Source organism: Macrotis lagotis, chromosome X (assembly GCF_037893015.1).
Source record: "Macrotis lagotis isolate mMagLag1 chromosome X, bilby.v1.9.chrom.fasta, whole genome shotgun sequence".
Classification (NCBI taxonomy): domain Eukaryota; kingdom Metazoa; phylum Chordata; class Mammalia; order Peramelemorphia; family Peramelidae; genus Macrotis; species Macrotis lagotis.
In genome coordinates this window covers 67,800,708-67,872,796 of record NC_133666.1, presented here as the reverse complement: position 1 = coordinate 67,872,796, position 72,089 = coordinate 67,800,708, and the positions used below count along the sequence as shown (strand labels likewise).

The 72,089-nt window shown below is 42.4% G+C and overlaps 2 protein-coding genes across 2 annotated transcripts in view; both read left to right on the top strand.

Annotated features, from left to right (window-relative positions):
- The first annotated feature begins 13,180 nt into the window (after window positions 1-13,180).
- On the top strand, window positions 13,181-36,297 carry LOC141498207 (glycine receptor subunit alpha-4). The gene is made up of 9 exons (XM_074201212.1): window positions 13,181-13,251; window positions 16,978-17,111; window positions 17,526-17,593; window positions 18,111-18,334; window positions 18,880-18,962; window positions 19,943-20,083; window positions 23,158-23,372; window positions 30,123-30,272; window positions 36,007-36,297. Exons 1-9 carry the CDS (start codon window positions 13,181-13,183, stop codon window positions 36,295-36,297), a joined length of 1,377 nt encoding a protein of 458 aa, XP_074057313.1.
- A 34,317-nt stretch (window positions 36,298-70,614) lies between these two features.
- Window positions 70,615-72,089, top strand: part of GLA (galactosidase alpha) — an 8,881-nt gene continuing 7,406 nt past the window's right edge. Inside the window, exon 1 of the mRNA XM_074200297.1 lies at window positions 70,615-70,869. Within this exon, the coding sequence (XP_074056398.1) occupies window positions 70,658-70,869 (212 nt within the window). The 5' untranslated portion in view covers window positions 70,615-70,657. The remainder of the gene's footprint in view (window positions 70,870-72,089) is intronic.

Here is a 72,089-nt window from a genome sequence, read left to right as displayed (position 1 = left end):
CAATACTAAATTATTTGGGAAAATAGGCAAGGAAGGAGTCTCACCAAATTCCTATTAAGACACAAATGTTCCTTATATCTAAACCACGAAGAGCAAAAACTGAAAAAGAAAACTATAATTTCCCTAATGAATATTGATAAGAGAATTTTAAACAAAATATTGTCAAGGGGATTATAACAATATATCACAGAGATCATACTCTGTGACCAGATGAGATTTATATCAGGAATGCAAGATTGGTACAATATTAGGGAAACTATCAGTAAAATTGACCAAATCAATAACAAACCCCACAAAAATCAAATAATTATGTCAACAGATGCAGAAAACAGTCAAAACACAACACTCATTCCTATTAAAGACACTGAAAAGCACAAGAATAAATGGAGCTTTCCTTAAACTAATTAGTACTATCTAAAATCATTAGCAAGTAATATCTGTGATACAGGTAAGCTAGAAGACTTCCCAATAAGATCAGGAATAAAGCAAGAATGTCCATTATCACCACTATTATTCAGTGTTGTACTAGAAATAATAGCTGAGAGCAATAAAAGAAAAAAAAAGAAATTGAAGGAATTGGAAGAGACAACGAAGGAATAAAACTCACTATCTGTAGATAATATGATGGTATACCTAGAAAAATCCTAGAGAATTTACCAAAAATACTAGTTGAAATAATTAGCAACTTTAGCTAAGTTGCAAGATATAAAATAAATCTATATAAAGCATTTCTATATATTACTAACAAAGTCCAGTGACAACATATAGAAAGAGAAATTCCATTCAAGATAACTGTAGACAGGGGTGTGGCGCAGTGGATAGAGCATTGGCTCTGGAGTCAGGAGTACCTGGGTTCAAATCCAGCCTCAGGCACATAATAATTACCTAGCTGTGTGGCCTTGGGCAAGCCGCTTAACCCCATTTGCCTTGCAAAAACCTAAAAAAACCCACAAAAACACATAAGATAACTGTAGACAAAATAAAATACTTGGGAGCATACATGCTAAAACAAATTCAGGAACTATATGGTCACAGTTACAAAACAGTTTTCCCACAAATAAAGTCAGTTTTGAACAATGGAAAAACACTAATTGCTCATGGGTAGGTCAAGACAAAATAATAAAAATACCAATTCTACCTAAACTAATTTACTTATTCAATGTCAGACAGATCAAACTACCAAAAATATTTCACAAAGCTAGAAAAAATAATAACAAAATTCATCTGGAAGAATAAAAGGTCAAGGATATCCAGGGAATCAATGGAAAAAAATGTGAAGGAAAGTACTCTAGCTATGCCAGATCTCAAACTATAGGCAGCTAAGTGACACAGTGCATAGAGCACTGGCCTTGAAGTTAAGAGGAAGGGAGTTTGAATCCAGCCTCAGACACTTGACACTTACTAGCTGTATGACCTTGGGGGCAAGTCACTTAATTCTGATTTTCTCCTATTCAGGGCTATCTCCAGTCATCCCGAATCATAACTGGTCACTGGACCCCAAATCCAGCCTCAGACACTTGACACTTAATAACTTAGTGATCTTGGGGCCATCTCTAGTCATCCTGATTCATATCTGGTTACTGGATGCAGATGACTGGAGGAGAAAGTGAGGCAGGTGACAGCACAGCATTCCCTCAGTCAAATTCAATTCATATGCTTGGCATGACATCACTTCTCCTGATGTCGTGATCTTCCTCAAGAACGATCATCATGATCATCATCATGATCATCATCATGATCATCTCAAATTGTATTTACAAAACAGTAATCATCAAATCATTCTGGTACTGTCTAAGAAAGAGAGTGGTGAATCAGTGGGATAGATTAGATCCCACAATACTATAATAATCTAGTGCTTTATAAAGGCAAAGAAGCAAACATTTGGGACAGGAACTCATTATTTGATAGCAGTTTGACAGAAACTAGGTATATGCCAACATTTTCCACTATTAAATAAGATAAGGTCAAAATGGATATATATATATATATATATATATATACATATATAAATGGGTGATATCATATGCAAATTATGGGAAAATGTACCTGTCAAATCTATGGATAAAGAAAGAATTTATGACCAAACAAGAGATAAGAGTATATTATGAGGTATAAAATGGATAATTTTGATTACATAAAATTAAAAAGTTTTATACAAACAAGATGAATGCAGTCAAGGAAGGAAAGCAGAAAATGGGGAAGGGGGTATTTACAGAGAACTGAGTCAAATTTCTTAAAAATTCAAGTCATTCCCTAATTGTTAAATGGCCAAAGGATATGAACAAGAAGTTTTCAGATGAAGAAATCAAAACTATGGATAGACATATGAAAAAAATGCTCTAAATCAATATTGATTAGAGAAATGCGAATTAATACATATTGGAGTCACCATCTCACACCTAGCAGATTGGATAATATAACAGGAAAGGAAATGAGAACTCTTGAAAGGAATGGGGGAAAGTTGGGACATTAATGCACTGCTGGTGGCATTGTGAACTGATCCAATTAGTCTGGAGAACAATTTTGAACTAAGACCAAAGGACTATAAAACTTTATATACCCTTTGACCCAGAAATGGCACTACTAGGACTGTATCGCAAAGAGATTTTTAAAAAGGAACTGAAAAGGACATATATGTACAAAAATATTTATAGCAGTTCTTTTAGTGATGGCAAAGAAATGGACATGGAGGAGATGCCCATCAATTGGGGAATGACTGAACAAGTTGTGGCATATGATTTGATAAAATACTACTGGTCTACAAGAAATGTTAAGTAGAATGATTTCAGAAAATACTTGGAAGACTAATTTACAAAGATGAAAAGTGAAATGAGTGGGACCAAGAAAACTTTGTATACAGTAACAGCAATATTGTATGATGACTTAGCTGTTCTCAGCAATACAATGATCTCAGACAACTCTAAAAGGCTTATGATGAAAAATGCCACCTAACTCCTGAGAAGGGACTGCTGGAGCCTGAATGTATTTTATGTATTTTTGAAGCATACTTTATAAACTTTTATTCTTGGGGGGGGGGGGGGAGTTGGTCTGTGTTTTCTGAGTACAACATGACTAATATGGAAATATGTTTGGCATGACTGTACATATATAATCTATGTCAGATTGCCTGCCTTTTCAATGAGAGGGAGGGGAGAAGGGGAGGAAAGGAAGGAGAGAATTTGGAATTCAAAATTTTAAAAATGAATATAAAAAATCTATGTGTAATTGTAAAAAATAAAATACTTAAAAGTAGGAAAAAGAAAACATTATGCATTATGCAAAATAAGTCTTGACAAACATATTTCCACATTAGCTATCAACATACTTTTTCAAAAGATAAGTACATGGGGTCAGTTAAGTGGTGCAATGGATAAAGCACTGGCCCTGGAGTCGGGAGGACCTGAGTTCAAATTTGACCTCAGACACTTAATAATTATCTTGGACAAGCCACTTAACCCCACTGCCTTGCAAAAACTAAAACATAAGAAAAATTTAAAATAAAATAAAAAACATACATGAACCTGAATCTGAAAATCCCTGCACTAGTCACCATGTTATTCTGAGGTCAAGGAAGGCAATTTCCTTTGTCAAAAGCATATCTGGGAGGCCTCCATTAGGCTTCTTATCTCTGGTGAAAGGGTATCCAGTTGAACAACAAACTAGGCATGGAACAGGCCAGAATTAAGGCTGACCAGTGAATTGAGCAAGGAACCAGATGCTTAAAAGTTTCCCAGATTTGATCTCCTGGTATTTAACTACTAGGAGAAGATAAATGGCTTGGCAAGGATTACAAACCCTGTGTCTTTTTTATCTTATTCTCTCCCATTGGTTGAGCTGATGGCGCCTAAGAACATCCCCCCCCCCCAACCGAGCCTAAGGAGCTACCCCAAAGATGTGGGGGTATAACTTCAGCAGACATGACAAAGGCTTCTCCTTTTCTTATATCTGTTTTTCCTCACCACTCTCATTCAAGCCCTCAGGGGCGAGGGGAGAACCCTGGGGTCTCGAAAGCTCTGCCAGTACAGCTCTAGCTTTGGCAGGGTCTACTGAGCTGTGAAGGTCTTAAGGACAGGTCTGCTAATAAACTGCAAGTCTGTCATCCACAGACCAATCTAGCTAGGCGTGGAGAAGAGCAGCAGAAGGTTATCTGCCAAGGGATGAGTTTTTTTTTTTTTTCCAGCCATATCAACTTCTGCAAACTATCTACTAAGGTGTGCAGGTTTGGAAATCTGACACAAATCCTCACTGATGAAAACAGGAATTTTTGAAGGAACTATGGTATGAGTTAGACCTACTAAGTGTCAGTCATTCTGGATTGCAGATGGGAGGAAAGGCTTTTCAAGCACTGCAGAAATCCCTCAGAACTACAAAGTCTGCTCATGTGCCACCATCATTTCCCCTCAAAAGTGAGCTGAAATGGCTGCCCTCCAAATATGATGGCAAGCTTCTCACCAGTGATAAGGACCTCCTGCCAGTCTCCATGGGGACAAGGAAATGCTCTGAGAGAGGAACAGTCATTTAGTTGATTAAGAAAGAAGTGTATTGTGAGAATTAGGCTAGAAAAGGTTCTTTCGGGTCATTGCAAAGCCAATGGCAAGACTCAGTTTCACACTGTGATCCAATCGATTTAATTAACCTAAGCTGATTTTCTCCTGAAACACCAGTTCTCTTTAGTTCTGATTAACACCTTCTCAAGGATATCATCATGGTTGGAGACTTGTCTGTTTTATTTTAGGCTCTTTGGGCTTCTTCAGGTTTCTGCTGTTTGGTCTTATATGAAGCCTCACAAAACTCTTTGCCAAAACTTCAGCCATCAGAAAAGAGCTACTGCGAGTTTTGAACTCTATTCCTTGAGAAAAATCAACGTGCCATTTTGAATTATCGATAGAGTGCTCTTCAGAAATGTAGGTTACCTTTGCCCCAGGAAAAAGGCTTCTTCCAACAACAGAGTAGGCAAGAGATAGCCTTTGAACCCTGACCTGATCATCCCATGTCTGAAGTCCTATGTTCAGTGCTGAGAACATCTTAGAAGGGATGTTAGCAGGCCATGATGAGTCTATTAGAGAGAAATCAGCATAGGAGACAGAACTGGAAAGCATGATAAAGGACAATCAGTCTGAAGAAGAACAGATTGGGTCAAGAGTAAAGATAAGGGGCAGCTAGGTAAGTGGATAGAGCACTGGCCCTGATGTCAGTAGGAACTGAGTTCAAATCCAGCCTCAAACATTTAATAATTACCTAGATGTGTGGCCTTGGGCAAATCACCTAACCCCATTTGCCTTGCAAAAACCTAAAAAAGAGTGAAGATAGGATAATGATCTTTGATTATTTGAAGAAATGGGGAAGAGTAATTAACTGGGTTCTGGTTGGCACCAGAGGGAACTGGATGGTGGCCTCTGTCATCCCTCAGAGGATGATTCTATTGAAACAGGACACCAAATGAGGGAGGGTAGAAATGTGATGCCAAGGAATTCAATGCTTAATGAACGAACTAGAAATGTAGCAGGAAGGGTTCTGGGGAATTCAGAGTTGCTATTAGAGCTGTCCAAAGGTGGTCCAGGGTATGTTCCAATAGCCAAATGGTGCCCCTGAATTAGCTTCCAGCAGAAGCTTCATGACTTCTCTACAGTAGGAGGAGGGAGGGAGATTCCTTCAAAGGTGTATTACAAATTATTAGAGTGGGGTGGGACCTCAGGAACCAACTAGTCTTCTTCCCCTTTTCCTGCTCATATTCACAGAAATGAACTTGCCACTTTCATGCCTAATTAAATTGGCAAAGAATTTTTTCTCATGAGATGATAAAATTCAACATTGGTGGGGCTGGAGAAATGGGGTAGACTATCACATTGCTAGTAGAACCGTGAATGGGCACAGTTATTTTGGAAAGTAATTCAGGAATACAGTATATAAAAAGAGTTTCACAATTATTCATACGCTTTAATCCAGTGATTACATTACAATCACTACACTCCAAGGTGGTTATTGAAAGGAGGGAAAGACCTATCTGCCCCAAAATATTCATAGCAACTTATTTAAAGGAGTAAAAAAAGGAAGCAACTCAATCTGACCAACAATTGTGGACTACCTTGGTTGTGGTACATGAACAGAATGGAATGTTATTGCACCTTAAGCACTGGCAAATATGAAGAATACAAAGAAATGTGGAACAGAGTGAAGAAAGGCAAATCAGCAAAGCACACACTGGGAATGCATGCAAAGTATGATTGGAGGAGGGGAGACCAGATTTGGAGACAGACCAGGTGACAAACTCATTCCCACAGAGATCAACACTCTTGCTTAGCCTATAGTTTCAAAGATGTTCCTGGGGCACTTAGATCAAGCAATGCCATCCTACTCACACGGCCAGCTTCTGTTGTGGCAAGCACAACTAGATCCCAGAAGATATTTCTAACTCTAAGGCTCACCCTCTGCCTTCCCTGGAGATAATATTGACCAATGAAAGAATGAGGTGGACATTAAAGTTCTTCCTTTAAACTAGAGATTCTTGCTATCTCTTTGTGAGAATAGGTATGCACATTTGTCAGATGAGAGACTATTTTTTATTTTAGTTTTTGCAAGGCAACGGGATTAAGTGGCTTGCCCAAGGCCACACAGCTAGGTCATTATGAAGTATCTGGGGTTGGATTTGAACCCGGGTCCTCCTGACTCCAGGGCCAGTGCTCCATCCACTGTGCCACCTAGCCACCCCAACGAGAGACTATTTTGAGTTTAGAGGTTTATGAATGGTTGAATATTTTTGTTGTTGGAATTTCACTGTTCTCTTTCTCCCCATAGTACTGATCTTTGCACATAATGTATCCTCACAGGAGGATACAATCTCCTGGAAGGCAGAAACAGTTTCATTTTTGCTCCTCTATCTCCAGTACCTACATAGTAGATAAGTACAGAATTGCTTGCTGAATTGAATAAATTACTATTTAGGAAAAAATACACACAAATTTTAAAGGAAAAAAGATCCCAGGAGTCTGATTTTTTCTACTTAAAGTTATGCAACTCAGATCTCTAGACTTTAGAGGTCTAAGTCAACCCCCTGGTTTTACAGTTGAGATGAGTCAAATTCAGTGAGTTGAGATGACTTAGCCAAGGTCATGCAGGTAATATATAGCAGTCAGGATTTCCCCCCACCATTTCATACCCCACTGCTCCACCACCAGATGCTATTTAACCTTGATTCTTTACTAGAAGCCATCCAGCTCACGTGGAAACATCTAGACCACTAGCAGTTTTCAATCAGTATGCTATTTGCTTCATCCTAAACCCTCCCTGAATTGTGACTGATTCTACTGGGCTTGCAGTTGTTAAACACCACCTGCCTTTGACTCAGCAGTGGACACGCTCCTGTGGTAGGTGGGGGTAGGAAGCACAGCAGGAAGGAAATGTGAAGGTTACAAAAAGAAACTGATGCTAGACAAGAAAAAGTCAAAGTTCTCAAAGCCACACTATTTTAGTCTCTGTAGATGACATTGCTGACAGTGCATGAGTCTATGACAGAAGAGACTGGTATGTGACCTGCCCAGAACAGAGCGAATCTGTCATCAGACAAACATTTCTAGTGATTTAGTTTTTTTTTTTTTTTCTGCAGGGCCCAACACTGATTACAAATCATTCTCTCTGGGTCATAGCCAGTATGATTTCTTAAAAGCAACTCACCCAGAGTCAGAGAAGTGGTTACATTTGGCATCTTCTCTAAGAATTAATTTACTGGAAGGGCAGGGTGGGTGACTGAGTATGGCCAAATACAGTGAGTGGAGGCAATGACTGCAAATCAAATAGCAATTTTCATGGGCACTAAGTGTGGAAAAGAGTGCTCATCTTGTAATCAGTCTCCTCAGCCCCACCCACATACCCAACAAGAAAATTATCACTGGCAGCCACATCTTCAAATGCAAAGAGCAGCTTTGGTGCATGTTTTTGGTCTGTATTCATGATTCAGTGTACAGACTCAACCAATAAACATTAATTGTGCAAGATAAAATCAGTGTTTCTTTTATCATTTTACATAAGACATAGGCAGCCATAGAAACATAAGAAGCAGTGTGCAGGATGGATGGATGGATGGATGGGCCAGGCAAGATGATTTGGATTTAAGTTCTGCCTCTAACAATCATTGGTTATATGTACAAGTAAATTACTTAACCTTTTAGGGTCTATGAAATTCTCTAAAACTATAAAGGAAACATATTTATAAGGACTGTGCTGTACAAATATAATTTCATATGATCTTCCCCAAAACCCTGTAATACAGGTGCCATTATTATTCTCATTTTACAAGATAGAGATTAAGTGACTTGCCCAAAGTCAACAACTAGGAAGTGTCTGAGGGTGAATTTGAACTCAAGCCTTTCTGGCTCAAATCTAGTGCTCCAATTACTGTGCTAGTCAGCTGCTTCTATGTTACAAAGGAATTGTTTCTCTGAATTTACACAGAATTTACACAGTGTGTAAACAGAAGTTTACACACTGAAAGTTGCCTATACAGATGAAATCACAATTCTGCCCCCCCCCCCCACAATTGACCTCATTACCTGATCACAGGATAGAATTGACTCTGGATTCTCCCAAGTTATATCATATGTAGCCAAGCAGTTTCACCAGAGAGTTGCCCAGCAGATGGTGAATTTTTCCACTACAGTAATTCATGGAATATGGAGGGGTTACAATATATACATGGAAGGAATGCCTATAGCAATAAAATCATAGCTCTTTCAAGGTGTCTCAATGAATTCTTCACAATTTGCTAACTGCATCTTGCCCTACATACATAATGCAAGACAAACTGGCTCTAGGATCCTTGTCGTTTGCCAAGGTACCCAGAAGCTTAGGATCTCCAAGTTGGAGACTATGGATCTTCTAGTTCAGTCCATACCTGAACAAGAATCTCTGTTATCACATTCTTAACAAGTGGTCATCTGGCTTCTCTGTAAAAACTCCAGTGAAGGGGAACCTGCTGCCTCTCCAAGAAATCTATTCCACTTTTGGACTGCTGTAATTGTTGGGAACTTTTCCCCTTACATTGATCTGAAATCTGACTCTGCCACTTCCACCCAAGGCCCTATGATAGTGTTCACTATAATAACTGACATTTCTGAAACCCTTTAAGGATTCCAAAGCATTTTACATAAAATTAACTCATCCAAACTTCACGGATAAGTTCTACAGGTATTAGAACCTCCATTTCATAGATTAGGAACTGTGAATGTGAGGCTATTATTTGCCCTGGTCCACACAACTAGTTAGAAAGGATCTGAACCCACATAATATACTGCTGTACACCCAAAGCTTTGCTCCTGCTGGCAGGGTGTGTTGTGTTGCTGGGAGATGGAGGAAGGAAGGAAAAGAAACATGACCAGCCTTGATTACTTGATTATTTACACCTTCCTTTCTAAAGGCCCCTTCTGCTGTCCAGTGCTGAATCAGAGGCAGAACCTCCTGTCCCCCCCACCCCACATCCTGGTGCTGTCCAAATGCTGAATGCTTCTGAGAGAGAGAGAGAGAGAGAGAGAGAGAGAGAGAGAGAGAGAGAGAGAGAGAGAGAGAGAGAGAGAGAGAGATCACATAGGGTCTATATAAAGAGAAGCCTACTCTTGAAAGGTTGAGCAAAACCATTGTCAGCATGAGCTGAACAGACTTATCTTACTCTAAATATTCCTTTTAATTCCTCCCAGCTCCAATTGCAGCTGTGATTGGGGCTGGGCATCCTACACTTCAGCACACCTTTCAATACAGCCTTGTTTATGGATGTAAGCATTTCCTGACCACACCAGTCAGACTCTCCTTGCCAGTCACAGAAAAGTCCTGTCTTAGACAGAGGTCAACATCCTTTAAGGTTTCGAATGGCCCCAAAAAGGAAAACCCGCATATAGCAGAAAGCAGCAGGCTTGCCCCTTAGAGATGGGCCTTCAACAGCTTGCTCCTAGTCAGCAGATTCAAGAGAAGGCTTTTACCTACCTTTCCACGACACCCCCAAGTTTCTAAGGAAGTAGCTAATCACCTAATGGTTTCTCCAGGCTGGGGAAACAGGAAGCAGAGATGGGCCATTTGGAGTTTTCAAGATTCTGGTTTCACCTATAGCTGCATTTCAGAAATCCATCAGTATATCTCTTGTACTCCAATAACTGATGCCATTTTGGAAGTGTTGCTCCACCCTACAGGAAGGCAGAAGGGCAGGAGAAAACAGTCTCCAGCTCAGTTTAAAATAATAGACAATCCAATCCACTAGCTGCTGAGTTGCCTGTGCAATCAAACACTAATTTAATACTGTCAGATTGGGACTCCTGAAGTGACTTTACAGGGGTGTGAACTTCAGCAGGTTTCGATGTGAGAGATTCAACTGAAGTCTGACATCTATCAAAGGGTAGTTAATCTTTATTTATTGACTCAATGGTACTTGCATGTGAAAATAATCATTTTCATCCTGAAAACACTTGTAAATTGTAACATATATGCACATCTTTCTCTCTGAGATTTAGCTAGCACTACAGTACGCGGAGCAGTTATACAGTTCTGTCGGTTAGACAGAAAGGACTTAAAGATAAACTTCTGCTATAATAGTGACATTGGATTCCTAGATTGTCAGAGAATTGTCAGAATTTTGATATAGACTAAGAGCTTTTTCATTATACTCTGAGTGTTTGTCTTATGGTATTATGGAGATAAACTATTCAAACTATCTTTTTAACTTCTTGTTGACTAATAATAATGATTTCTGCAGTACTCTCCTCTTCTCTCCCTAAATTATATGTTTCTAAACCCTTAGGAAAACTTTAATGATCAAACTCATATTTATTATTTCACATATTCCAAAATATTTCACATACTCTTTAGAGTCTCACAGTAGTTATGTGTTAGCCTATTTTCTAGATGAGATAGTTGAGGTTTGAAGAAGTGAATTACTTGCCCAAGGGTCACACAGTCAACTAAAATTAAAAACCCATGTCTAGGGGCAGCTAGGTGATGCAGTGGATAGAGCACCCACCCCAGAGTCAGGAGGACCTAAGTTCAAATCCGACCTCAGACACTTAATAATTACCTAACTTTGTGGCCCTGGGCAAGCCACTTAACCCCATTGCCTTGCAAAAACTTAAAAAACCCAGGTCTTCCAATTCTAATTTCAGGGATCTTCCCATTAAATTGCACAGTATTGTTCTTCCAACCAGACAGGCATTTGCCATTGTAAACTCATGTTGTCCTTATAAGGAATTGATGGGAAAGTTTCCATCTTCCCAAAGGTCTGATTCCTTTAGACTTAGGGACTTTGGGATTTTCAGGAAAGAAAAGCAGAAAGGGTTATGTGTGGTTCTATGCTTTGAGGGCCAAGAACCTGTCAATGGCTTGCTGGAGAGACTTGAAACACCCAAACTCTTCTTTTTGAGTCTTTTCACCTTCTGGAACTCAATTTTCTCTTTTTTCAGAATGAGGGAGTTAGACTAGAAGCCTCCAAATTTTTTCCTGAGATCCCATGCACTGGGATCCCTATGGCATCAGCAACAGTCAGAAGTAGAAATCATCCTTTGGCCCGGTGCAAGTTGTTTCGGGTCAAACATGGATTGATTGCTCTTGTTTGGGGTTGTTGGCTTTGTGACCCTGGGCAGGTATCCAAGGCTATAAATCACTGGGAAGGTGGGACTTGTATTGGTGGAGGGGATTTCCTCACCTGAAGGTCCCCTATACCACTGAAATCATGGATCTGATTCAGATTCTATTCATTTCTCATTATCCTAATTTAAAGTAGGGAGGAAGAGGTGCAAATGAGAATTTTAGAAAAAGGTATGTTTGAATTGAACAACCCTTCCCCTGGTCCCATTTTTCAAAGTTAAAAAGGGAGATGCAAGGGATTTATCTAAGGTCATGCTAGTTAATGGTAAATATTAGACAGTCTAATTTTGGGGTAAGGAAAGGACTAAAGAAGTTGCTAAACGCCAGGAAGGAAATTCAAAGGCAAATGAACCCGAGAAGGGGAAAAAAAGGAAAGAAAAAGAGGGAAAGGAGGAACCAGGACTCAGAAATCTCTTTCACATAGAAAAGATAAAGCCAAACCTCAGGTTTCTACAGAAGGTCAAACCATTGCTGTTTGGTAGTTGCCCTTTGGGAGTGCTATTGAAATACCCTGACCCTGTTGGGAAATTTTGTCTTGGGCACAGAGATCAATAGAGAGGGAGAGGTGATGGCAGGGAGGAGGCTACAGTAGGAATTGAAAAATGAGATTTCAGATCATTGAGGAGACCAGGAGGAATTGGAGAGGCCATATAAGCTGGGAAGGGGGGAGGGCACAGAGAGAGAGAGAGAGAGAGAGAGAGAGAGAGAGATTCTGGGCTCCAAAGTCCTTGTAAAATCAGCTCTTTCTCCAAGGGGCTGATTAACTCTGGCCCTGGCCTGCCACCTCCTCTCAGCCATGAAGCTGTCAAGAGGAAAATGGCCAGTGACTCTGCTCCTTCTTCCTCTTCTATCTCCTCTCCCTCCCACCCCCCACCTCCCTTCACTTTTAAATCCGGAGGACTTGACTCTCCTGCCTCAGCCTGGCTCCAGGCTAAATGAAAGCTGTTGAGAAAGGGGGAGAATAAACAGCTTGTTTGGATTTCTCCCAGACAGAGAGTTAGAGACTAGATTGAAGCACCTAGCACACCCCCCTGAGCTGCGCCTTAGCCGTCCAAGCTCCTCCCCAACACAATGACATGATCTGAACCCCACTTCAGTTGCTGGTACTGTGCCTTTAAATTGCTGCTTTCAGAGGGTGTCTATGGGGGGAGGTAGGAAGAAGGGAAAACTCTTTCCAATCTCCCTCCTCCCTTCCCTCCAAGCTTTTCCGGGGTTCGGAGAGTGATCGCTGCCCAAAGAGGATCTCTCCCAGCTTCCCAGGCACCCCAGGGCCCTCCCTTCACCAGGCTGGGAGTCCGAGGCATTGAAGCAGAGTCATCTATGACATGATTATCTAAATAAGGATAATTGTGGCCCCCCAACCAGGGAGGCCAGGGAAGGAGAGAAGAAAAAGAAGAAGGAAGAGAGGAGAGGACGGACTAACTCCCTGGGCTGGGGGAACAGGCTATGTCTAGGCAACCCAAGTTGGAGGAGGGCTTCTGACTTTTGCCATTCCCAGTGGGGTGTTAGCCTTTCTCGCCTCGGAATCAAGGAAAGAAGGGAAGGGCATCGGTTGCTCTAAGGAATGAAAACTCTTACTCCTGGAACCTTTTCCTTCCTTTTCTTCTGGACCCTACGAGAGCAGGTCCTCTTCAGGTGAGCAGAGCATGGGTTAGAGCATGTGGTTGCATGAATAATGAAAGCCCCAAACTCAATCACACCAGGGGTTGTATCCCCAAGGGATGTGGCGTGGGGTCCCCTGGGGACCCCACCTAAGTTTATTGGAGGCTGAGAGCTCCCTGAGGAGTGTGAGCCCAAGAAGCCCCCCCCCCCCAACAAGGATGAACGAGCTCACGAGTGGGATGGCACTGAGAAGCTACTGTATTTGGTCAGGAAACTTGGCTGGAACATTGGCTAGGGAGGGCAGTGAGTGTGTATTGCTCCTCAGCATCCAGCAATACTCACTAAAGGCAAAAGAAAAGTCGCATAATCTGGAGGGGCAAAGGTTCCCTCCCTTCGCCAAGGAATAGCCCGCATCTGGAGGACTCTCAAATGAACCAACCAAGGACGCCCCTTCCTTGGCTTGGGGACTGCCTGCTGCTGAACAAGTACTGTCCCTGGAGTTGAAATAATAGGACTCACTGCTGGGAGGGGACCAAATACTTCCCAGAGTCTCCCCAAGAAGTAGCCTTGCTCATCCTCACCCCAACCCTGCACGATGGGTGCTGGGTTAGCACTGGATATGAGCAGTGAATAATAAAAGATGTGACTGGAGACAGGGTGGACTGCTGGCTCAGTCCCTTCAACTCCATCCAGGGGCAGGAGCAGAGCTTTCCCTCAAACTCCTCTCTGGGCTGGTCATTTCTAAGACTTTGGAGATCCTGCCCTCCAGAAACACATCTGCTGCCCCCTCAGATATCCAGGAGCCTGGAAGAGCCCGCTTCCCAAATGTGGGAGTGAGGAGCGATGCTTCAGTGGACATCCTTACTCCTAGCCTTGCTCTCTCTGACTCTGAGACTCTTAACTTCCCCTTAGAAGAAACCTTTATTAGAAATATAGAAAGTCAAATTTGGCATGGGATCCTTAGCTAACCATCATATAGCATGACCCCCCCCCTTATATTTATACAAGGAAGGAAACTGAAGCCCAGAGTGAGCAAGAAACTTGCCCAAGGTCACATAGCCAGCTAGCAAAAGAGTTAGCATTCCCCCAAGGGTGAAGCTCCTATTCCTCCTATGAGCGTGGGCTTCAGCTCTGTTACTTCCTAACACTTCTCAGCAGTAGGGACTTTCTAGGAATAAAAATGAGCTTGCCTTTGTGACACTGCCTACCCACAGTGAACACTGGGCCTCCCTGCCTAACTCTAAGACTTCTGCAGCAAGATACCTGAGAGGAGAGACCCTAGTTAATCCTGCTGACATGACAGGGAAAGCTCGGTCTGAAACCAATGGGGATGATGACCTGTGAGGAGGTCAGCCTTTAACTCTGGTGCAGAGAAAGATTGACTCAATGTTCATATTATGGGGAAGCAGACATCAGTTGGCAATAGCACCTGGGAAGTAAGTGGGAGCCTCTTTCTGCTGGTTTATTACCTCCATTTTCTTCCCTTGGTTGCAGAATGTATCTCTGGCCACCTGCTCCAGCAAGCCTGGCCCTCACTCTATCAGGGGCATGGAAGGGGTGAAGGTTGGGCATAAACTATTGTGACCTGAAGTAGCAGGATGAAGAGAGAAAGATCTGCCATCTTCAGAGAAGGGTCCCTCCAGCAAAGGGAAGTCATTCACCTCTCCCTCTTATGTATCCTCCTGTACCCCAAATTGATGATTGGTGGAGGTTACTGTCTGGTGTTGGCTTTGAGAAATGGGGGCTCAGATCCATGGCAAACCTCAGGACTCCCAGTCCTCCCCCCAGGATTGCTGCCATGGTGATGGGGGGAAGACTCCACTGGCTGCCTTGAAGGAAGTCCCCTTTGGGGCTAGCTGGCAGCAACACTTTCGGCTGCCCAATTCCTTTGTATATGAAGGTTGGGCTGCGTCCATGGACGCTGAGAGGCAACATGATGTAGTGGTTAAAACCCTGAATTTGAAGCCAGGAAGACCTGGGTTCAAATCCCACCTCAGGTACTTACTAGCTCTATGGTTCTGGGCAAATCTCTTAAGGTCTCTGAGTTCCTTTTCCCCTCTGTAAAATGTGAGGGAGTGGATTCTCTGAACACTTCCAGCTCCAAATCACTGATGCTATTTCATCTTCATTGACAGGAACATGGGCAGATTGAAACTACTGCAAAGCTCAGAGTGGGCTTGTCAGGAGAGGAGGGTTTCCAGATGTTGTGTTAGCTAAAGGAAGTGCCAGGTCCCCAGAGAAGCTGCTAACACTGTGGCATCAGCCCCAGTGTGGCATGGAAGAGAATTCTAGCAGCTGAGGGAGCATCACTGCAGAAAGCAGTGGCTGCTGAACAACCTGGGGGCTGGGCAATCTGTAGATTGGGCCATACCTGAATGACCTATACCTAACAAAGAAGAGCTAGTCTTTTGTCTCACCCTCCCCATGACATCCAGTCAAGTTAATTGGGTGACTTGCCCAGATACTTTAGACCCTGGCCCCCAGGCCCTATCTGACTCTACCATCTGCAAATGTCGGCATCCTAGGACCCTAGTCTAGAGGTTCTTGTTCAAGTCAAAACTGCTGAGGCTTAAAAAATACCCAACAGGATGTCCTATGGATCACCCTCAGAAATTCTGCCTTTTCTCTGACTGATCTTGATTCCTCAGCCTTTAGAAGGAAACTGTCGATTGGTTCTTTGGGAAGCCCCCACCCTTAGGCTTGAAGAATAAGAGCTGGAAGGAATGGGAGAGGTCACCTCTCCTTAGATCAGTCACCCTGGAACTTCTGTTTGAGTGCTAAGGCCAAGAGGAACAAGCTATGAGTAAGAGCCCATTCCACTAACTATTGGGTAGTGTTTCCAGACATGAAGCTTCGCTTTGCGTCAATGCAGTTAGCTTCTTCCCATGACTCTGGATTCTGCCCTCTTCAAGTCTTCCTTTCCCCAAGCTCTCTACCAAATCCTAATGTAACAGGGTCTCCAGAATCTCTACCTCCTGGTCAACATTCTCTTGATACACTCCAGCTTACCAATGACTTTATTTAAATAACAGAGTTGGAAGGAGGAGATGGTTTAAGGGGAAACATGAGCTCGATTTGGGACATGGCCCACTAGCATCTCAAACTCAACATCAGGCATTTGGAGTCATGAGATTGGAGCTCAGAAGAGAGATTAGTGCTGTATAGATGGATTTAGGAAACCATCTGTGTAGAGATGATAATTGAACTCATGGGAGCATATGAGCTCATGAAGGGAAATGATATAGAGAAAAGAGAAGAGGGTCTAGGACAGAGCCTAAGGGAACACACACATGTGGGGGGAAGGAGGAAACCAAGGAAAGAGCAAGAAGGCAAAAAAAGAGAATCAGAAGACATCTCTGCTCAGGAATCCAAAGGAACGAATATATACAAGAGGCAGGGGTGGGCAGTAGTGTCCAAACTTGCAGAAAGGTCAAAGAAGATGAATCATGGTGTTGCATAATTAAGGGTTGTGGGTCACCTCTGAGAGAACAGTTGTAGCAGAAGGGCAGAGTCAGAAGCTAAATTCTGAGGCACTAGGTGAATGGGTAGAGAGGATGCTGAGGCATAGTTATGAGTGAAATATGTATTTTCTTTGCAAGATCCCAAAGCATTTTGCAAGTGAGGTTCTGCTCTCTCCAAGTTGCAATCTGATGTATATCAGTTATCCATGGCTCGCAACCTCAGGGGACAGGCTGAGTAGAAGCAAGGGGATAGAGGGAGAGACATTTAGCTCACTAATTTTCAACTTTCCTTCACTAGGTTGGCTTCAGGGAAAGAGGAAGTCAAATCTGCCTCCAAGAGCATTCCTCAGCCCATGTCACCCTCTGATTTCCTGGACAAGCTCATGGGACGAACTTCTGGGTATGATGCTAGGATTCGGCCCAATTTTAAAGGTAAATTGCCTTTGTTTTTTTTTTGTTTGTTTTTGTTTTTTTTTACAAAAGGCCTGGGGACACACTAGTGGCCATCCAGGACCTCTGATTTCCAGCAACATTGAAGAGAATGGTGGTAAAGGGAGTGAAAGGTGGACTCCTCTGTCTATCCTTGCTTGTACAAGCTCAATGCTACCTTCAGTTTCCTATGAATTCCATCAAATCATTGCCATCTTCCCTAATCCTTTCCAATTCCCATCACTACCCCTAGCCTTAGCTTTCCCTGCTCAGTTATCTATCTACTTTTGGGAGAACATTCAGGAGGAAAAAGGGGAAGAGGAAAGAAAAGAAGGGAAAGAGAGAAAGGGAACTCATTGACTGACTCCATTGTCCCTTAAATGATCCAGTAATGATACTGTGGTTTGATGTCCTCAGGGCCCCCCGTGAATGTGACTTGCAACATCTTCATCAACAGCTTCAGTTCCGTCACAGAAACCACGATGGTCAGTAACACCCCCCCCCAAGAACTCGGACTCCCTATTCTCCTCCTACTGCCTGGGCTCTTACCTCACCTCCCAATTTCCCCCCATACAAGAAAGTACTTTCTACTATCATAGACTCTCAACATAAAGAGAACAGAAGAATTATCTAATCCATCCCCTTGCTGAAGGCATGGATACCCCTTAAATGCCAAGTCTTCCTTCCTTTCTCTTTTTTTCTGACTTCGTGGCCAGGAGTGTAGACTTTTTAATAATACTGGCATGTGGATTCCCCAAATTGAGAACTTAATTGTTCAAATCCTCAGAAGCCTATGACAGGCAACAGACATCCCCGAACTCTACATGGCTGAGCACCAGGGGACCAGTCCAGTCTCCTTCTCCAGTGGGAAAATTCCACTTTGTTGATGCTCTTAGTACATGTCCATGTAGAGATTCCACTGTCCTTTAGAGGGTTGAGTCTGCAAGGCCAAGGCAGGGTGGCTGACGTGACTGTTTCTTCCCCTTGCCACTTCCCCCTAAGGATTACAGAGTGAATGTCTTCCTTCGGCAGCAGTGGAATGACCCACGCCTAGCATATCGGGAATACCCAGATGACTCCCTGGATCTAGACCCTTCCATGCTGGACTCCATTTGGAAGCCAGATCTATTCTTTGCCAATGAGAAAGGTGCCAACTTCCACGAGGTAACCACTGACAACAAGCTGCTTCGCATCTTCAAGAATGGCAGTGTGCTTTACAGCATCAGGTATGGACCAGAGTAAAAGAGGGAATCCTTAGGGAGAGAAAAATGGGGGGCAGAGGAAAGTATGGAATATGACGACAACAGAGGATTTTTGTATATATGTGGAGTGGGTCAATTGAGGCCATTAGCTTGAAGCTGGGTGGAGTATACAGTGTAAAGAGTTGTGCCAACATCACTGTTGCTCCTCCTCTTTTGTCAGGGTAACATACACTAGCCAAAGGCAAGGGGGAATATTGGGGAGGTGGAATTTGAAAGGACATTGTTTTGCTCTCTCTGCACTGAGAAAATGGGTAACATGCTAGACCCAGGGGTCAGGAAAATCTGGCTTCGAATTTAGCCTCTGACATCTCCTAGTTGTATGACCTGGGCAAGATAGTTTGCCAACCAGTTTCAATTTCTTCATATGTAAATGCAAACAATATCCACAGTGTTTCCTTCACAAAGTTGTCATTAGACTCAAATGATATACTGTATTATAGAGCCCTTTACAAACTTGAAACTGCTGTATCAATATGCATGATCATTATTATTATGTCTGGTCCTGTCAGGCTAACTCTTGTCTTGTCCTGCCCAATGGACCTCAAGAATTTCCCCATGGACATCCAGACGTGCACAATGCAGCTAGAAAGCTGTGAGTACTTGTGGACCAAGGAGGTTCAATTGGAGGGGTGTCCCTAAGTATTTCCCCATCTGCCTGCTAGGGGGCTTGAAATTCCACCATCCATCCATCACTCTTTGGATTCAGGTACAAGATCCCCTTTTAAATACAAAATGTGATCTGAGAGACATGGGAAGAGCTTAACTGTGACCTGAAAATGAAGGGAGGGCAAGGTTTAGTACCTAAAGACCCTGCCCAGGTCTAGTAAGGCACTGTAGTAGGGGAGCTTACCAAAAGATAAGGGGAGGTGGGTGAAGCCCAACTCCCTTTGCTTAGAATTAGAGCTTGGCATGCCTTGGACTTCTGATGCAGACATTATTGCATAGCTACAAGGTATGACCTCAAAGTAGAATATGCATAGGGTGGAGACACGAAGCTCATGAGATCTTCTCTGTTCCATTTCTACAACAAAGTACTGTAGTGTAAGATGTTTGCTGCCTGCCTGTGCTCATTGGCCCCATGTGCCTCTAGGAACACAAAAATCTCATACCTATGTATTGAACTCGTTCTACGAGGCTCTTCATGTAGGTGTGATCCAATGCCCAAAAGGACCAGGTTCCCCAGGCCTGCCTTGTTTTGTGTAAATCGGATCCCTAAGGGTGATGGGTTTTAGGAAATCCTAGCTCTGAAGATCCTACAGAGTCTGCATGCTCACTCAGTCAGGTTCCAGATATCTGGAAGACTCCGATCTGTTCTCTTTGACATCCTTTCTAAAGGATATCTACTCTCTGGGCACCTCTCCAAAATGGAGAGGGCAAGCTAAAGTGTTGGATATTGGTAGCTCTCTTCTACGGAGGTGCGAGGTATCAGATGGGAGGGATTTCCTGAAAAACCTTACTCAAGTGAACAAGAAATTTCTTCTCCTCTTCCATGACCACCTCCACCGTGTGTGAATGAACATATACACATACACACACTGGGAGGCCGCTGACCCTCTGTCTCTCCTCTTTCAGTTGGTTATACTATGAACGACCTTGTCTTTGAGTGGCTGGAAGATGCCCCAGCTGTGCAAGTGGCTGAGGGGCTGACTCTGCCTCAGTTTATCTTGCGGGATGAGAAGGATCTCGGCTATTGCACCAAATTTTATAACACAGGTAAAGCCTGGAACTCCTTACTAGCTCTGGACTATGAGGCCCAGAACTAGCTACTGTGCCCCATGATAACCTCCATGACTCAAGAACAAACTGATCTTTAAAATTGAGCAGAATATAATAGCCCAACATGTGCTGGGGATGCATGGGAGTGATAGAGGTGATGTGGCTGATGAACCAGCCATGGCCATCTAGGGCAGAGACAGGATCTTTGTGTTATCCTGAGGGCAAGGGTCAGGCTTGACCCAGCAAAAATGAAGGGTAGGACTGTGGCCTCCCCATCATTGCCAATGGTCTCTTCCTGGTGACTTCTTGACTAAGCCCTAAGGCGTAAGACCCAGAACTGGAATATAAGAAACACCCCCAACCAGGCAGGTAAGAAATTCTGGGAGGAAAAGGGTAACAGAGGTCCCAAGGCCAGGGAGAGCTCAGTGATTCATCTTAGAAGACTTTCCTTTCCATAAACCCAGCATAAGATATGGCAAGGAGAATCTGGAAGAGGCTATAAGAATCTGTGATCAAAAAAAAAAAAATTGAGAGCTACAGGGAGGGATGAACAGAGCCCAAGAAAAGAGATCTCCATTCCAGGGGAGAGATGGGATTAAAAAATGTCTGGCACTGCCCAGGACCAGAGAATCTTGGCCACATCTCTGCTAGATCTAAAGAACAAATATCCAGCCTACCACACCTTCCCACTTGGAGCTAATCTCCAAACTGCCTTGGAGTCAAATTAAATTGATTTTCAAAACAAATAAACAAAAACTAACAACCAGGGAAATGCATAAAGTTCTTATGCAAAAGGTCTGCATCCTAGTGGGCCAGCTGCTTTTGGGCTCAACCAACACACGCTAGGTGTCCTTTCCCAAATGGGCAAATTGGACTGAGAAGATCTAAGCCTCTGTGGAGAAGCCAGGTTTTCCATGCATCTGGTACTTGAGCTGCATTGTCTTAGTGACCTGGGCTCTTTAGTGTCCCCTTGTATAATTTGCATTGCCTGTGGGGATCAGGCAGTCGACAATCATTTATTAAAAAAGCATAATCAGATGCTATGCTTATGATTTGAGTGGGGAGAGATTTGAGCCAGGGAAACCATCTAGGAGGTTATTGAGATACTGCAGGCATGAGATGATGAGGGCCTGCACCTGGATAGCAGATGCGACAAGATTGCCAAATCTTGGTTGGATATGTGATGTAAGTGAGAGGGAAGAATCAGGCTAACACTGAGATAGTGAGCCTGGGTGACTAGGAGAATCAGATAATAGAGTAATGGAGAGGCCTAAGGAAGAATTGGGAAGTAGAGGAGAGGAAAGGAGCTGAAGAGAAAGACGATGAAATATGTCTTGGACAAACTGAATTTGAGCTATTCAAGAAGCAGCTGGTGATATGAGATGGGGGTGCAGGAAAGAGATTGAGGATGGGTTTTGAGATCTGGGAGTCATCTGCATAGAGACAATAATGGAATCCATGAGAGTCAAAGAGATAGCTAAATGAAATAGTTTCATGATGTGTCCAGCCTGTGACCCATAGGCCACATGCAACCCTCAAAGCCCATTCATGTGGACATTAGTACAATTTATTATTATACTCATTGGTAATATGGGCCACAATGTAGTCATAATTAAATAAGTGCTATATGTAGCCATTTGAAAAGTTTTTGTTGAATGATGGGGCCCAGAAGAGCTAAAAGGTTGGACTCCATGGTATAGAGGGAGAAGAGGGCCCAGGACAGAACCTCATAGGATACCCACAGTTAGTGGGCATGACTAAGATGAATAGTCAGCAAAGGGACTGTGGGATGATCAAACTGGAAGGAGAAGCACCAGGGAGCAGTGTCACAGAATCCTAGGCAGGAAAGTGGAGCATATCCAGGAAGAAAGGCTGATGGCCAGTGTGAATGGCTGAAGAGAGATCAAGAAAGATGAAGGCCTATTAGATTTGGCAACTTTAGAGAATAGATCAGTTGAATAATGAGATCAGAAGGCATATTGTAAAAGGTTTAGGAGAAAAGGGAAAAGAGACAAAGTGGATGGACCACGTATAGATAGCTTTCTTTTTACAGGAGTTTAGCTAAGGGGAGTAGAAGCAAAAGACAATAGCTAATGAGGAGGTTCAGATCAAGAGAATGGAAGGGAAATGGGCATGTCTGGAATCATTGGATAAGGAGTCAATAGTTGATGAGAGATTCAGAATGAAAGAGAGACAGACAGACAGACAGAGAGAGAGAGAGAGAGAGAGAGAGAGAGCTCTTGAGAAGAAAAAGGAAAGAATTGGATCTAAGGAACATGTAGAAGGGTTTGCCTTGGCAATGAGAAGGGTCCTCTTCACAAGAGACAAGGATAGTGGAGAAAATACAAAGGGAAGAAGTCTAGGTAAAATGGTATGAGGAGGAAGGAAAACGAGGAAGCTCTCAGAAGATGGTCTTGTAAAGTATGAAGTTATGTCCTTGGCTAAGAGGATGGGGACAGGGGTAAGAGGATCAGGAGGGGTTTGAGAGGGGATAAAAAGGTTTGAAAAATTACTGTGGTCAATTACAGAAGAATTCCCTTTCAGCAGTGAGGATCCACCCGAGATTATGTAACATAAAACTTTAGTGGACCCAGTCAGCAGTGTTATGATTGGCTCCATCTCTCCTCAGTAGCAACTAGTCAAGAAGTGTGCAAAGAGGGCCCCACTTGTTCTGAGACAGCACATTGAATTGAACTAGAGGCCTGGAACATCTACTCATTAGAGTCAAGCCAACAAATCACAAAGCATTTATTAAGAGCTTACTTAATTGATCCATTGGGTTTCTTAGAGGACTTCAGGTTCCCCCTGTGAAGGTGTGTGTGTCCTAAGATTTGGGCAGAAGACACATGGCATTCATCTACTAATATTCCAATGTCAGCCATGGAAGGAAGCACTGCCCGAAAGACCTAGAACCTAAATTAGCTCAGTGTAGCCACTTTTCTTTGATCTATTTGAAAGGCACAGGAGGGAGACAGAGATAATGTGAGGTTCAACATATTGAGTCTGGTCCAAAGACACATCAGTTATAGGCCAGAGGAGGGCATCTGAGTTAATTGTCTCTTTTCTGGCAGGAAAGTTTACCTGCATAGAGGTGAAGTTCCACTTGGAGCGCCAGATGGGCTATTACCTGATCCAGATGTACATCCCTAGCCTGCTCATCGTCATCCTGTCCTGGGTCTCCTTCTGGATCAACATGGATGCCGCCCCTGCCCGAGTGGGCTTGGGTATCACGACAGTATTGACAATGACGACCCAGAGCTCAGGCTCCCGAGCTTCCTTGCCTAAGGTGAAGGGACACGTTGCAATGTAGCTTTGCTCAGGACATTTCTCAGCTAGCTCATGCTTTTCTGTTGGCCATGTTTGAATTCAATTCAGTCCAGTTCCAATGAATACACATTTAGAGCATGGATTTATTACATATATTCATTAGGTAACTATGTAGTAGGTGGAAGGCTAGCATTAGAATAAGGAAGGGTTCAGTTCCTATCTCTGAGACTTACCGGCTGTGTGACCCTAGACAAATCATTTGGTCTCTCAAAACTTTAAGTCAGTGGTGTCATGGAAACTAATCCCTGTTGGTTGCTTAGTGACTTAGAAAAACAAATTAATATTATCTATGTTGAATTATAGTTTTTATTTATATTGTCAAACATTTTCCAATTACATTTGAATCTAGTTCAGGTTGTACTTGGCAGTTTTGTTGAAGGTTTGCTACTTCTGCTGATCTAAGATCTAAGTGGCAGAGAAGGTATTGATCTACCTTACTAGATGATGTTTCCTTATGCCAGGGGCAGGGAATGCCTGGCTCACAGGCCATATAAGACCCATGGAATGCTTTGGTCTGGCACTGCCAAGGCAACTGCAGGTGAGATTTGAAATTCAATAAATTGAGGAGTTTTTTAGGGGTGAATTATTTAAATGTTTAGCCAAATAGAGCATGCTAATTTTTAAGTTGATAATTTTGTATGGTCTAAGAATGATGTTATAAATATCCAAATGGCCCTTGGAAGAAAAGGATTTCCCCACCCTGCCCTGTACCAATGAAATCTGAGGTCCAGACAAAGACAAATAGGTATGTGCTCAATCCCATGTTTGGGAGGGGGCGTTATTTAGGATTAGGAGTGCTAGAGAGTTGGGTAGCAGCAAAGCTCAATGCTTGGGATCTTCCTGGTCCAGTCTAAGGAAGAAATTTCAGACATTATAAAATGTCTTTTTGACTTTTAGAGCTGAAAGTTACCTTAGAAATCATTGAATCCAAGTCATTTACACCTTACTGATGAAGAAAGGCAGTCATACCTTGCAAGCTAAAACATAAAACCAGAAAGATTCCCATTATCACAATGGACTTTGGAGTCACCTTGAACTAATCACTCTATTCCATTTCTCTAAGTCAAAACATATTCCAAAGGGATATGCTCTGGAGGAATTTTGTTTTCATAAATATTGCTTGAAGGAAGTGAGTCCCTGGCTAGGGCTTGGAACATTTTTTTCTCACCCAAATGTTTATTGTCGTGGTACCTGTTACAATGAGATTTGCCTGCTATCTCCAGAGCTTCTGAAAGTAATTCAAGGACTCCTCCCCAGTCTACCCTCTGAAAAAAAAAACTTTATGTTCAGAAAGACCAAGAGTATCTCAGGTAACTTGATCAGTATATTCTTTTGCCTGTCTTAACACAGGCCCTGGGCTCCTCTCAGTCCCCAACTTTTCAATGTCCAGATAGAAATTATCAGGGAGGTGTAAATGGGAAGCAGGGAGAATCTCCCAGAGTTTCAAGTCAGTGACATTCTTTGATGCACATAGAAACTTACTCCATGGAGATGCTCCCTTGGTTACTATAGGGAGCTCTTCTTTTTTAAAAAGAAAATTATAGCCCTATTGTATAGGCTAAATAGAGCCAAGTCAATGACCTAATGATTTTGTAAAATGCATGAAAAAATAAAAGGCCCTAGATGGAGAGCTTGGAGGGATAGAGGTATTTATATGTCAAGGTTGAAGTGCAATGGCAGAGTATAGAAAGGAGAACTGGGAACTCTGAGATCAATGAGCCAGTCTTACACATAGCCCTCTCAATGAAACATTTGCTGGCCTTCCTGACAAGCTTCAAATTGAGTCATATGGAGCCCAAGGTTAAAGTAATGAGAATTGGGGTGTAGAGCAGACAAATTGGTCAAGTTGGAGGTGATGGGAGTGGCAGAGTTGTTGGTGCTGCTGAGACAAGCAAGTTGACATCTGGACATATCCCATCCCTGGATGGAAAAGCATAGTAACAGTGATACAGTATAATTAAGGTAGAGATTCTGGACGGGGAAAAGAGGTTAGGCTGGGCTAGGGAGAAAACAGACATGGAGAACACATTGTTCCCTTCTATGTTTTTGGGGTTATTTCACTGTTGAGATCAAGAGAGTGAGCTAAGGAAAAGTGCTGCAGTTTCTACCTTAGGCTTGCCAAAAGAACTCCCTTTTCCGGTCCCCTCCTGTGAACACACACAATCCATCTGCTCCCAAAAACCACTTACTTTGTTTTCTCATTTGGAAGGAAATAGCTTTTTCTTTTTTGCAGCAGCAGCAGCAGCAGCAGATTCTAATGGCTTTTCTATGCCTCTGTTGGCCAGAAAGCAAACCAGAAATGTGCACCCCAACCCAAAAGAATGAGGAACTCTTCAGTCTTTTCTTCAGGTCATTCCTCATGAGTGGACATTTCCTCATGAGTGGTCATTTCCACTATTCTGGGACCAACAAAAGCATCCATGCTCAAGTCCTGATATGGCCACAGTCTCTTCCTAAAGGACTATAGGGACTTTTTCTTTGAATAAAAGTGCTTTGAGAGGAACATAGAGAAAAATCCTGGGAAAGGTTGGGGAAAAGGAGAAAGACAGTTGCTGGCTTTGGTATCTGAGTCCTTAGCTCCTGGTAACTTTCATAGTCACTGATCACAATAGCCCAGGTAAGAGCACCAGAGATCTGGATTTACCTCCTCCTCCCTCCACCAGGGATTTGGTCAATGAAGCAGAGAGGCAGGTAGCCTAGGATCTAAGGGATCCTCCATCATCGGTCTGTCTTTGAGAATCAGGAAGGTTTATGGATAAAAATATGGAGATGTAAGCATTAATAATGTTTGTCCTTCATTCTCGAAGAAGACCATGACATCAGAGAGGCGATGCCATGGCAAACACATGAATTGGATTGGAGTAAGGGGGAGGGGGGCTGTGCTAAGTCACCAGACTCACATTCTCCTCTGGAGTCATCTGGGTCCAGCGGTCAGATAGGAATCAGGATGACGGGAGATGGCACTGTATAGGAGATAGGGTGAAGTGACTTGTCCAAGGTCACACAGTTAAATTAGTATCAAGTACCTGAGGTGGGATTCAAACTCCCATCCTCCTGACTCCAAGGTCAGTGTGTTCTGTGCACTGCACCACCTAGATGTCATTTGTAAATGTAAATAGATAGAGGAAAAGGACTACCCCCCAATAGTACAGAAAGAAATGCAGATGCATCAAGAGTACAGCAGAGGGGCCAGAGCATTGGGAACCCTAGGTCTGGGCTGAGTTATAGCGTGTATGCAGCTCCTTTCCTTCCAAGAGCTCCCAGCAGTTCCCAGATCTTACCCAACACTGGGGTTTTATTTAATCTCCATCAGCACTGACTGAGGCCTCACAGAAGTTCATGGCACTAGGATTAATTGCTAGTGCTATCAGACAACATTGCTACTTTTTAAAAGAAGGAAAAGGGGAAATAAAGTGAGATTTTCTACTCTACAGGATCACACAGCAAATAATCATCAAGGCTAAGACTTCAAGTAAGACTGAATGTCCTCCTTTTAGAGATTATATAATCCAATTGCCTCATTTTAAAAATGAAGAAACTGAGGCCCAGAATGGTGAAGCAACTTGCCCAAAGTCACATAGTGAGAAGTTGCTATCTATATTACATATCAGAGCCTGGCTTCAAGCCTATGACGCTAGCCTCACAAAGGGGCACTTGAATTTTGTGTTTTTGCTTCATTGACTGGGATATGTAATAAGTGAGGGGGAGTGATATGAAATAAGTCCAGAAAGCCAGACTATGCAAGGGTTTGAATGGCAAAATTGAAGAGTTCAGATTTTATCCCAGAAGCCATAAGGAGCCACTGAAAATTCTTGAGCAAAAGAGTGACATGATCAGACCTGTGCTTTAGGAAGATTCTTTCTGTTGCCCAGAATAATCGTGAGGCTCAGCCTAAGGGAATTTGTCTGGTTAAAGCTGGGGAGACCGCGTAATATGTCACAGGCTAGCAAGAGGGAACATGGTGAAGTAGAAAGAAGACTAACTCTGGGGTCAAAGGTGTTTGTTGTTCAGCTGTTTCAGTCACATCCTATTCTTTGTGACCCCCATTTGAGGTTTTCTTGGTAAAGATCCTGGAGTGGTTTGCTATTTCCTTCTCCAACCTATTTTACATATGAGGAAACTGAGGCAAACAGGGTTGATGCAGGGAAACGATGTAAAGAATTATGAATGTAGCTTTAATAATGTTAAAATCTTGTTAATTATGGAAGGCTGTTTGCCCCTGAGATGTAAGCTGACTTTGACTGTTGATTGTATCCTGTCCTTTTGTGTTTTATCTTCCATTTTCCCTTTCACTTAACTTTGGCCTAGATTCTGGCGGCAACAGGAAATGACTTGACTTGTTAAACTTGGGGGTCAAGCACCTTGGGACAGGTAGGACCAGTGCCTAGCTTACCGTTGGAGGATGCCTGGCCCAAGGTGGAAGACCACTCCCCAAGTGCCACCCTCCACCCAATCTACATAGAAGGGAATTTAACTGGAAGTGCTGACCCTTCCAGCTCTCTTGCTTCTTCCAGGCTCTCACACAGAAGGATGGGGCTTTTTCTGGCTCTTCCTTAATCCACATGGAGCACTGTGGGCCTCAACATGTGGCCTGGTTAACCCCAAGTGCCATGGTTGCCTGCCCTTTTCTCTGTCTCTGTCTCTCTCTGTCTCTCTCTCTGTCTCTCTCTCTCTCTGTCTCTCTCTGCCTCTCTCTCTCTCTCTCTCTCTCTCTCTCTCTCTCTCTCTCTCTCTCTCTCTCTCTCTCAGACTTCACTTGTCCTGTCCTCAAGGTGCTTACTGCTTTTCTTACTAATTTTGGCCTGTGTACTTTATGACAACATTTTGCCATAAGAAAATCCTGAGCAGTTTTAACATTCCAGAGAACTTCGAATTCCTTTGCCTTTTCAGTGGCCTTAAATCTTCTGTCTTTAATCCCTAAATCTTTAATAATTGGCAACAGGATGAAGTGACTTACTCAGGGTCACACAGCTAGTAAGTATCTGGGGCCAGATCTGAACTCTGAGATGAGTCTTCCTAACTCCAGACCTAATTAGTATTCTATCCTCTGTGTCACCCAGCTACCCCAGATCAGGATACCTTTCCCTCTTAGAGAACTTTGGTCAGATGCTAGAAATATGGGTGGGGGTAGGGATGGGGTGGGGGTACTTCCTCCTTTGTCGAAATGAATAGAAATCAATACTCCCCATCTCTGCCTCGAGCTCAACCCCCTCCACCCCCCAGGAGAGCTAGAGATTTACCAGCCAATTCAGTTCCATGCCGTAATCATTTCTGATCCACCCGTGTTTTATAAAAGCAAATCAAAATCAATCCTGACCTTCAAACAATTGACATTCTGAAGGTGAGGAGATGCCACATGTAAATAGATAAAGAAATTAAAATGTATGCAAATAGCAAGCAGTGGAGAGGAGGAGGATTAACATGACAGAAGTGATCAGGACAGGCCTCAGGGAGGAATTAGCTTGAGCTGAGTCTTGAAGGGAGTTAGGAATCCCAAGGGGGTGAAAGTAAGGTGGGGGTACCTACCAGATTTGGGCACAGACTGGGCAAAGGTACAGATATATTGGGGGAAGAACTGAAATGTCAGATATGGGTAACTTCAAAAGAGTAAGTTTGGCCGAAACAGAATTTGTGAAAAGGAGTGATGTGTAATCAGTCTGGAAACAAAGGTCTTTTTCAGGGCTAAATGAGACATTGAAATGCATCTTAGAGGCAACAGGGAGCCACTGAAACTTTTTGAGGGAGAGAGAGACATGGTTAACCATAGTTTCTCATAGAGGAAAAAGATGAGGAATGGGACTTGAAGAGGAGAAACCCTAGCGAGGCACTTTTCACCTAGCAAGTGCCTGATAATTATTGAAAGGGGAAGCGAAGGAGGTAGATAATGAAGAAAAAATGAAAGTGAAGAAAATAAAGAAAAATCAGTGATAAAATGAAATGGTCCATTAAAAGAACAGATTAAACTAGATGATTTCGAAGATGCTTCCCAACCTCCATGTTCTGTGAATCTGAGAGCTCTGGGGTGGGGTAGAAACCTGAGACCAAGAGGTGGGATTCTAGTTCCTCCTCTATAAGATGGGCCTGTATGTACCCCAAAGGGGTGCTGTGAGGACCAAATGAAAGCATGGATAGTCAGTGCTTTGAAAAGGGGAGAGCAGGGGCCAACTAGGTGGTGCAGCAGATAGAGCATTGGCTCAGGAGTTAGGAGGACCTTAGTTCAAATCTGACCTCAGACACTTAATAATGACCTAGCTGTGTGGCCTTGGGCAAGCCACTTAACCCCATTTGCCTTGCAAAAAAGAAAAAAAAGAAAAAAGATAAGGGAAGAGCAAGGGCAGCCAGGTGGTATAATAGATAGAACACTGGAGTCAGGAGGACCTGAGTTCAAATTTGACTTTAGACACTTCATAATTACCTAGCTGTGTGACTTTAGGCTTAACCCCAATGCCTTGCAAAAAAGAAAAAAAAAATGGGAGAACATCATGATGCTGTTTGGTAAGCACTGTTAGTTAAGAAAAGGGCAGTAGGAACAAAGGGAAACAGAACAAGGAGAAGTGCATGAACCTCTGGGCAGTGATCTCTGCCCTTAATAACATCTTTTAAAGAAAATGAAACCAATGGAGAATGAAACTAAAGAACAGAAGGACAGCTGGGGTTTCCAGTGAGGTGGACAAGCGAATATTGATGAAAGTCTCAATTGGCATTGCAGGTGTCCTATGTGAAGGCCATTGATATCTGGATGGCCGTCTGTCTGCTCTTTGTATTTGCTGCCCTGCTAGAGTATGCTGCTGTGAACTTTGTCTCCCGCCAGCATAAAGAGTTCATCCGCCTTAGAAGGAGGCAAAGGCGCCAGTGCATGGTGAGTATTTCTATTTGCACCTCAGCATGCTGTACCCCATCTCTGTTCTCTTCTCTTGAATTTCTTCCTCCAGCTTCTGACACTTTCTTATCCCCACTAGGGACTGAAGATTAGTTTGCATGTTTTCCCACTGGAAGGACCCAGGTGATGTTAGCATCAGCTATCTCTGGTGTTGGTCAAAAGGGATAATTTCTTCCCCACTTTAATGTTTTGCAGACCCACCCGGGATGTTCCTACCTTCTAGTTGGCTCCTAAGTGACAGCCTCTCATTTCCAATGTTTAACTAACCTGGGGCTACAAGCAATGGTGTTTAGTGGAAAGAATTTTGGAGTAGAAATCATAAAATCTCTAATCTCGGCCCAATTCCTGCAGTGGATTGCTCTGTGACTCTAGGGAAGTCACTGTCCCTGAGATGTGTTTCTTTTGTCAGAACAATGCTTTCCAAGGTTGCTGGGAAGATTAAGCTATAAAATACTAGACAAATTTTGTGAGGTTTTCTTGCTAGTATGTCATACTGCCCCCAAGTGACTGTGTAGCTTATGGCTTCGCATTCCCCCCATCTCAGTCCCCTGGGGTCTTCCTGGTTGCTTCAGGCTATAGTTACTAGATGGGGATTCAAGGGACAAAAAGCATCTTTTGAGGTGAAATGTTGCTGAAGGGACTTTGTAACCCCCATGGGTCAAAACTCTGCCAACTTGCCCTGCTCTTTCATTATGGCCCATATAGGGGGAACAGAAGTAGTTCAACTAGGAATATTCTCTAGCATTTTTGCTCTTTGTTCCCTTTTCTCCCAAAGAAAACTAAAGTTTCCACTTGGGAGAACCATCAGATGGACTGTGTTGTCATGACAACAGAGATGGCCTCTCTCCATCCCCTCTCTGTGATCACCTGATAATCTGGTCCCCTTTTCCCCTTCCCTGCCCCAGAGTCAGGGTGTTGGAGGGGCATTGTGTTGTCATAACAACAGAGTTGGTCTCTCTCCTCTTAGAGAGCAAAGTGTCGGTCATGTTGTTATGACAACAGATGCATTCCTGAGACATTGTTCTGGGAAGGAAGTGCCAAATGAGGAACAAAGGAAAGAGCCCTGGTGATTTTGTGCTGGGGGCTGCCTCCTGCTACAGAGGGCCAAAAACATTTGGTTTGTTCAGAACCACCTGGGCCTGCTAAAAGTTCAGTTTCTTACTCTGCCTCTTCTAGAAGCCTCAGAAGCTGAGGGAGCAAACCTAGCTGTGACCCCTAGAGGTCAAAGGGCAAGTTAAGGATCCCAGGCTGGGGGGCATATGACATCCTCCTGGGGCTTTTCTCCTTCTTCTCTCTCATCCCCCCCCCCCCACCAAGGGACTCACAAACTGAATCTAAAGTTCCCAGTTGCTGATCTTCTTTTGGCATTGACTATCCACTAGCCTTTCTCTGGGTTCTTACTGCTCCTTGTCTCTCCCCTCCATTATCAGAGCCCTGGGTGCTGTGCCCTCTGGTGGTCAAACCCATTCTGGCACCACCCCATCATTCACTGTCTGTAGTAATTAAAACTGGCTTATAGGACCCTAGCTCTACTGCTGAGAGTGACTTCAGAGGCTATATGTCCATGTCCTCATTTTTCAGAGAAGGAAACTGAGGCCCAGGGAGGGGAATGGACTTGCTCAGGGTCACACAAGTAGTAAGTAACACAGTTGGAATTTGAAACTAGTCTTCCTGACTGCAGGTAAACCAATCAACAAACATTACTCACTTAGGAGGTGTTGCAGTGGATAGCGCACTAGCCTTGGAGTCAGGAGAACCTGAGCTAAATATGATCTCAGACAGCTTGACACTATCTAGCTCTGTGACCTTGGGCAAGTCACCTCACCCTGATTGCCTTAAATCCAGGACTATGTGCATCTGGCAGAGCCCTGGATCACTCCCCTGTCCTGTTTTAGTTTGCTCCCCAACTGTTGCAGTGAAAAGAGGATGAGCACTGAGTGACCGAGGGAGTCTAAAGTTCCTCTGGTGGCCCACTGGAGTGTGTCCCAGCTCTGAAGCTATGACTCCAGGCCCAGGCAGCAAATTGGCAGGGCCTAGAAGTATGAGGGCTAGAGGTAAAGACTAAAAAACCCAACCAGTGCCAGCCAAGCTCTTGGGTCTCTTCCTCTGAGGCCTTGGCTTCTTCAGCCATGGCTGCCAGAATGGAAGCTTCCTGAGGCAGGGACTTGTCTTTGTGTTCCCAGATCCTAGCACAATGGATACAGTGGTTGCCAAACTGAATTGGTTGGAGTTATGGTTAGAAGGTGGACAATCCTGCTGCTGGGTGGGAATTGTCAAGTGTTTGCGGTCTGTGCCACCATATTGTCCTTGCCACATCTGTCCTTACCACATCTGTACCCCTGTGATGTCCACCAATGGCCTTCACTTCCTTCAAAAATCAGATCAACTCACCTCTTTCAGGATTAATTCTAAATGCCCAGCTTGCATGCTTTCTCTGTAGTCACTTGCTTACTTTTAGGCTGCTTTCTGGCTTGTCTCTTTTAAGATAACGAGTTCCTGGAGGACATTGCTGATGTCCATATTTTTGTGAACTCTCTCCTCCCCCAATGCCTAATGACAACAGCTGACATTGATATAATGCCAGCTAAATAATATGAAACAATAAACTATTTTACAACCATCATCTCATTTTGCCTTCTCAGCAATTCTATAATGTAAGAACTAGTTATTGTTCCCATTTTACAGAAGGGGAAACTGAGGTTCAGGGAAGTTACCTGGCTTACCCAAGACCCCACAGCTGGAAAAGCTCCTCATACTCTTTATGCTTGCCCAAGACAAACACACTGATTAATTCTTCAGAGAATGAGTCTTGTCTTGCAGACAAATCTGGTTGGGAGTCATGAGGGACTTCTATCATTCTTGCAATCCCCAGGCTGCCAACCTCCCCCAGGTCCTATAAGACCTGGCTCCTCTCTCCCCACCTCCTACCTGCCTTTCCAGCTCCCACTTGTAGCAGCAGCTCACAGGAGACTCTTCATTCTGTCTTCTTGTCCTTTTCCCACCTTCCCTTCCATCCCCACCCCAACATACAAACACACACACACACACACACACACACACACACACACACATGCTCATAAGGGCAAAAAAGGGAGGATGAAGGTGAGGTAAGCCAAAGCCCTCCAAGATTCACTGCCTCTCATTGACTTTGGTTCAACCTTTCACCCTTTGTCCACTCACTCTCCCACGTCTGGGGGTATAAGGGCAAGGGGCTTAGGTACATTCAGCCTCTATTCTGGGAACTGCTCCCAGTGCTCAGGGTTTTCTGCTTCACCTGTGAGAACAAAAAAGGGGCATCATGGACTTTAAAGAAACAACTCAAGCCCAGACTAGGAACACTGAGCTAGTTTTTTCCCCTTCAAAGGACTTTGCCATCAGATACATTCTTGGGTCTGTTGCAGCCTCTCTCACACTGTTGTAGCGAGTGAATAAAGGGAGTCTAGTGCACCCAGAAACAGGAATTGTTTCCCTAACTTCTTTTTTAACCTCCCAATGACTTTGGAGGGATCCAAGGTTTCTTGGCCTCAGTTTCCACATCTCAAAAAAAATGGGAGTCAATATTACCTTCCTTGTAGGGCTAATGTAAGGTTTTACTGGAGCAAGCTATAAAAGTGCTTGGGAGGCCTTTGGAAGCAAAGTGCTACAGAAATTGAAGAAGTAGTTTGATATTCCTCTGGGAATTACTGTGGGAAACAAAAATATCTTCCTACCTTCCCCCTGGAAAGCAGAATCTATGTATCATACAACAGCTCAGTAATCATGCAGACAGTTTCTAGCTTCTCTCTAAGTAGGTTCTGATATGATCAGGTCATATTCCCTTCCCCAAGAACTTTCAGTGACTCCCCATTGCCCCTGGAATGAAATATCGACTCATCGGCCTGGCAGGGTTCGCCCTTCACTCTATGGTGCCACTCTCCCTTTCCAGACTGATTCCATATGACCTCCTTTATTTTATTTCCCACTCCAGCCCAACTGGCCTGTGCACTGTTCACTGAACTCAGCCCTTAGTCAGCACATTTTTGCATGGCTATCTCTCTCCTTAATTTTTAAATAGACAATAATGAATGACAGGCTTTAGCCAGGGCCATAGGATGGCAGATTTCTAGCTGGAAGGGACCTTAGAACCCATCTAGTCCAAACCTCTCAATTGCTGTATGAAAAAACTCATATCCACAGATGGAAAGTGATTTGCCCAAAGTCATTCCAGTAGCAAGTGACATAAGCAAGATTTGAACCCAGGTACTTGGACCCTCAAATCCACTAAGTGATCTTTTCTCTCTTCCATAATGAAAATCAACTATTTTGTGGGACTTTATGTAATGCAGATTATTGAGGCATGTTGTACAACGTGTTCTCCCACCCTTTCCCTCCCACACCACTGGCCTTTATGAGTGTGTCTGCTTTCATAATTTTTCAGTCTCAATCAATCAAGACACCAGACACTGTGGTAAGCTCTCCCCCACTCCATATCAAACTGGCAGCTGTCATTTCTTACCCTTTTCATTTATGCATACATTTTGAGCTGAAAGGACCAGACGGGACCACCCAATACAGACACACACACACACACACACACACACACACACACACACACACACACACACACATCTTTTTTACTATGTCTCTGAGACCCAGAGAGACTATGTAAGTTATCCAACCTCAGACTGAAAATACATATAGCCAGGATTCAAATTCAAGCCCTCACTATCATTCCCACTACGCCACTCTTGCCTTGATCAGATTGAATGGCTCCCTCCATGATGCCCCTTCTCCCATCCACCCAATTTGCTGCTTCTACTATGCTGTGAGCCAGGAAACCAGACAAGCAAACTTGCTACAAGCATTGTGGTGTTGCAGAGAGTCCTGAATGAGATCTGAATTTGAGTAGAATGAATGAACATCAATGTGTGGACCCCAGGAACTTTCTTTTAGATTATTCCATAGATCAGTTTGTTGCTCCCTGCCAAATTTGTGGTGGTCTTCCAGAGAGTTATGGTTACATGAGAATTGTATTGTGTGGATTGTGTACTGTGGTCATATGTCCAATCATGTTAATGATATATGTATGTATTAGGTAGGCTGTGGCCCCTCTGTGGGAATTAGCTGTCATCCATTTGGAGCTACCCAATTGACCCCACTGAGTTCAATGGGTGACCATTTGGGGGTCACTTTGGTATAGGGGGTTCATGGAATTCTAGCACATAGAGCTTATTCCACAGATGAAGAAACTGGTCAGGAATCAATAATCAGGAAGTATCTGAGGAGGAATCTGTACCCAGGCATTCTCAATTCCAAGTCCAGTAATACATCTATGCTGCCTTTGGTTTTTAGATAGAGAGAACAAAGAAGCCTCCCTGCCCAGATAGAATTCTTCTTCCTTTCTTGGCCTAGGAGTTATCAAAAGCCTATAGGTTTCCTAAGTAACATTTTCCAATAAGCTTATCCCAAATTAGAGGAACCTGGGGGGTTACATTATTTTTAGACATCCTTCAAAATACTTCCATTACTTTGTACTGTTTCTAAGCATCTCTTGGTGATTATTGTGATTAATTTTGTAAAGGGGGGAACCCTCAAACTTAAGCATAACATAGATTATGCTTATGATTGACATGCTATGTGTGTGGTTTCCTATGAAAGAGACATATCCCCAGTCTGCTCTCTGACCCTATCATGATCTCACACTCTGCCTGCCTTTTCTTACTTGTTCCTACAGGAAGAAGAGGTCATCCGAGAGAGTCGATTCTATTTCCGGGGCTATGGCCTGGGCCACTGCCTGCAGGTCAGGGATGGAGGTCCCATGGAAGGCCCAGGTATTTATAGCGCCCCACCTCCAGTCCCTCTCCTGAGGGAAGGGGAGACTGTGAGGAAGCATTATGTAGACAGGGCCAAACGAATCGACACCATCTCCCGGGCAATCTTCCCTTTCACATTCCTCATCTTCAATATATTTTACTGGGTTGTCTATAAAGTTCTGCGATCAGAGGACATCCACCAAGCACCCTGATGAGGGCAGGGACTCATGGGCAAGCCTCCACAAAGAGGGTGGGGTTGTCATCCTCCCTTAGCCTGCATCAGAACTCTGACAGTTCCTTGAGCTCCCATCCAGAGTACCCAACTACCAACTTACCAACTCCACGATCATATGCTGCTGTTGCTATGGCATGGTGACAAAGGTGGCTGTACTTCTAGAGAAGGTTTATTTATCTATCCAGATCCAACCAAGCTCCAGCCTCTCTAGTCTTCTCCTAAAGTTAGCTATACCATTTTCCTGGAACTAGCTAAGAAGATCTTCTTTCTCTTCCAAAGGTTCATCTTACAACACTGGGTCAATGGGACCCAAATCCCTAATGCTATCTCATCACAGTCCACCTTCCCCCCAGCATGGTCTTCCAGGGATGCTGTGCTCTCTTCCCTTACCACACATAGTACATCTTACCCATTCTAAAGCATGGAAACTAACAGTGTGCCCATCCATATTTGCTGCCAGGACCACCTCCATTTGGGGTGGAAGTGAAGCATTTTCACCAACTGTTTACCACAGAGCATGACTAGAAAGCCTTGCTTTGAACTAGGGGGATAAGTTGAGAGGTTTTCACAAGCATTAGAGAACCCTACAGTGGACATGGATGTGGGTGGCACTTTAGACTTGTAGAAAAACCTGATCTTGATAAGGTTGATAGGCCTCACCATTTAATACTCCTGCATTCTACTAGCCCTGGGAATACTAACTCTACTGTTCCTGAAGGCCTTTATCCCTTAAGAACTTAGAATGGCAATAGTAGCTTTGGGTTGCCTAAAAAGAGACAATATTTTTTAAAGGAACTATTTGATCTTACCCAGTGGCACTTGTAACCTTGCATAAGAAACCAGGCTTGAGCCAATGCGTGCCTGAAACCCTAGGAGTTGTGGGAAAGAGAGACGGTCCTTGGATAGTTTTGTGTTTGCTTTTTATTCCAAACCCCAAACTCTTTGATATCCAAAACTCTCCTCCCTTGTGCCTACATCACCAAAAGATGCACCTGGCCTCTTGGCTGCTGACTTCATCTCCTGCTGTTGTTTATGAGTTAAGACCTTGAGATCATGCACTCCTTTTGGCAAATGGTTCCCAGCAACCCTCCAACCCTGTCCTGGACAAAGTGACATCCAAGGTTCCTGAGCAGGAATGGGGGGCAATGATTACTATGCTGTGCCAGTAGGATCCTGTCCACCTGCAGGGGTAGTAACATTTGGAAGGTCCCCTAATCTAGTGACCCTGCTTCTTAACCTCTGCCTCCCAACACACACACACACACACACACACACACATACAGAATGGCAACTGATAAGAGTTCAAGAGCTAGAAGAATGTGGTATATAGTACAGACTTCAGGGTTATCTATCTGCTGCTTCCCTATCAGCCCACATGTCATCATGAGTCCAGTACGTTGGAGTCTATAGCATGTGAAAAACTGTGAATTAGGAAGACTGAATATGATGGAAAGTATTGAGACACTGGCTGGAAGAGGTGGACTCAATAAATCTTCCTTGTCATTTTTTGGGCATAATTAATTGGGTTTTTTGGAATGATACATATACCCTCTCTTTTACTACCATGGTCAAATTCCAAAGTCAATAAATCTCAAGGTCAAATCCAGTGCTGGGCTTCCATTCTCAAATGAGGTTGTCTGTTTCTTCTTGTGGAGTGCTATGGAGGCCTCTCTTCCAGCATGGTAGCAAGTCATGGGGGACAGAGTTATGGATTTGGTTGGAGTCTGGAAGACCCTGAGATTGAATCCTACTTCACTAGCTATGTGACTGTGGGCAAGTTACTTAGATCCTCTTAGCCTCAGTTTCCACATCTGTAAAGTAGAGATAATAATAAACCCTTCCTTCCAAACTGTTATGAAGAGCAACTGAGGTCATTTATGGATGTGATCTATTATTATTCCTTGTCTCAGTTCTATGCTCTCAAGGGTGGCTGGCTCAGAATTCACTGGTCTGTGGGAAAGTAGAAAGTATGGAACTTCTTCTTTGGCATGGGGGGGGGGCAATAAACAAGAGGAAGGGGTGGAATTAGGAGGGAAAGAAGCAGCTTTCCCATATCTGCCCAGGTAGAAGAAATCAGTGAGGCCACATAAGGAAAATCTCTTTTGAGAAGAATCAGAGACCACCCCTTTGATAATCTTCATGATGGGTCCAATGGGGTGTCAGGCTGCCACAGCCCGGGGAATGAGGAGGGGAGGGGCACTATGGAGATGAGTTGATTCAACAGAGCATTACTTGTTAGAGATCTTGTCCAGATGGGCCAACTGCACAAATCTGCCCTGTTGGAAGTCTTGGAGAACAATGCTCTGGAGACAGCAATAGCCCTGAGCCATGGCGCCTGCCCAACTGGGACCCAGCTCGGGCAATCAGCTGGTACTAGAAGGCCAAAGGAGTCAAAGAACGGGCCACCAGAATGACCCAAGGGAGTTAACAAAGTGACACAGAGGCTAGCCTCCCTTGGAGGGCAGTTGGGGGGCAGTAGAGAACAAATGGTCTTCATTGTTTCACCCACACTAGATCAACTCCACCCCCACCCCCACCCCTTCACCCAGAAGCACTCTAGAGGAGACACATGGTGGAAGAATCTAGGCCATATGGCTTTTATTCCCCTCCCCCTTTCCACTCCCCTCTACACACAAACTGAATTTTCCCATGGCTCCTAGGGGTTTTTCCTTTACTTTGGGCAAATGTGACACCTGGTGATCAGGTCTAGAACACTGCCCTTGTACTCCCTTACCTACCCTTTCATGTTGCTATTTACAACAATGAAGTGGCAGAGATGATATGAGACCTCCATGATGTCAGTGTCACTGCTACCCATGTATGTTCAATACCAATTCCTAGGAAGGGACAACACATGGAGAGTTTTCTAACAAAGGGAAAAAACTTCCTACTCTGATAAAATTTTTCGGGTATTTTCATTCATCCAATATCTTGCTTTGGTTTTGGGGAGTTTTGCAAGGCAATAAGGTTAAGTGTCTTGCCCAAGGTCATGCAGCTAGGTAATTATTAAGTGGTTGGATTTCAACTCGGGTCCTCCTGACTTCAGGGCAGATGCTCTATCCACTGCACCACCTAACTATCCCTCATTAATCCAATGTTAATATTTAATGCCAGCTTAATATTTCTTATTATTTCTTTCCCCAAGAGACTGACTCTTCTCCTTGTTAGGTCTGGCAGCATTCCATCTCTGCCCCCCACCACTACGAGATTCACTCAGCTCCTTGGAAGAGAGCTATGCTTCTTTTTATCTTCTTCCCCCTTGTTCTGTTCCAAGCAGTGATGCCTCCTCTAGACTCCCAGTGAAGTCAAGGGAAAGTTTTAAGTGGAAGACAGAACTAGAGAATGGAAAGTTACTGCTTCTCACCCCTACCCCCACCCTTCAAGTCTTTCTTTTCACTGCTCATTCAAGTAATGAGACTAAGGTAAGAAGCCAAATGCTGTCTCCAGGAGATGCCTCACTCTTGCTAATTCACTTCAAGCCTGAAATCTTTCCCATAAGGGGCTTTTCTAACTGCCCAAAGACCCTGGACCTACAATGCACTAGCTTGCCCCCATGAATACTCCAAGGACACTGGAGTCCTAAATTTCGGTTTCAGTTGAAGGCCCTAAATGAGAGGCCTATTCAAGGGAATGACAGAAGTCAGCTTCAGGATCCTCTAAAAGTTTCATAAAATAAGCACTTGGAGCCCTGCCTCAATGGACCAGATCTATGCTGTGATATTGTCTTGTATAATTTATCTTGGACAATTTATCCCTTTCCTTCCCACAATTCCAATGACAATGAGCATTCAATTATCTTAATTGAAGGAACATTGGATGTGTTTGAAATAAATTTGAACAAAGGAAACAGGGCCCCACCATTCCACCTGAGGCTGGCTGCTACAGCTTTCGCTGCCACTCTCCAAGGCCAGGCAGTGGGAACATGAGACAAGGTATAGAGTATTTTAAATGTTGGCATCATAGACACTGGAGGTACCTTTAAAATCTTATTGATAATTGAGTCTGTCCATCTTCAACCAAGCAAATAAAGTCTCTCATATAGCCAATTTCTGCTAAGTGAATCCTTTTCTTCCCTCCCTCCTCTATTTACCTAGTCAACTGTTTTTCTAGAAATATATAGAGATATATAGATATAGGTATATATGTGTTTTGTGAGTATATATAATAGATATAATGAAATCATATGCAAAAGGCTGAGAATCAAATAGTTCAAGGAAAAGAATAACTTTTGCATAAGATATCAATGATATGCAGAACAACAGTGCTCCTTCTATGTATCCCAATCAGACAAAATTATTATAATTTTGATAATTTAGCTCAGTACTAGAAAGAAATTCTGGCAGTTCCATCAGCTGCCTTCCCCTCCCCCCCTTACAAACTGTCCCCACTGTAGAGGAATCAATCCATAAACCATTAGCAAACTGGCTAGTTTTCACCTACCTTAAACCAACTTCTAACTTTGGAGCCAATGTACTTTTTGACTTTAAGGCAAAAACTTATTGCCACTTTTTGATACATTTTGTGTTAGGGTAGAAATATGGACTTTCCATATAGGAACAATCCATTCCTAGAACCACAGAGCCAATCAGAGACATCACAACAGAATCCTTCTGGTGGCATTTGTGAAAGCCACTGCTTTCAACAGACAATGTTCTCCAAAGAGCCTGGAAGGTTGGACACCAATTCTCAGTATGCAGCGCAGTTGTCAGAAGCTTTGGGTCTTGTTTAATGAGATGACCCCAGCATCCTTCCCTTTCCTTCCCTTCCCTTTCAGCATACTTTCTACCAGTGCTAACTACAAATTATTCTTTGGGGGATTGAAACAGTCTTTATGCACATGTGACACCAGCCCAGTTCAACCAAACTATGCCACTAAGGATTCTATTCCATGGATATCACCTCTCCAAAGCTTGGATATTACCTGAAATCTTGATTTGCTATTTCAGATAAATAAAAGATACTTGTAATCACTTGATTGCCCTAAAATTGAGGCTGATTTTCTAAGGTGGCACAGGGAGACCCTTAATTTATCTTTTATCACCCTTCTCTGAATAGTTCTGCTCTTATTGCAGAGCTAGCTGCCTTGGCTATCTTATCTCCTTACAGAACTCATAATGATTTGAATGGGTCCTGCCCACCTGAGACCTGCTAAAAGAGGAAATGGAGGATGACTCATATAAACAAGGGAAACAGGGACTCTACCTGGGTCTAGCTGCTACAGTTTTCTCTGCCAGTCTTCAAAAGCAGTGGGAACATGAGACAAGATATAGAGAATTTTAAATGCTGGCATCATAGACAATGGTTATGCCTTTAAAATATTGTTAATTGAATCTGTCCACCTTCAAGCAAGCAAATAAAGCCTCTCACATAACCAGCCCAGCTTGGGAATGGCAACAATAATTCCTTCTTTCTTCCTCCCACTTTCCAATAACTCCCCAATACCTACTTTCCACCATAACAAAAAAATACAGTTAAATGGGGGAGGGGGACAGATTGTCCATGTCTGACCACACATGCTTTATTCCATATTTATAATTTTCATTGCTAAGAAGAGAAGATTTTATCAGCATCTACCCTCTGGAATCAAGGTTGACCATTGCACTCATCCAGGTTTTTATGATTCACTTTATATTAGTATGGTCACCATATATATTGTCCTGTTTTCTTTGCTCTGAAACAGTTCAAACACATTTTCACAAGTTCTTTACATGTGTCACATGAAGAATGAACTATTCCCCAATGGCTGAGCACCCACTATTTCCCCTTTTTTTTAGCTAAGAGGAAAAGTGTCACCATATATAGTTTTATATATATATATATATATATATATACATATATATATATATATATTATATAAAGAGCTATCTAGGAGTCCTTTCCTTCTGTTCTTGAACGCTTTGAAATATCTGCCCACTAGTGGAATCGCTGGGTCAAAGAGCATGTCCACTTTTGTGACTTTTATTATATAATTCTAAATTGCTTTACAGAATGGCTGGACCAATTGCCAACATCGCCAATAACGCATTAGTGGACCTATCCTCCCACAGTCCTTCCAGCATTTTGAGGGAGGAGAGCTACCCTCTTTGTGATTTCCCCATGTGTTGCTTTCTCAAAAACTCAGAGAACAAATGCAAGACCCATGACTTCAAATAATAATAATAATAATAATAATAATAATAATAATAATAATAGCCAAAATATAATAATAAATATAGTGCTTACTAGGTGCCAGATATTCTACTAAGAACTTTACTATTATTATCTTGTTTGATGGTCTGAGTGGGTCTGCTTGGATAAGGGTGTCATTTCCATCTTGATCCCTTTGATCCCAGTTGTTTTCTCCCTAGAATGAGTTTAAGAAATTGCGCTATTGGATCTCCCTTTTCCAATACTCACACTACCTACCAACTAGTGACCCCACAATTTAAGGACATGATGGTAGGATATCAATATAAAAGGGAGATACTTTCATTTAAAACCTGTCTAGCTTAGTCCAAGGTGACATGAATTTTAATTTGCTAGATGGGATGTCCAAAGGCAAAGATCCTCTGTGGGTTCCTCCCAATGTCCTATCTGGGATTCAGACAAAGGCAACCAAAAAGAAATGGTAAGGGGTAGAAGAGAATGAATTCAGCACAGGTAGAAATGAGGAAGGAAATCATTCCATGCCTGCACAGAGTCCACAGATAGAATTCCAAACCTTAACCCTAACCCCATTCCATTGCATTCATATTTCACAATTTGTTCAGTCACTCCCCAACTGATGGGCAGTCACAGGAATCTGACTGACGTAGGCTACAGATAAGAGAGAAAATACAGTTGGGATGTAGGAGGATGGTATAAAATTCTTGGTTAGTTACAGATTGGGCAAGATGTCCTCTGACATTCCTTCTAACTAGGCTAAGATGCCATGACATGCAGGATCTCAAGGTCTAGAAGGGTCATGGGTAAACTGTGTTTGTAGTGAAGGCTAGCTAGTGTTCTTGGGCAGTTTGCCTGCTCATGATCAATGGAAAGAATAAGCTTAGTGGGTCGTTAAATCTGAGGTTGAAAATGAATTATGCGGGGTGGCTAGGTGGCGTAGTGGATAGAGCACCGGCCCTGGAGTCAGGAGTACCTGGGTTCAAATCCGGTCTCAGACACTTAATAATTACCTAGCCGTGTGGCCTTCGGCAAGCTACTTAACCCCATTTGCCTTGCAAAAAAAAAAACCTAAAAAAAAAAGAAAATGAATTATCTTTTGAACTATTCCTAAAGCATTTCCCTCATGTTAACTCCCTTAAATGGTTTCTCATTGCCTGTAGAATGAAGTTAACACTCCTTAGCTTGCCAGTAAATGGCCTGGACAATATGGCTCTACCCCACTGATTTAACTGAATCTCCCCCCTATCTAGCCTATCTAGGCTGCTCTGATGACTGTCTAATGAATAGCCCTTGCTCATTGCTGCTTCTCTGTCTTTGTTGTCCTTGCATCTCTGGCCTGTATCTTCACTTCTCCCCACATTTCTATCTTTCCTGTTTGTCAAAGCCCATCTTAAATCTTATCTATTTTTTTTAAAAAAAATCAAGTGTTTTATTCATAACTTACTTAACATTGGCCATCAATACTACCAGGTAAAGTTGTTTAGAAACTATTGGCATTTGAATTCATTTCCATTCTACATGATAATTTCAGTCACTCCTAAGTCTTTTTCACAATTCTTCATTTATTCATTCAAAATGTTCCATCCATTCTGTTCATTTTTCTTCTTATCCATCCAGTGGTAGCTATGATGTGCTCTATTTCTCTGGGTATACTTTTTTTTGCCTTACATCATTTCAAAATTTCTTTTTCAGACTTAAAAAAATTTCCTCAAACTTTTCTGTCTTAGTTGCATTAAAGTATTCCACTACCTTGATGCAAGACCCATAATCTGAGACATCCTCTTGGTTCCCAGATTTTTTTTTTAGGTTTTTACAAGGCAATGGTGTTAAGTGACTTGCCGAAGGCCACACGGCTAGGTAGTTATTATTAAGTGTCTGAGGCCGGATTTGAACTCAGGTACTCCTGACTCCAGGGCCGGTGCTCTATGCACTGCGCCACCCAGCCACCCCCAGGTTCCCAGACTTTTTGCAACTTCAGACAAGGCTACATGAAAATCTATGGCAAGACGGAAGTGGGGGGGTTTCTTGGTTCTTAACAATGCTGTATGTACCCAATACTGGAAGTCATGGATCAAAGGCTATGAGTTGGGCAACTTTTACCATGGTTACCATGATTCCCAGATTGCTGCTATCCAAAGAGATTCTACAAGCTTGCGTACCTCTTCCTCCAGATCAACAGCACCCCAAGCCAGTGCTGGGTTTCATAGCTTTGAATTATTTTTGCCAATTTGATGAGTGCAAGGTTGTCTCCAACTTGTTTGCAATTCTTTGATCAGTCCAGTCCCAAATTATCTCTACCTTCTCTAACATCCTAGAGCACTGTCTGTACCACTTATTGGTCACTGATCTTGTTTTGGGTTGTGTTGCTAGTTTTCTTGCCATGCCCACCCATCTTGTCTTACTAACTAAACTGTGAGGTCCATGAGGATAGGAACTGGGTCACACTTCTTTGCAACATCAATCATTCCTTACACAGTTCTGAATACATATACATATATAATAAAACGATCTCAAAATAGAGAAAGGCATTTGTTAAATATCAGTAAGGCACTAGTAAATGAATGAATGAGACCCTGGAATCAAATCTGGCTCACTTTAATGACAAGAGAAGGAAGGGCAATGTTTTCCTTAAAATATTTTTGCCACTTTGTACCCAAAGACTTGAAAATTCAAAAACGATACTTCCTTCCCACTGGTTGCAACTCCTTCCCACCCTCCTAACTCCTCCCTTATCCTGCTCCCCGCCTCAACCCCTTCATTGTCTCCCTTCCGTGCTGGTCGGGAGCCAAGATTAGAAAATGGTCCAGCTGTCCCCAGTGACTTACGCCAGCCTGGACTGCTCGCAGTGCCACGAAGGGCCAGGACTTTTGTTTACATCTGGTATCAGGGAGAGGCAGAGAGCACAGCTGACAGCCCCACTATGGACCAAATATCAATCTCCCTCTGTCCTCCCAGCCAAGTTGCACAAACCAGCTCTATTGAGGCCTGGCCTGCACCCGCCTGGGGCCCTACCAACCTTCCATTTACAGCCTTGGCCTGGGAGCTGCCGGGTAAATCACTGCTTTGTACCCCTTAGGAACCTCCCTTCCTCTTTCTCCCATGTACCCAGCCTCAACATTAGCTGTTCCTCAGACCTCAGCCCGTAAAAGGAAGCCTCTTCTCCTAGTTCTCAGGTATAACCCTATTTGTTATACCTAGCCCCAAAGGGCATCTGGAGGACTCCCATTCCTCAGTCCCCAGACTAATCATTTGGAGGGGTTGAGAGGAGAAAGAAAAATCCCATATTATAACTGAAGCAAGGTAAGACTGGCAGGTTTTCCTGGCCTTGGGACTTCTCACTTGTGTGCCTTGGTTCAATGGTGATGCTCTCACTGCCTGCTCTCCCTTCTGAGCTGATCAAAGAGATGTAAATTAAAACAAGTTAGAGGTACTATTTCTCTTCCCTCAGCTGCCTTGACAACAGGAGTATGCTCCATCCTTTCTGTTATCATAGGCTCCTTTGGCAGAGAGGCTGGAGAAGCCTGTCAAATACTATACAGAACCGGGGGTTTTAAGAGCATCAGATTAAATATATAGGCTTACAAAGGAAATTAATTTTATTGAAATATAGTTACCAAAAGCTTTATTTTAACAAACAAGTTCATGGACCCCAGGTTAAGAACTCCTGCTCCATGAGGTGAAATAAAGACAACCTTCTTTCCAATGTGCATTTGTCCCCTGGAATATTTACTATAGAAGCTGGAGATCCTTTAACCCACATTTGGAAAAATCTAGCCATGACCATATTTACAGACATCACCTAGCCAACTCTGGGTGGTGACATAACAAGCCAAAGAGGAAATTACCTGTTTTCAGTCAGTCTCAAGAGACAGGACTTGTCATGTTGGCCCAGAGCTTAGGGGAGCCTAGGTCACTGCTTATGTGTCATAGTTAAGAGATGATAATAATGATGATGAATAAAGCCTACCTGTTTTTTAAATAGTAGCTACAAGGTTCTGGTCTGGCCTACATCAGAACAAAAGCTTCATCCGGACAGAAAAAAGAAGAGTCAAGTTGAAAAAAAAACAAGATGGAAGAAGGTGTTATCCAACTCTTCCTTCATCTTCTATGCCACTGGCACCAAATTATCTTATTTGATTCTCACAATCATCTGATGGAAAAGGCAAATGTTATCTCTATTTCGCAGATAGGGAAATTAAGGCACAGAGATGCTAACTAACTTTCCCAAAGTCACTAAGCTAATTAGGCCTAGAATCAGGCATAGAACACAGGTCTAATCCAATGCTCTTTCCATTACTTGTCATACAGTGTCCTTTGATGTGCAACAAGTCACTGTATGTCAATATATGTAGTACTAGGAAATATAAATTATTTTACCTTAGAAGGAAGGCGACAAATTATATTGTTATGTCTCCATTATAGAAGGGGAAACAAAGCCCCACATAGGGAGTCTGCCACATTAAGGTCAAGTTAACCATTCACTTCCCCTCTGACTTCATACTCCAGAAGTGACTCTTTCTTTATGTGGAATGGATGGAGGGCACAGGGATTAGTTAGGGATGCCCATAGATTCTCCAAGGGGACTTAATGTAGTCACTCTCCCTCTTTCCTATCTAGTAAGACTGTAAGACAGTCCTTCAATTTCCTATAAACTGGCCCTCACTACAACCCAGCCAGGACTGCTATTAGTGTTATGCCATTCCTCAATATTTCCCAGAGTTGTACCTATTCCCTTCCATCTCCCAGACATTTAGAATCTCCACAAGTACAGGTAACCATGACAACTGCCGTCTGCCACAGAGAAGATGCAACTTGGTGCCACCCCCAGAAAAATAATTCCCATTTACTTACTTTCTCTTAGCAACTACTGGATCCCTGGGACGGGGGATGCTCCTAACAGTCTGAAGTTTCCCTACCCTCCTAACCCATCTCTAAGCTATAAGACCCAAGAATAGGCAACCAATTGAGCTGTGTCACCAAGTCACTGACCAGGGCCCTTTCAGTTGGGAAAAGGGATGGGGAAGAGGAGATGTATCAGAGAGCCTTAGCCTGAAGCATTCAACAAGAATTTATGGAGCATCTACTACAAGGTGCAAAACATTTTGTTCAACATTGGTGATACAAAGGCAAAACCCACAAAGAATCTCTGCTCCCACAGAGCTCAGATTCTGCTGGGGGAAGGGAACAACAGAGTTGACGGCAGTATTCCAAGCTTTATATCATATAAAAATGTGGTACTTGATTCCAGCTCAATAGAAAGATGCAAGAGAAATTCAAACAATCTGACCACTTCTGGAATACTTTGTGCTCATGAATCAAACCCACACTGTACACAGATCAGTAGAGATGAGCCTACTTGAGAGAAAACATTAACAATGAGAAGGATCTGGAAAAGGCTCTCCATGAGAGGCTAGGCTTGAGTTGAGTCCTTCAGTGAAGGATTCAAGAAGGCAGAGGTGAAGGAGGGCAGCAGGCAGAAAGGCAGAATTCACAGAAAAAAGCCAACTTTGGAGAACAGCGAATAGGCCAATAAGAATGTAATATAGGGTACATGAAGGGAAATAACATGAGATAAGTCTGTAAAGGTAGGTTGGAGGCAGACCGAGGGACTCTGGGCTAACCTTTGACCTTGATCTGGGCTCTGTGGCATATTTCAAGACCAAAGTGAGGGTATAAAGGTTGTCTGCTTGCTATCAGGATGGACCTATCACCATTCCTGGAAACTACAACACACAATTTATTGTTCCTTAAAGAGGTCCTCTAGGCCCACATCCTGCCTGTGTCTTAGAGAATCATATTATCAAAAGTAAGTCCATTCTGTCTCAGGAAGTCTTCCCTGGTAGATCTCAGCAGCTCTTGGTTACATAGGGATTCTGAAGCCTAAAGCCTCCCTTCTTGTTCCCTGGTCTGGGAGGACTAGCTGACCAGTGGTCCTCCCAAATTGAGCTTGAGCAAAGGAGAGGATCTAGAGCATGGCAGCAGGCCACACTAGTCAAATCTCCACAGGGTCAATAAGGATTAGAGGGGCTCCATGCTGCACCCTCTTTCCTTTTTAACCCATGGGATCTTACATCTGCTCAAGTCATTTTATCAATAAATAAAATCATATAAATAAAAACCACATAGGTGGGGCAGCCATTTGGAGATGACTGTAATATAGGCCATTCACATTTATCCCCAAGAGAGGCCTGCTCCATCCTGCCCCATTAGTCTGATTTGAAGTACAAGGATAATATGCATAATCTCATGCTACCTATTCTTTTAAATAAGAATCATTATTTCCAGCCACTGTAATTATATATAGTAATGAATGTATCTTCTCCATCTTTCCAAGTCACCTCCATTCACACATACACACACACACACACACACACACACACACACACACACACACACACACAATGCCTGTGAAAAAATAGTCATTCAGTTTCTAATTAAACCTAGATGTACTCTCTGCCCATCTAAGGACATTAGTCCCATCACATTTCTGGAAAAGGCCACAGAAATACCTAAGTGTGGGCATTCAGATAAGGCAGAAATGGCAGCAGCTAGGTGGCTCAGCAGATGGAACTCTGGGTCTTGGAGTCAGATAAGCCAGGAATAAGATGTCACCAAGATTGGTGGCCACTAACTGGCTGCCAGGGTAGGGGCTGCTTTCCTAAGTGTCACATTGGATTTTCATAGTGTACCAGGGCTGTGAATAGCAAGGATAGATTAAATGCAACTTTTCATTTGTCCCTCCTGGAATTTCTCTGAGGTCATATTTCTAGTCAGATCCCCCAAGAATGAAGCAATCAGCAGCCAGGTGGCACAGTGGATAAAGCACCAGCCCTGGAGTCAGGAAGACCTGAGTTCAAATCCAGCCTTAGAAACTTCATAATTGCATAGCTTGTGTGACCTTTGGCAAATCATTTAACCCCCATTGCCTTAAATAAATAAAAATTCAAAAAAAAAAGAATGAAGTAATCCATCAGGAGAACAGTATCTTTCTCTGATCTCACTGAATTAGCCAAACTTTTGCTTTAAATGTAAATACTACACTCAGATGTGGTTCCATACAACAGTCCATGCAATCCACAAGCCAAGGGTTTGTAAAAACCTACTAGAAGGATTGGAGGCCCTTGGAGGCCTTTGGAGGCCCTTAGCTCTGTCCAGTAATCAGCCCACTGCACAATTTTCACAGAAGTTCCCTAAAATATTTGCTCTCTAAGCTTGAGTAATACTCAAGTGAGAGGATAGAAAGCCTTCCTCTCATGCCTCCCTTGGGCCTAGAGGAGAACTCTGGCTTTTGAAGGCTATACCAGTAGGAACTGAGTACTAGTAAGGCCTACAAGCAAACTGACAAGGTTTTGAGGCTAGGGCCAGACTATGTGGTGGTTATTTAAAGATCACCTCAGTTGTGGTCTTCAAGCTCAGTTTGCAGGCAGGTCAATGAATTTTGTGGCCCCTGCAATTCTATAGTGAGGACAGGAAAGGGTCTGTGACTATTTTGAATGATTTTACTTTCTAAACATCTACTTACCTCTGTCTCCTGCATCCCGCCCGATCCCATCCCATTCCCTTTCCCTTGGGATGCTTCTGTTCATTTTTCTGATTTCACAGGTTCAAAGAATTTAAAAGTAGTGGAAGAGAGGGTTTAAAGCATAATCCTCCAGATTTCTAGGAAATACAATTGAGACAACTAGGGATACCTCTCATTCCAACCTAGGATATCCTGGACCTGGCCTGAAAAAGATCCTTTCTCCCACTGGAATTTAATCATTCAATCAATATTTATTAAGCAACCTTTGTGCTGAGTGCTAGAAATACAGAAAGGAGCAAAAGACAGTTCTTGCTCTCAAGGAGCTTACAATCTAATGGGGAGACAAGAAGCAAGTCAATAGATACAAAGCCAGTTCTATACAAGATAAATAGGAGAAAAAGAACAGAGGAAAGGCACTGAATTAAGAAAGGTTCAGAAAACCTTCTTGTAGAAGATGGGACTGAAAGATAGCCAGGGAATTCAGTAGTCTGAGCAGAGGAGGGAGGGCATTCAGGGCTAGAAGGCAATCAGAGTAAATGCCCACACCTCAAAGATGAATGTCTTGTTCATGGAATAGACAGGAAACCAATTTCACAGGGAATTGAAGAGTACAGTGCATGTCTGGAAAGGCAAGAGAGGGTTAGGTAATAAGGGCCTTTGAATGCCAGAGCATTTTGTATTTGATTCTAAGAGCAAAGGGGAGTCAATAGAGTCTTTTGAGTAGGAGGTTGAGATGGTTGAACCTATGCTTTAGGAAAATCACTTTGGTAGCTGATGGAGAATGGATTGAAGGGGGAAGAGACTTGAGGTGGGCTATTGCAGTGGTCCAGGCATGAAGTCAAGAGATTCTGAGTCAGAGTGGTGATAGTGTCAAGAAGAAAGAAGGGGGTCTATTAAAGAGATGTTGGATATGGGGGTGTGTGTGTATGTGTAGTTGCTAGCCTGAGGGACTAGAAAAATGGTATTGCCTTCCACAATAATAAGGAAGTGGGGGTGGGGGAGAGTTTAGAGAGAAAGAGAATAAATTCAGTTTCAGAAATGTTGTGTTTAAGATATCTACTGGATAGTTTAAGACATCTGCAATGCTGTTGAAGAAGGAAGAATGGAGGTCAGGAGAAAGATGGAGGAAAGAGTTTGATTTGAGAGTCATCAGCATATACCTGGTAATTAAATCCATGGAAGTTGATGAGATCACCAAGGGAAGTAGAGGGAGAAGGCCAACACAGAACTCTTTGGGACACCTAAGGCTAGAGGGTGTGAGTAGACAAGAGATGAACTGTCAGATAAATAAGATGAAAACCAGGAGAGAGGAAGGGGTGTCCTGAAAACCTAGAGAGAAGATTATATCAAGGAGTGATCACCAAAATCCAAGGCTGCAAAGAGGTCAGGGAGAACCAGGATTGAGAGAAGGCCCTTGGGTGTGACAACAAAGATTATGGGTCACTTTGGAGAGAGCAGTTTCAGTGTAATGAGAAGGTCAGAAACCCAACTGTAAGGGGTTAAGAAGAGAGTGGGAGTGGCAGCTAGGTGGTGCAGTGGACAGTGAAATCAGGAGGGCTTGAGTTCAAACCTGACCTCAGACACTTAATAATTACCTTAGCTGTGTGGCCTTGGGCAGGTCACTTAACTTCACTACCTTGCAAAAACAAACAAAAAAAAGAAGAGAGTGAAAGAAAAGAAAGTAGCAGAAGTCATCTAGGGGAAAGGAGATGAAGAAGAGGGGAGAAGAGGGAGTTCATGGCAAATTTACATTAAGATCTAGTCCTCTTACAAGTCTAGAGATAATCAGAAGGCAGTCTTTCTATCAGAAGGCAATCAGAGTCCATCATTCATCCACAGAATGGAGTTGCCAGGTAGCATACTGGGAATGATGCAAATGAGACAGTCACCCAAGAAAATGTGTTGCTGTACATGAATCTAATGCCATTAAAGGCATCGATTGACAGTCCTGCTGACTAGAGGCAAAAATTCATTCCCTAAACATGTCCAGTTTGGGCCACTAGGTAGGGGGGAACTGCCCGTCCTCCTTGCCTCAGGCCTAACCTGAACAAAAAAGAGAGAGTACAGTGTGGAGTATTAAAGGACTCTGGAAAATATGCATCAGCAATCAGAATTAATCTGAAATTCACAGGAGAAGGCCAAGTCAGACGGCCATCATCCTTGCTCCTCTCTCTGTCAGATTGACAAGGAAGTGGGAGAGGGACAAAGAAAAGATTCAGCAGCAGTTTTCTACAGCATACAGAACAATCCTCCAGAGACTAGAGAGAGAACCTCTAGTCCTAGGCTGAACTAGACAATTAAAATGAAATGTTTGCATTTCGATTTTTTAAGAAGAAAAGAAAAACAATGAAGGAACATGGAAACCAAGACCTGACCTGAACCAGGCTAGGAATCCTAAACAGGGATGGCTAGCACTCATTTGTTGAATGCTAAATGAAATGCAAATTATTTTCTTTTAATGAACCAGATCAGATCTCCCTCCTTTCTACCATCCCACACCACCCCCTCCAAGCACAAGGGGAGAAAATCACTTAGTGGCAAGTCTTCATTGACACTAAAATTCTTCTTTTCTAAGCCTACTGGCCCCATGCAGACAGATCCCCTTTCAAAGGCACTGATTCTTTCTTTTTCTTTATTCTTGTGCACAAACAACCAACTCCAAGAGAAAATGCTTATTGGTCCTTATAGTACTTTAGAAATGAACAAGAGGGGCAGCTAGGTGGCGCAGTGGATAAAGCACCGGCCCTGGAGTCAGGAGTACCTGGGTTCAAATCCGTTCTCAGACACTATTCTCAGACATTATTACCTAGCTGTGTGGCCTTGGGCAAGCCACTTAACCCCATTTGCCTTGCAAAAACCTAAAAAAAAAGAAATGAACAAGAACAGAAGGAGGATGGATGCCAGTTATCTGAGTTTCACCATAACTGCTGAGACTTAGAGTTATTTTCTGAACCACTAGGAAAGTCAAGTACCCAGCATTTGGATTTCCTAGGAGAGATAGGATGGTGAGTAGTGTATTTGAAAGGAGGATTCAGGTTCAGATTCTCTATTTTGTTATATGACCATGGGCAGGTCACAGCCTCTCGGAGCTTCAAATAACGCACTCTAACTCAGAGATAAGATGGTTCCAATGTTTGTTATTTCACATCAGAGAATTACTTCCACTAAAGAGAACAAAAGTCTGAAGTGCTGACATAAGAATACTAAAGCCAATCTTCATCTATGCTGGGGACCCTAAAAGTGTAGCAAGACATCATACAGTTTCAAAGTTCAAAGACAATTCAAAGGTTAACTATTCCAATTTCTTCCTAAAGAATCAATCTCGCTTCATAACTCCCCAAGAAGGGGTCCAGCCTTCTCTGGACACTCTCTGATAATTGGCAACTCATTACCTCAAGAGGCAACCATTTTGGGGCAGTTCTAATTTTTTTTAAAGTCTTTCTTTGGGAAATAATGGAAGAAAAAACAAAACCAGAATCATTAACATAATGGAATGTTAACAATGTAATAAGAAATCACAAATGAGGAAAGCACTGAAACATGAGACTATTAATCATGGGACTATTCATATGAACTGATAGAGTGAAACAAACAGGAGCAGTAGAAAAATAATCAAAACACCATCACAATGAGCACTGAATATTAGTTAAACTTAGTTACTAAAAAATAAAAATGAAGGTTTTTAAGAAACAGATAAGGAAACAGAAGGCAGGGTGATGCACTGTACCACAAAAAAACAAACACAGCATACTATCTACTTTGTCCAATACAGTTACTATATCTATTGTTAGTTTGTTTTTCCTGGTTACAAGATAGAAATGGAGGAGAGTAAAATAACTGATGAAAAGGCAAAAAAAGTATCAATAGACCTTTTTTTAAAGTTCTTTCTTCTATTATTCTGAAATTACCAAAATAGAAAAGAGAAAACCTTCTAGTTCCTAGCTGAATTGCAGTCACTGAAGATAATGACTTAAGAGCACTGAGCCTTGAGAACTAGCTGTCCTATATGGCTTTAAAAACCTAGCCTTCATCCTAAGAAAAAGCACATCATTTCCATGATCAAAGGGTATATGACAATGCATGGGCCTCATACCAAGCAAGATGAAAACGAATAGTCCCTGCTCCTCTGGAAGATCACAGCCTTTCATTTCAACCTACTATGCTTTTAGTTGGCCAAATTAGTGTCAGAGCACATGGGAGGCATTGTGCCAGATTCTGGTAGACAGAAAACCTGTGTGAGCTATGATTCCCACCTTCATGGAAGTGAATAACAAATTCAGCATCGTAACTGGGTCACAAATACCATTGCATTAGTGAATGTAACAGCATGAGCACAAGTAAAGAGTCTTCCTTCACTGGTGTGCACTTCAGGGCTATTTCTATTAGAAAAACGAGTTTTCTTTTGGAATTAGAGGTAAGAAAGAAAATCTGACTTCAACTTTAAATGGCAGGAATATATGAGTTGGTTAACTAATGAACATCCTTTTCAGAATCCCATAGACAAGAGAGGAGGGGAAATCAAAATCTGGTATCTCTGATTAGGGTCTATAGATAGCTAACAGAAATGAATGAGATCAAAAGCCATACCCCAAGTAGCCATAGGATATGAGTAGATAGGTCTCTCTCAAGTCATTTCAAACTGTTAACAAAGAATGCCACAGTTGGAGTCTGAAAGACCTGGGTTAGAGCCCTGCCTCAACTAACTATCTTGAGTATATCAAGGGGAAGTCACAAACCTCTGTCTGCCTCAGTTTCCTCATCTGCAAAATGGAGATAAATGCACTTACTTCCTAGGGTTGCTGTGAGGATTAAAGGAGATACTTTCTGTAAATGGCTTTACAAACCTTAGAGTGATATAGAAATTGTTAGCTATTAATAAGGTACTGCTCCCTCCTTCCTCCTTTGCAGAGGTAGGGGAACAGGGGATGGATCTCTGCATATAAACATTGGACTTTTATGATAAGTTGGTTAATTTAATGGAATTTTTTTCCTTTCTCAAAAGAAATGGCTTTCTGGAAAGGGATGGGGGAAAGGATACAATGGGAAATACAGATTGTGTGAAAACAGAAGAATAAAAATTTCATTTCAAAAAGAAGTGAAGAGAGTATTGTGATTAGAACCAGAACATTGTACACATTAGTAGCATTTTCCTGTGCTGATCAGTTATGATGGATTTAGTTCCTCTCAGCAGTTCTTAGATCAAGAACAAAAGAAAATACCATACACATCTAGAGGGGAAATGAAGGCAGACCAAAGCAGACTGTTTTTACTTTTTAAAACTTGTTTTATGCTTTTTTTTTCATTCACATTTTTTTCCCTTTGGTTCTGAATCCTCTTTCACAATATGACTAATATGGAAATATGCTAAACATGATTATACATGTATAACCATCCTATATCAGATTACTCAATGTCATGGGGACAGGAGAGGGAAAGGAGGGAAGTAGAACACTGCTGTGACTCAGAAGATCTGTATTTCAATAGCACATCTACCTGCCAGAATATGATTCTGCATAAGCAAAATGACCTCTCATGGTCTCATTTTCTCCAGCATCCAAGTATGTTTCAAAGATTTAAGAGATACTATTCATGAAATCACTTTGAGTTCTCTGCTTGTCTTAGTTTCCTTAATTGTAAAGTGAGGATTATAATAGTGCCCACCTCCCAGGGTTGTTGTGAATACAAAATGAGGTAACATTTGTAAAGATAATATTTTTGCTTAGCATAGTGCCTGGTACTAGAAATGCTAGCTATTATAATTATAATTATTATTATTATTACTATTATTTATCAAAAGAAAAGAAGGAGTCAGGGAAATCCAAAGAATTTACAACTGAATTGCAGTAACAAGAGAACAGGATGACTTCTATGTTCTGATGCCTATGGTACTGGGGGGAAGTAGTTGGCCAGATAAAATGCAAGGTTAACCCAAAATAAAAGGACCTGGCCATGGAAGACTTTGCTTTCCTAAAAGACAGACATAAATGTGGTCATATATACAAATTCTATTCAAATGCAAAAGGCAAGGAAAAATCTATTCTTTTATTAAGTTCCCCATTTTAGTCACACAGTTTTTATCTTATGAGTTGTAATTATTTTCCCTCTAGATCAGAGCTTTAACCTGGAGTCTACAGACATTAAAAAATATATTTTGGTAGCTATTTCAATATAATTGGTTTTATTTATGATCTTATGTATTTTGTTTGATGCATTTAAAAACATTAGTGTGAGAAGGGGTGCCCAGGTTTCACCACACTGCCTAGGGAAAGGGGGAGGGGGGAGAGAATAATTTGTGAAAACATGGAGAACTCCTACTCCAGACTGTTCATCTGTTTATTGGTCAAACATTTGAGGGAGAAAATGAAATTCAAGGGTGTCAGAAAAGGTAGGCTCAATATGGGCATCTTGGGCAGAACTCAACTGCTTTCTTCAAAGGGGCAGAAGAGAAGGAAAGGAAGGAGAGAAGGAGAACACAAAGGAAATGGAAAATCAAGAGAAGAAAGGATGAAAGGACTGTGTGGAGTAGTCTCAAGGCAACCTTCAGCCCACCCTTGCCCCTTTCCACACCCAGGATTTGGTGACACCTAGTGGGCAGATGAAAGGCTGCACAGAGGACTTGGGAAATTTTAAAAAAGAACAGATTTCTGACTACCAAGAGAAACTGTATTCATTGAGTTTTGAGAGACTTTCATTCAATATAAGGATTTCTGTAAATGTTGACCAAAGGAATTCAAATTTTCTCCCAGCTTTCCTAAGGGTTCTTATAGAAGCAAATAGTAATACTTGGATTTCTACTCAAGATAGTCAAAGTTCAGTCCCATGAAGTCTTTAATAGTAATTTCCTATTATCAGACACTGATTCCCCTCTAAACCTTAGAGGCTAAAAGATCAGAAAATGCCATGTAGTGATGATAATCTTATTGTGATAAAGAAAAAACATTACAAGAAAAAAACCACAAAATTTTAACCGAGTTGCACAGGTGATTTTACAAAAGATTTTGAAAACATATGACAAATGGAAAAAAATTTTATAAAAACAAATTTTCTCTATTAATGTGTAAACTTGTATCTATGCTCAAATAAACACGATCAATAGAACATTGCTTCCAGAATTCATTTAAAAGCTGATTCTTGAACATTTGCATTGATTTCTACAGAGGTTCCGAATTTAAGAGCAACACAGACAATACTAATATCTAGATATTGTTGCAGAAATGGAAAAAGAGGGGCATCTAGGTGGCACAGTGGATAGGGCACCAGCCCTAGAGTCATAAGTACCTGAGTTCAAATCTGACCTCAGACAGGTAATAATTACCTAGCTGTGTGGCCTTGGACAAGCCAGTTAACTCCATAGCCTTGCAAAAACAAAAATAAAAAAATGGAAAAAAGAGAAAAAATGAGAAAGAATAAAAAAATTTAAGTATAGTAACCCTAATTTATATATTGTATATATGATTGCAAGTAATATTTATCATAATGTTTTGGATTATTACAGAATTACTACAACCATACCATTAGAAAATTATACCAAAAATCATACCAAATCCTCTATCATTCACCCCCTTTTAAGTCGAACGGAGTGCATCATGCCACCTACAGATGAACAGAAAGAAAGGAGGCCTTTGAAACTTTCTATTTCTTCAGAGGGCAAGAAAGGAAGTTCTTTCAAATATTCCTCATTTGACCCAGAGGCAATCATCTCTACCATTTGATGGAATAGAATTACGGATGTCATTACCTTATTCATTAAGGTAGGAGAACATGTATTTCATAAGTTTGTTCACTTTTACCCAGATATACTTATAAGAATCTCAGGAACTTCATTTTATACCTGATCATTGCAAAACACTAATGTAACTTTAACTTGTGCTATGGAATGGCAACAAATTCAGAATAAAATAGGAAAAACTTTTCTATTTGCAAACTTTTCATGCTTTTAATATTAACTCAATAGCCAAATGTTTCACAAAGAGTAACCCTGAAAAAAAAGAAACTTTTCGATGACACCTATTAGCAATAGCATCATATTACTGCAATAAATTCACTAATAGATTTGAAAATTTAGTAGACCTTATACAAATCATGTTTTTTTAAAAATATATTCCTGTTGTTAAAAAGGACATTACCTTAATTGTAAAGTTGAAAAATGATAATCTCTCTTATTCAATCTTCAAAGGAAAATAAATCTTAAAATTGGAATTTATCAAACCTAAATGGATATAAAAATTCATATTCAGCCTTTATAAATGAATCCCACAACATTCTTCACACATAAATTCCAAATACCACAGAACCTCTAAATATCACCTTCCTATATCTCAAGAGGGAAGACATGCAATGACAAAGTTCACTCATTACATTCCACTTTCAATTACATTTAGCACTCGCCATAATCCTGCATTAAACCTTTAAATTCATCAGGATTTCTTAAAATTAGAACATTTAGGAATATCACAATATACCACGACCACAAGGAAGCAATGGAAAACTTGTAACCTTTTGAATTAATAATATATAAATATATAAATATGTATGTATCACTAATGCACAGAAAATCAATCCATGAAAGGATAACTAATTAAAAAGGTGATCCTATAGTTTGAATACATTTCTTCATTTATATAGTCCTGTTACTTTTTCCTTGAGAACTGAATTTTGGATTCAATCAAACCCAATCTGAATTTATTATGTCCTCAACTCTTGATACATCTATTCTTCTCTCTTTTTTCCTACAAAACAAATGAATTTTTTTTTCATTCCACAGTTTCTAACTGAAAAACAGTCCATATCAGAATAAGATTTTTCAGCTTCCATTCTTGATTCTGAAACCATAACCCCGCTTAACAAAGAGTTAAAATCAAGTCATAGGCCGGGGAAATGAGCAGACAACAGAAGAAAAAAGAATCTGACCATAGACAATGACTTTGGTTCCATGGAGGACCAAAATATACACTCAGAACATGACAAAATCAAAGCTTCTGTATCCAAAATCTCCAAGGAAATAAGAATTGGACTCAGGTTATGGAAGACTCAACAAGACTACTACTTAGGTCTCTCCTCAAAGAAGTCAAAGAAATAGGAAAAGGACTCACATGTACAAAAATGTTTATTACTTACAGCTGCTCTTTTTGTGGTGGCAAAGACTTGGAGGCTGAGGGGACATCCATCACTTGGGGGGAATAGCTGATTCTTAGGGTAGAGGAATGAGCTAGATACTATTGTGCTAAAAGGAATGATGAAGGAAGGAGCTTCAGAAAAACTTGGGAAGAATTGGATGAACTGATGCAAAGTGAAGTGAGCATTAACAAGAGAAAAATTTAGATTGTCAGAGCAATAGTGCAAAAATAACAAACTTTATTGATTTTTGACATTGTAAACAATGGGTTTAAGTGACTTGCCCAAAGTCACACAGCTGGGTGATTACAAAGTACCTCAGCTGGGATTTGAACAGAGGTCCAAAGTGATGGCCTGACTTCAGAGGCTGGTGCTCTAACCACTGCACCACCTAGCTGCCCCAACAGCAGCACCTTTGATAGACTTTCTAACTCTCAGGAACACACTGACCAAATCTACCATATTTCCCCATGTATAAGAGAAACCCTTTTGGAAAATCCTTGGGGAATCTCAAAACTGGAAGCTTCTTAGACAGTGGCTGTAGAATTTTGGACTTGCATTTCCCACTTTTGCACACTTCTTTTTGTGCTCATTGTTTCACATGCGTTACTGGTGTATTAGGTGACATTGGGCCATGTTCTGCCCAGAAATGACTCAGAAAAGACTTTCTTCCAGTGCTGAATTCACGTTCAAAGTGATCCACTTGGCAAAAGTGAATGGAGGGGCGGCTAGGTGGCATAGTGGATAAAGTACCAGGCTTGGAGTCAGGAGTACCTGGGTTCAAATCCGGTCTCAGACACTTAATAATTACCTAGCTGTGTGTCCTTAGGCAAGCCACTTAACTCTGTTTGCCTTGCAAAAACCTAAAAAAAAGTGAATGGAAACCATGCTGCTGAATGTCCCTTTGATCCTCCTCCAACTGAGAAAACAATTCCAAACTGGCTACAGGAACAAGAAACATGACTGAAAAAGCCCAGGCAGAAGGTCAAGAGAGTCAAGGCAGGCAAATGGCCTGAGGGACAGAGGGAAGAGAAGAGATGGATGGAAGAGCAAAGAAACAATGGAATTCTTGTGTCCACAAAGATGGTTCAGCAGGAGGCCTTAAGGATTGATGATGAAAGAGAAGTCACTGATTGGAAAGGAGGACACAATGGCTGGTTCAGGTTCATGAAACAGAATGACCTGAGCATGTGTCCATGCACCAGACTTGCCCAAATGATGCCGGAAAGCTCCAAGCAAATGGTCCTTGAATTTCACTAGGAATAAAACTTGAGGTTAATGACTTGATGCAATACATGCTTTTCAAATTTCAGGCCCCAGAATGAAGGAGCATCTTATACACAGGAAATATGGTAATTCTAAAGGACTCATTTTGAAGTACCCTATTTACCTCCAGCTTGAGAGCTGATGGATATCTTGACTCTTTTTCTTGATTAAAACACAACAGGAATATGACTAATGCAGACATTTTTTTTCAGGACTCTACTCCTTGAAATGAGTCTTATTTTTCTTGTCTTCTGATTGGGCAGGGGAGAGGTAGGGAGTTGAGAATATGGAACCGAAAATCATATGAATCTGAACTTCAATTTGAGCAAACTTCAAAAAGAATGGCCCCTAAGCCTACCTTAGGATCAAATGGGGGGAAAGCCTGGGGGTTTTGTGGATCTTCACAGAAATTAGTCACAGTTCCAATAACTATTCCTCCCCTTCTTAACAGCTCCACCTTTGTTCAACTATCTTATAGTGATAACAAAAGGAAAAACATTACAGGAAAAAAACCACAAAACTTTATCCGAGTTGCAGAGGTGATTCTATAAAAGATTTTGGAAACATATAACATATCGAAACAAATTTATAGAAACAAATTTTCTCTATTAATATGCTCACTTATTATCTAAATTCAAATCAACACAAACAATACACCATTGCTTCCAGAAATCTTTTAAAAGTGATTCTTGAACATTTGCACATTTATTTCTACAGATGTTCCAAATTTAAGAACAACACATACAATGGTAATATCTAGATATTGTTGCAGAAATGGAAAAAGAGAGAAAATGAGTAAGAACAAAAAAATTAAGTATAGTCACCCTAACATATATATTGTCTATGGTTGAAAATATCATCTATAATAATACTTTTGATTATCACAGAATTACTACTAACATACTGTTAGAAAATTATACCAAAAATCATACCAAATCTTCTATCAATCACCTCTTTTTAAGTCAAATGGAGTGCATCATGCCACCTACAGATGAAAAGAAAGAAAAGAGGCCTTTGAAATTTTATATTTCTTCAGAGGGCAAGAAAGGAAGTTCTTTCAAATATTCCTCATTTGACCCAGAAGCAATCATCTCTCCCATTCGATGGAATATAACTACAGATGTCATTACCTTATTCATCATGGTAGGAGAACATTTATTTCATAAGTATGTTCACTTTTACCCTAATATACCTGTATCAATCTTAAAAAGAATGTAAATTTCTCAGGAACTTAATTTTATACCTGATAATCGCAAAAACCCAAATGTAAAGAGTGTCCTTCAGTCTGTGTTCAGAGACCATCGACTCTATCTCTGGGATGGGTTGCATTCTTGATGATAAGTCCATCAGAAAAGCTGTTTCAGTATTTTTTCCCCACAGTTGCTGTGGAAACTATATTTCCCTCCATCCTAATCCTCCCCACCTCTATTTATTCTATTCTCTCTCCTTTCACCCTGTCCCTCCCCAGAAGTGACTACCCTCTCCCATGATCTATCCTCTCTTCTATCACCTGTACCCCATGGCCCCCCTTTCCATCCCACCCCCAGTCCCTTTCTCCCATCTCTTTCCTCTCCTTTTTCTTCTAGGGTAAGATAGATTTCTATACCCTATTGAGAGTGTATGTTATTTCCTCTCTGAGTCATTTCTGACTAGAATGAGAGCTCACTCATTCTCCCTCATCTTCCCCCTTTCCACTCCATTACAATAGTTTTTTCTTGACATTTTTAAAAGTTCATCTATTGTATTAGATTTTTTTATTCATTTACATGAAATATTTGTTTATTCTACCTCTCCTTTCCCTTCCTCACAGTATTTTCCTTTTTTTACACATTGACTCCATCTTTATACTATATTATAGCCTTATATTCAGCTCCTTCCTATGCCTTGTCTTCTTCTAACTGTTCGAATAAATGAGATGATTCAGCATCATTAAATCCCTCAAAATTAGCCCTTGTCATCCACCCTCTCTCTGCTTCATGTGAGTCCTGTACATGAGGATCAAACTTTCTGTTCAGCTCTGGTCATTTCATCAAGAAAGTTTGAAAGTCGCCTGTTTTATTGAATGTCCCTCTTTGGGGAAGGATTTTTTAATTCCTTTCTTGGTTGTTATTGTTGTTCTCTGAAAGTTTGCACAGTTTCTTCTAATGGACTGGTTTCTTGCAATAATGACAAAGCCTTGTTCCTTATCCTCAGACTGGCTACTAATGACAGGCAGATTGTGGATAGGAGCTGTTAATTGGTTAAGCTGCATGATAGAGACTTTTCCTTTCTTTGCTCTTAATTCCTGTTTTTCCTGAAGATCTTACAACAGAGCTGCTAATTTCTATACTAGCTATTCAGCTATGAAATTGGGGTGCTCAGTTTGTCATTCTGGATGGGTAATTTTATATTACATGACCGAGAAGGTAGAAGATTGTTAACAAAGTAAGAGAGAGGGGCGGCTAGGTGGCGTAGTGGATAAAGCATGGGCCTTGGAGTCAGGAGTACCTGGATTCAAATCCGGTCTCAGATGCTTAATAATTACCTAGCCGTGTGGCCATGGGCAAGCCACTTAACCCCATTTGCCTTGCAAAAAAACCTAAAAAAAAATAACAAAGTAAGAGAGAAACCGAGTGTGTCCTCCTTCCTTATCATGTTTTAGACCGGACTTTGCATCAAAAGCCTCTGATAGATGATCAAAAAATTGAAATACTGTTTTATCTTGCTTCTGAATACCAGTTTTGACTTTTGAAAAATCCACTGTTCAGGAAAAACAAGTGGGATAGCCTCTAGAAAAGCATCCCCTAAAGCTCATCCATCAACATAATACATTTGCTGATCTGTATAAAAACTATTTGATCTGTCTCCTGAAACTCCTCAAGTGTAACTTTAACATCACCCTTTCTAAACCAGTTCTTTGCCTCTCCTTTTTCAAGGAAGGCTATAGTTAACTTGCAAATGTATAGGATCCTACAGCGAGAGGACTGCAGAGTTATTTTTAAATTGATCACTAAAGCCTTTTGCATCTTCACTGGCGTCAGAGAAATCTTTTTTAGAGCCTGTAATTCACTTTTGTCCCATGACTTAAATTGATAATGTGGAAATAACCTGTCCTTCCCCAACTTGAGGTGGAATGGACTGAAAACATCTTCTATTTATCACCTTAAAAGGAAAGATTCTGATAGGGCCAAGTTTGGGGCTTTTCTCTGGATTGAAGAAAACTTAGGATCTCTTGGGGCAAGAGAAGGAGGGGAAGTGGCAGAGATATAAGAATGAGATAAGATAGAGGAGAGATAGGAGGAGGAAGGGACAATGGGTCACAGAGAATGGATAATAAATATTTTTGTACATGGTGGTCCTTTTCCTATATCTTTAATCTCTTTGGAAGATAGACCTCAGTAAGTGGCATTGCACATGCAAGCACATGATTTGGATTTGAGTGAAGGTGGGGGGGGGGGTGCTGTGTTGTCACTTCACCCTGATGACTTCCAATCCAGGACTATCTCCATTCTTCCTGATTCCTATCCAGCCGCTGGACTCAGATGGCACTGGAGGAGAAAGTGAGGCTGGTGACTTAGCACAGCACCCCTTCACTCTAATACTTGCAAGTCATGATATCACCTCGCTGAGTGTAAGAAGAACATTTTCTGTTTCAAGAACAAAGGACAAACATCATCACTCTAACTCAGCAATACTACTACTTAGGTCTCTCCTCCAAAGAGGTCAAAGAAATAGGGAAAGGACTCACATATACAAAAATGCTTATTACTTATAGCTGCTTTTTTTTGTGGTGGCAAAGACTTGGAGGCTGAAGGGGTGCCCATCACTTGGGGAAATAGCTGATTGTTAGGGTAGAGGAATGAGCTAGATTCTATTGTGCTAGAAGGAATGATGAAAGAAGGAGCTTCAGAAAAACTTGGGAAGAATTGGATGAACTGATGAAAGCGAAGTGAGCATTAACAAGAGAAAAATTTAGATTGTCAGAGCAATAGTGCAAAAATAACAAACTTATTGATTTTTGACATTGTAAGCAATGGGTTTAAGTGACTTGCCCAAGGTCAAACAGCTAGATGATTACAAAGTACCTCAGCTGGGATTTGAACAGAGGTCCAAAGTGATGGCCTGACTTCAGAGGCTGGTGCTCTAAACACTGTACCACTAGCTGCCCCAACAGCAGCACCTTTGATAGACTTTCTAACTCTCAGGAAAACACTGACCAAACCTACCATTTCCCCATGTATAAGAGAAACCCTTTTGGAAAATCCTTGGGGAATCTCAAAACTGGAAGCTTCTTAGACAGTGGCTGTAGAATTTTGGACTTGCAGTTCCCAATTTTGTGCGCTTCTCTTTGTGGTCATTGTTTCACATGTGTTACTGGTGTATTAGGTGACATTGGGCCATGTTCTGCCCAGAAATGACTCAGAAAAGACTTTCTTCCAGTGCTGAATTCACGTTCAAAGTGATCCACTTGGCAAAAGTGAATGGAAACCATGCTGCTGAATGTCCCTTTGGTCCTCCTCCAACTGAGAAAACAATTCCAAACTGGCTACAGGAACAAGAAACATGACTGAAAAAGCCCAGGCAGAAGGTCAAGAGAGTCAAGGCAGGCAAATGGCTTGAGGGACAGAAGGAAGAGAAGAGATGGATGGAAGAACAAAGAGACAATGGAATTCTTGTGTCCACAAAGATGGTTCAGCAGGAGGCCTTAAGGATTGATGATGAAAGAGAAGTCACTGATTTGAAAGGAGGACACAATAGCTGGTTCAGGTTCATGAAACAAAATGACCTGAGCATGTGTCCACACACCAGACTTGCCCAAATGATGCCGGAAAGCTCCAAGCAGATAGTCCTTGAATTTCACTAGGAATAAAACTTGAGGTTAATGACTTGATGCAATACATGTTTTTCAAATTTCAGGCTCCAGAATGAAAGAGCATCTTATACACAGGAAATATGGTAATTCTAAAGGACTCATTTTGAAGTACCCTATTTACCTCCAGCTTGAGAGCTGATGGACATCTTGACTCTTTTTCTTGCTTAAAACACAACAGGAATATGACTAATGCAGACATTTGTTTCTCAGGACTCTGCTCCTTGAAATGAGTCTTATTTTTCTTGTCTTCTGATTGGGCAGGGGAGAGGTAGGGAGTTGAGAATATGGAACCGAAAATCATATGAATCTGAACTTCAATTTGAGCAAACTTCAAAAAGAATGGCCCCTAAGCCTACCTTATGATCAAATGGGGGGCAAAGCCTGGGGGTTTTGTGGATCTTCACAGAAATTAGTCACAGTTCCAATAACTATTCCTCCCCTTCTTAACAGTTCCACCTTTGTTCAACTGTCTCATTTATAAACCTAGGACTGGCAGAAAAATAGTCATAGCATTACTAGCCATGTGGCTATCATTATGCCAGGGGCAGAGGGTATAATCCACACTTGGGTCTCAGCCTCCAAGGAGCTTACACTCTGGCTGAAAAAACAATTAGCACACAAAGAATACTTGCCTGACAATAGCTAAGACAAAAGAGGCTCACAGAAGGAAAGGAACTTCACCAGTCAGGGAAGGCCTCGTGAGGAAGGGAAGGTAGAGTCAGGGTCTTATAGGTGGGATAGCATTTGAATGGATGATGATTGATGAATGATTTATCCTTGCTCTGCAAGAAGACTGACATCAGGGAGGTGATGTCCTGACAGGCAGGGAAATTTTATTTCAGGGAGGGAAGCTGTGCTATGTCACCAGCCTCACTTTCTCTGGAGCCATCTGGGTCCAGTGACCAGATATGGATCAGGAGAGATTGAGATTGCCCTGGATGCAGGGGGAGCCCTTGGCCTTTTTAAGGTAACTTCTCTAACTGGTCTCTGTTTGACAGAGGCAATGCCCATTCAGTTATTATTAGATAAGACATGAGAAGAGGCCAAGAAGGTACACTTCCCCAAATTTATATTGATAGTGGAAAATTGGAAGAGCTTTTCAAGTTGTTTAGGTTTTTAGGCAGATGGGGAGGAGACGGAGAGAGTCAGCAAGATAAAGGCAGAGATGAAACAGAGATTTTAACTATAATTTTCTTAGATTTAGAAAATGAAATAATAAAAAGTTAGCTTTATCCCCGAAGTTTTATTCTCTAGGATCTTACCAAACCCATGGGTGGATGGTATCATTACAAATAAGAATTCTAATACAAAATTTGGAGGGGTATGATATATGGAAAGAACAAAGAATCATAAATTGAGATAGGCAACCAATGAGATTTCATATAGATGACATAGTGTTTCAGGGGAAGATGAAGAGAATTTGAATGTAACAGAAAGAATTTGGGTAGAGATGTAAGTTGACTCTTGAGATGTAAATTGACTTGAAGTAGAGAATTATGATTGGAACACAAACAACTGTAATCTTTGGTGGGGACCCTCCCCATTCTTAAAGTACCATTGTTTAATGTAAAATTTGTATCCTGGTGTCCTTTGGTTTTGCTCTCTACCTAATTCGGGGTCTAGTAAGTGAAAGGGAGTTCACAATTTGCTGTTTTCATGAGAGGCAAGTCTTGAAAACCTGAGCTGCACTCCAGTTCAGGGCTGGTTCAGTCTTCTCTGACCATGGCCCAGCAAAGACTGTTTGGCTGTTCTTTTATCTCTGTCTCTGTCTCTCTCTAGCCCTTCCTTATGTCTTACAATCTTTTTTATAAATCGTTCATTTATTTCCACCCATGCTTTTCTGAGTCTGAATAATGATACCACATAGGTATCCAACCAGCCAGCAGCTACAATAGTTCTACATAAGTTATAATATTTGCTTCAAATTCTTATTGATAAAAATCCTACTTAAACTGGAGAGGGAATGTTTACAAATATCTATAGGATTGGGGCGGCTAGGTGGCACAGTGGATAAAGCACCAGCCCTGGAGTCAGGACTACCTGGGTTCAAATCTGGTCTCAGACACTTCATAATTACCTAGCTGTGTGGCCTTGGGCAAGCCACTTAACCCCATTTGCCTTGCAAAAACCTAAAAAAATAGCTATAGGATTGCTCTCTCCTCAACCATGATGTCTTTTATGTTGTGATTTGTTGACCCAGATGAAGGAACTTATTGGTGCTATTACAAAGTTGACCAGGTAGTATTGATACAGACCAAGTCAACATTTAGATGTAGGAGACAGGCCTTGACATTGATGCAGGGAATTATGGGATTAGGAAATACTGTAACTGAAAACAAATATGGTAATCTTTTTGCATTGTAAAAATCCTGTCATCTTTCTGATCCTTGTAGCCTCTGCACTGTTAAAACACTTCCTCTTGACTTTCACTTTGACCTTGGTCATGCTGATGGGTCAAGCTAGATGTTAGATTACACAGTCACGTCATACTAAGATCTCAACCACGCTGACCAGAAACAATCTCTCCTATAGAAGAACCCCAATCAGTCTGAAAAGGCAAATTCTCTGATGCTGGACTTGGCCAAATTGTAAAACCCACTTTTTCCCATGGACCCTGAGGGAACATTTAAGGAGACTGGCAGGTGCTAAGGCTCTTCTTTTCCTTCTGATCTCCTACTCAGAAGTTAATCCACAATACCTAAAACCTATGTGGCCCTTAACACCTGTTAACATTCTCTCTTTCCCTGTAATGTAAGGAGTTCTTAATAAATTTCTTTTTCTTTTACACCTGCATTCCTGGGTCTATTTGTGATTCATTGCAAAGATCAAACTCTCTCACAACAACATGGCAGATTGATATTTTTACACAGAGAGACAACACTCAGTTTATAACTATTAGTTGGAGAGTGAGAAACTGATTTTGATCATAAATATAGGATTAAAGACATTATTTGATAGAGTAGAAAGGAGATAAACAGATCTGAGTGAAGTAGAGATATACACATAGGATATAAGCAAATGTTGCCATGGGCAGAGTTTTTTTTTACAAAAGATTTTGAGTTTTACAATTTTCCCCCCATTCTTGCTTCCTTCCCCCTACCTCCCCCCACAAGGCATTCTGTTAGTCTTTACTTTGTTTCCATGGTATACCCTGATCTCAGTTGAAAGTGATGAGAAAGAAATCATATCTTTAAGGAATAAAAATAAAGTATAAGAAATAGCAGAATTACATAATACATAATGATCGTTTTTTTCTAAGTTGAAGGTAATAGTCTTTGGTCTTTGTTCAGACTCCACAATTCTTTATCTGGATACAGATGGCATTCTCCATTGCAGACAGCCTCAAATTGTCCCTGATTGTTGCCGTGATGGAATGAGTGAGTTCATGACACTTGATCATCACCCCCATGTTGCTGTTAGGGTGTACAATGTTTTTCTGGTTCTGCTCATGTCACTCAGCATCAGTTCATGTGAATCCCTCCAGACTACCCTGAATTCCCATCCCTCCTGGTTTCTAATAGAACAATAGTGTTCCATGGCATAAGTATAACACAGTTTGCTGAGCCATTCCCCAATTAAAGAGCATTTACTTGATTTTCAATTCTTTGCCACCACAAACAAGGCTGGTATGAACATTTTTGTACAAGTGATGTTTGTACCCTTTTTCATCATCTCTTCAGGGTATAGACCATGGGCAAATTATTGTTTGCCGAATGAATGAAAAGTAAAGCAACTCCTATCTGAAAACAGTTGAAGATAGGACAGATCTTGGAGTGGATAGTGGATAGTGGATAGAGTTCTGGTTCTAAAATCAGAAAAACTTTTTCTGAGTTGAAATCTGGTCTCAAGACAGTTTTGATCTGTGACCCTGGCAAGGCAAGTGTTCAGCACTGTGTTTGCCTCAGTTTTTTCGTGTGTAAGAAGGAAATAGCAAATTCCTCCAGTATCACTGCCAAGAAAACCTCAAATGGGGTCTCTACTGGAAACGACTGAGCAACAATTCATTGTTGAGAAGTAGAGAAGATAGAGTTAGGAAGAACTCAGCAGAGTTAGGAAGGATAAGAATAATGAATGATGATTGATACCAATCATAGCTAGCATTTGTATAGTACTTTGTGGTTTACAATCCCATTATTATCATTATCTTGCTAAGTCTTTTTGCTAGACCTTTCTATTAAATTTTTTCCCAACAGGTTTTGTGTTTTGCTGTCTCCAAGTGTGGCAGCAGAGCCCCAAAGTTGCTGGCTAAGGAGAAAAGAGTCATACCTAAAGGAGAAACAAGGGGGAAGAGAAGGAAGGGAGGGAGGCAGATAAATTGGAAAAACAAATTATTCAAAGAACAGGCAGAAGAAAGGAAGAAGCTGGGGGGAGAGGCAGTCTGTCTTTTTCACTACCAAATATATATTTAAAAAAGTCAGTGGTGACAGCCTCCAGCCAAAGGCCGCAGGCAGGGGTGGCTAGGTGGCGCGGTGGCTAGGTGGCGCAGTGGCTAGAGCACTGTCCCTGGAGTCAGGAAGGCCTGAGTTCCAATCCGGCCTCAGACACTTCATAATTCCCTAGCTGTGTGGCCTTGGGCAAGCCACCCCATTGCCTTGCAACACCTGGAAAAAAAAAAAAGTAATACGTGATCAGAAATAGATTTGGGGCAGTTGTGTTGTGAGGGAAGAATAACACGAACACCCTACACCCCGCGAACAGCCTACTCCCCACGAACTACTCCAAGACAGCTGTGAGGCCTTGGGCAAGCCGGAAGCCCACTGCCTGGCAAAAACAAAGCCCCTCAAAGTTAGGCCCCAGCCATGGCAGCCGGCTGGCTGAAGAGCTTCTTCGGCTGCAGCCCGTCTGCGGGGTCCCTGGCCACCTCGGGGTGGGGGAGACAGGGAGAGAACTTGAAACTGAAACTCCGCATTAGAATGGAGAAAAAGTTCTTGCAAAATGTCTCTCAGGAAAATACAAGTGCAGGACAGAAGGGGGAGACGGAGGCCACCCAAATCCAGCCCCAGGGGGAAGCCGAGGCCCCGAGCTTGGCCGCCAGCTGGCAGGAGCCAGCCCCAAGCCGTGCGGAGGCTGTGGGGCCCTACCCCGCCCCGCTTCGCCTCTTCCGTGTTCCCGCACTCCCCTGGAGGGGGACCTGGACCTGGAGGAGCGTGATAAGATCGCAATACACTGGCGATAAGCCCCGCCCCCGCGCCTGGTTCCTGTCACGTGAAGCTGGCATCATGTGAGCGCCCTCCGTGGACCACATGACCGGCAAGCCTACAGCCTTGTGCTCCTCCTCCTTCCAGAAAGGTTCCCGCCCACTGTCCCAGGCTGAGCCGCTGATAGGCGGAGTCCCGCGGTGCCTCGACTTCTGATTGGTCCTTTTCTCCACTTAACCCTACGGAGCCCTGCCTGGGACCGCGGAGTTTGAGTTGTGGGTTCCCGGGGTTTGGGGGCGAGATGAGCAGCGTCAGGGCGACCGTGCTCGGGCAGGAGCGAGCCCGAGGCCGGAACCTGAAGCTGGCCGTGGGCCTGCTCCTGGCTGTGCTGGCCGGGCCCGGGGTCTCTGCCCTGGACAACGGCCTGGCTCTGACCCCGACCATGGGCTGGCTGCACTGGGAGCGCTTCACGTGTAACGTGGACTGCCAGGAGGACCCGGAGAACTGCATCAGGTAATGCCCAGGGCCGGCTCCGGGGCGCCTGGCCTTGGAGGGGGCGAGGGGCATCGGAGCCGAGGTGACCCGGGAGGACCCGACGGGCGGGAGAGGGGCCGCAGTTCCAGAGCTTGCAGGGGCCCCGGGCCCAGTCCCTTCCTGGGACAGGCAGGAAAAAAGGGGGCTCAAAGGGCAGCTCCCTCCCCTCCTGCCCCTCCACGCCCCGCAACGAAGCCGAAACTCTTTTCTTTCTTAACTTCCCGTTCCCTTGGAGGGCTCCTCGCCCTGCAGCCCGATGTCATCCTCAGCGTCGATCTCTCCTCCCCCTCCACATCCTCAGCCAAGGCTTATCCCTTCTCCCTGTCACACCTCTCCCTTCTCCGATCCATAATCCCCATTCAGAACCTCCTGGATGACAACAAACAGTGATCTCCTGGCTTCAGGTTTCTCCCCATTCCGATCCATCGTGCGCCATCCCCAGGGATTTCCCCAAAGCGCCCAGAATCACTCTCCTGCCAAGAGAGTCCAACATAAAAGTTCCCCTGTATGAAATGGCAAACTCCCCCGCCACATGAGTCCAAGTCATGCTCTCCCTCCCTCACAAAATCCCTAACTTCCTCCTAAGCTCGATTTGCATGGCACTTCCTACAGAAGAAGCTTATCCTGATTCCCTCCTCCAGAAGGCACATCGCAGATAGTTGATAGGTAATTATCAGTATAGTGGGAGAGAGAGTGGCACATGGAAAGAATGATGGACATAGAGTCATAACCTCAGTTCAGATCCCAGTTCTGCTTCTGACTACCAGTGTGACCTTGGCTAAATCAGGTAACCGTTCTGGGCCTCAGTTTCCTCATCTGTAAAATGGGGGCTTCCATAGTAAACATCCAGTGTTCCCATGCTGCTTCCCTCTAACAAAATGTCGGTGCTTTTGAGACTGAGGACTGGGTCCTTTCGGACTGTCTATCCTAGACCTTCACACTGTATAGGTGTTTAACAAATGCATGAGGACATTGGACTAGATGACTTCAAAGGTCTCTTTCAGCTCTAGCAATCTGTAACCCAGTCCAACCCTCTTTTTAGACAGGAACTCCTTGAGGACCAGGGAAGGCAAGTAACCCATCCAAGGTTTACACAACTCATAAGAGGCAATGCCACAGATTGTGATGCAGGGAGAAACTGGTTACTTACCTGGCAGGGGGGATTCCATGATCACAAAGGTAGTCTCCCCTTTGCTGAT

Coding starts and splice junctions, on each gene's coding strand:
- LOC141498207 (XM_074201212.1), top strand. CDS start 13,181: ATGAAAACTCTTACTCCTGGAACCTTTTCCTTCCTTTTCTTCTGGACC. Junction 20,084..23,157: donor CACCAAATTTTATAACACAG/GTAAAGCCTGGA, acceptor CTTTTCTGGCAG/GAAAGTTTACCTGCATAGAG. Junction 30,273..36,006: donor GGCAAAGGCGCCAGTGCATG/GTGAGTATTTCT, acceptor TTGTTCCTACAG/GAAGAAGAGGTCATCCGAGA.